This window comes from Papaver somniferum, chromosome 10 (assembly GCF_003573695.1).
Source record: "Papaver somniferum cultivar HN1 chromosome 10, ASM357369v1, whole genome shotgun sequence".
NCBI lineage: Eukaryota > Viridiplantae > Streptophyta > Magnoliopsida > Ranunculales > Papaveraceae > Papaver > Papaver somniferum.
This window is the reverse complement of record NC_039367.1, coordinates 13,727,761-13,799,849: the sequence shown is the minus strand read 5'-3', so window position 1 is coordinate 13,799,849 and position 72,089 is coordinate 13,727,761. Positions and strand designations below refer to the sequence as shown.

Below are 72,089 nucleotides of genomic sequence, written 5' to 3'. Positions count from 1 at the left end.
TATAAGTCCTTTCTCCGAAAGTGATTGTCTATAAACTGAGTCGAGACAATACAATTAATCGGTTCACACTTCGTGTGATCGTCTATGGATACGAGATCGAGTAATACAACAACGAAGTATGTTACTTGATAAAAAGGTTCAGAATTAAACAAACACAATAGGATTCACTTATCAAGTAAATAGGAATTAACGTTTGTGTAATTTACTTTAATTATAATAAAACAATTATAATACGTAAATATAAAGTAAATGATACATCAAGATTTTGTTAACGAGGAAAACGCAAATGCAGAAAAACCCCGGGACCTTGTACAGAATTGAATACTCTCAGGATTAAGCCGTTACAAAAAATTACACCAACTTCGTATAGTTGAGACCAAGCAACTAAACCTACAGTTCACCTAGTTCCGTCTGTATTCCCACTCCTCCAACTTATAAATAAGTCACGAACTTGGATCAATTCCTTTGGTTCGTATTCCAAACAGTAAAGGAACAACAGATCTGTTTGGTATCAAATCTCTTCAACCAAGTGATATGAGTCGGACAAAGGCTCTTCTGTTTATCTTAACATAAACTCCTTCGCCGGGTCCTTAGATATATCTTATGTTCAATTACCAAAGTAATCGTTTAAGATTAAGCCAAAAACACTCTTAATCCAAAGAATTGTGTTGATGCCGATCTACTCAATTAATCAATCAAATCTACCACAAGGATAAATCGATTATTAATTGGATCCTCTTTTACGGAAACAAGTATTGTGCACACCAAAGATTATGAACCCACAAATCAGAATTCTTCAATATCTTCTTCGTCTTCAAATCTTCTTAGATCTTCAATATAAACCTACACACAATCACTTGAATCTATTGTGATCAATCACGCACAGAACGGAGTCTATTAACAATCGATTATCACAAGATCGTCTTTACAACAGTATAAAGATCCCTGTCGAAACTCAAAACTAGTTTGAGCGAATCTTATATCAGAAGAGAAGATTCTCAAGCATAAAAAAACTAGGTGCAATCAGATTTCAACCACCGTTAGTCAATCAAATCAATCGAAAGAAGATTCCCAGTAACGGTACACGCTAGAGCTTCTCAATACCCAAAGAAGATTTTAAACTGAGCGGTCGTAAGAGATTTCGCCTAATTAGGTTACTCTCCTCTCCGAATAGGCGGCTACACCAGTAACAACAATAAAAGAGGAAGTCTGTTGTTATGAAGCATTAGTTTGCTAGAAAGGCAAACTTCAAGTATTTAGACAAGGAAGTTTGGACACCAAGGAATTTCCAAAACCGAAAATATTCTCAAGATATTCATTAAAGCACAAATTCGGTTTTCATAATTCCTGGAAATGCTCTGTCCAAAAATAATGATCGAAATCTCTTGAAAAATCTAATTAGTAAATGCACATTACTAATTCTTATATTTCCCTACAAAATAAAATTAATAACCTTAATTAAAAGATTCTTAACTTACTTATGTTTCGATCGTGGGATTTTCTTCCTTTAGCTATTAAGGAATAACTTTGAACAATTAAAGAAATAAACACTCACAACACGTGTTCAAAGTATGTCGATATCCTTACTTTGTAAGTTCTCTTAAACACTTACAACCTTGAAACCGATTTGCCACACTTCCAAATAAGTTTAGAATTGGTTCATCTGACTTTAAAGAACTATTCGATTGATCAAACAAACATTCAATCACAATCATGGGTTTAACGGTTCTACCAAAACAAGTTTCAGTTCTACCTACAAATGAGTATTGTGCATAGTCACACTAGATTTCCAAAATTCGGTTGACTAGGTACTAGGATCGGTTCCCCTTTCCCAAATTTGGTCAGACAAAACACAAACCCAATCATACCATCTCAGGTGATTACTTAAGATCGGTTTCACTAATAAAAGTCATACCAATACATAAGTCAGACCTTTGTGAATAGTTCTACCAAGAACACAAACAAGTTGTGAGCGGTTATACTCAATCACACATATTGGTTGTTCGTAAGATAAGCAATGAATAACAAAACCAATAACACATGGAAATTTCCTTTTCGGTTCACAAACAAGTTTATGAACTTACTTCCTTAGAACATATGTAAAACATTTTTCCCTAGGATGAAATCCTCACCTCATACCCATACATAATCACAATAGCATTCAAATGATTATGGCGATGTCTTATCTACAAAGTTTAATGGTTAAGAAATAAACCTCGTATTGTATTCCTTAATACTATGTTTATCTAGAGTTCAAATATGCTTCGCAGTTTTGTTTTCAATATGCACGACTTGAAAGATACGTTAGGGAATGAAACAGTTCAAGTCAAATATCACTAACCTCAAGTGGAAGGATGATTGTTGTCGTTGTAGCTTCTTGCTTCTTCACATCTTTAAGTCTTCGCAATACTTGTAATGTCTCATATCCTAATACTTTCAAGCTAACCTATATGAAGTTGACTCTAGTACATAATCAAGCGACTCTTAACATGAGTTTTGATTCACTAAAATATGACAACCAAACTTGACATACCAACGCTTAGTGGGTTCAACCGAGCTATGCTCTAACGATCCCCCCCTTTGTCAATTTTAGTGACAAAATGATAGACGCATTTATGTGTCTAGTTTGATCTCAATTATGTGTATTATTAATGCTCGATTTTGTACATATTTGATTATTTTATGGTTTTGCAGGTGTTTTTGGATAAACAAGCTTTTATGGAGAAATTGGCTCAAAAAGTTGACATTTGGACCTTCGGAGGATTTGATAAAGGCACCCCAGAGAAAGTTATAAGGGGCACCCAGTTTATAAGGGGTAACCATATGTTATTGGCACAACGGTCTTGGATAGGGGCACCCTATCTTTTTCGTTCAAACAAGAAAAAAATAGGTGGGAAAACAATTCAGTCGCTGCGTAATTTTTGGATTGATTCTGGTCGGGAATTTCTCGGGTTTTCTTGCAGGCTAGGAGTGAGATGGGCCTGTTAGAACCAAACAGGTCTGATAATGAGTTTATGTTCGAAAGAAAACACGATTCCAACAAAACAGGGTATAGGATATCTCGGGTTTCTGTTTCGAGATATTTTGGATATTTAAGGATTGTTCGCAGTATACATGGAAGAAAAACCTATAAAGAGTCGTATCAATCAAATTAGAGAATATTCAATGAGATATAATCCGTGTAAGTGAAGAAAATAAAGAAGATAAAATCTCCGGGGACAAACAGGGAAGGAGATGTTATTCACGGCAACTAAGAGAATCAAGTTCATGTTTGATATGGCAGTAACGTGTAGAAATGGAAAGAAGATCCTCTCTGAAGCTTTTATTACACAGTTTAGGGAAGGATGGAATAATCCAGACGCGTATAGGGAGAATAAAAAAAGGTCGGACTTGGGAGAGAAGAAAGAGGAGATTTATTCGTGATTTCTTACCCATGTTTGCTATATATAGGCAGGAGAGAGTTCCATAAAAGGGAATCAGGAGTTTGGGGTAGAGCGTAGGCATAAAATCACGCTGCAGGAGGAGTTGCAGCAGCAGCAGGTGAAGAGGAAGAAGAAGAGTTGCAGACGACAGAAAAGAGGTGTCGTTCTCAAGATCACGAAGAACAGACACATACAGACAGTCGTTCATCTTGCTACACAAAAGATTTATCGTTCTCTGTAACAGTAATTTTGTAACACTTATAGCCGTTGTAATTTCACTGCTTTATTATTTTTCACCTCTTGTAAACACTTTTTGAGCTATGAATATCAATTTTGAGCGTGTTTCCAACATGAGGAGCTAAACCCCAATACTGGGATGACGGAGGAAGCCATATTTCATGCATGTGGTAATTATATTTAATTCTTTTATGACTTTTTGCATTGATTATTAATTGTTTTATGGTTTTTATTGAATGGTTGTGATTTCATTGATGGCTTATGCTTAGGTTAAGTCTTTGATATCCCATGCTTTCGATTTACAGTCATTGCTTTTCAAAAATCTACTTTGGCAAAGAATAAGAGTCAATATTTATTATTAGTTGAGCTATAATTGTTTGGAATAAATATATGAATCGCATGAATAAGTTATATGGTGGAATCATGATTCCCAGTCATCTCTCAAAATTGTCATCATCCTTTGTTTTATTTGCTATATTAATTCTTTTATTTGTATTAAACCAAACCTTCAAAATAGTCCGAGTATCGAATCCCTTTACTATCACTTTACAACAACAATTAAAATAACATCAGTTTTTGGCGCCACCGACGCAGACTTGTGTTTAGGTTTAGGTTTTAGGTTTTGCATCTTATTTTTTTTAGGTTTTGTATATATTTTATTTTATTTTTATTATTTTTTTTGGATTATTTTTTGTTCTATTTTACGTCTTTGGTATTTTTGTTTTTGCTGCGTAGGATTGGCTTGAAGCGAAACGTGGAAAGTTGAACTTGCCTTACAAAAAGGGAGAAACTGAAGATTTTATTTTTAGACTTTTATCTTATTATTAGTAGTTTCTTTATTTATTTGTAATTTTTGTTTATTTGTTTGTTTATTTTTGGTATTTTATTAATTGTAAAAAAAAAATACACGTGCACACATCAATTGCATCTTCGTCAGACTATCGAGTTTAGGAAAACTCGTGGATTAGTAAGTCGAACCCGTGCCTTGGGTCTTATGGGAGTTACCAGCTGAAAGTCCACAAACCTCAGCCTCGTACCTTTGGGTATATTTTGCTGTAGGTAACCCAAGCTTACCTAAATTAGTAAACCCTGCATTTGCATGTGCACGATTTTCTTGTAATTATGCTTGTGTATGCACCATTGGAAACGTGTAGGATATAAACTCGAAGAAAACGACCTTTTTAATTTGAGTCCAACACGTTACACGGATTTAGGTGATACTTGCATTTTTGTCGAAATGGTTAAAGAAAATGATGATGAGGTCCTGGTAAAAACCCTTAGGGATCGTTTGAACCCGTCTAAAGTAGTGCGTGAGACAGGTGTAGTTCTACCATCTTCTACGGTCCCATTTGATATTATACCTGAGACTATTGGCATGCTACGTAAGTTTAGGGGGTTAGGGAATGAGAACTCGTATACCCATATAAGAGACTTTGAAATGATTTGTGACACAATGAACTATCTGAATGTCTCCAAAGATGTGCTTAGGTTACGTTTGTTTCACTTCTCTCTCTATGAGAAAGCTAAAGAGTGGTATCATTTTATTCCTTCTAAAATAATTACCACTTGGTATGGTCTTGTAGAAGCATTTGTTAAGAAATTCTACCCATACCATAAGACTGTTGTTGTTCGTCAGTCTATCCAAACCTTTAAGAAGAAATTAGGTGAGAATTTTCATGATTATGTAGAAAGGTTTAGTGAATTGTTATACCAGTGTCCATATCACGGCTTTGAAAAAGCCCACTTGGATCAAATTTTATATGAGGGCCTTGATAGTGAAACCTGTATACAGGTAGAAACAATTAGTGGTGGAGAATTTACCCATCAAGACCCAGATGAATGTTTCGACGAGTTCATCGAGTTAGCCGAGAAAACTAGACAATAGGCTTCAATGAGAGAGACAATAATACCTAGAAATCATATCCATAGGGTCGATAGAGTTGATTATGGGTCAGATATTCTTAGGCGCCTAGAGGCCTTAGAAATGAATCAAGGGTCGCACCATGCCAAATACGAAGAGCAAGCTCATGCTCTTTATAACAATTCTAGGTTTGAAAACCGTCAGAGATTGATCCATATTATGAGACTTATAACCCTGGTTGGAGAGACCATCCTAATTTTTCATGGTTTAAGGGCCCGAATCAAGGCCATTCTAGTAATTCTCAGGCTCTCAGGGTTTGGCTATACTAAGAATCCTTTAGGACCAGCACAATTTCAGAGCCTTTCAGATAAGAAGATCATGAGTTTATAAGAGTCTCTAACCATATTATCTCATAACACTGCAGTGCTTAAGCAATCAGTTGAGAAAGTTTTATAGGAAAACTCTCAGGCTATTTCTGAGCTAAAAACCCAGGTTAGTCTAATTGCTGAGTCTTTGCAAGAGACAGAAAAATATAAGTCTCCTAGTCAACCAATACCTAATCCTAGAGGAATCCACTCGATAACAACCCTTAGGAGTGGTAAAACGGTAGACAATAAGGTAGTCATTCCTAATAGTGGACATACTGTAGGTCCACCTTTTAGTTCCCAAGATGAGCCCCCGAAGGATCCACTAGCTGAAGAGACCGATAAAGTTTCTACTGATGCCAATGTGGTTCTCGATAGATCTCATTTTGTGCCCAGATCCCCATACCCACAGTTGTTAGTTCCATCAAAGAGAGAGTCGACTTTCAACAAAATAATGGAGATATTTAAGCAGGTCAACATTAACATCCCTTTATTAGAAGCAATTAGGAAAATGCCTGCTTATGCCAAGTTCCTTAAGGATATCTGTACTCGAAAGCGTAATCGTAATGTCCATAAGAAAGCCTTTTAGCTGGTCAGGTAAGTTCAATCCTTTTGAACCAAACAACCCCTAAGTACAAAGACCCTGGATGCCCCACCATATCTTGTACGATCGGTAATCACATGATTGATAAGGAATTACTTGACTTAGGAGCTAGTGTTAACTTACTTACTTGCCATATGTTCACCCAGCTAGGTCTTGGAGAGTTGAAACCGACAAAAATGACACTACAATTAGCTGATAGGTCTGTCAAAGTACCTCGTGGTGTCATAGAGGATGTTCTGATCGAGGTTGATAAGTTCATTTATCCAGTGGATTTTTTTGTTCTAGATACCCAGCCTGTGCAGGACCCTAGTGCTCAAATACCAGTGATTTTAGGTCGCCCATTTTTAGCCATAGAAAATGATGTCATCAACTGTAGGACCGGAATTATGAACATATCCTTTGGTAATATGACCACCGAACTAAATGTCTTTAGTGTTATTAGACAACCTTCTGATGAATCAGATGAAGTGAATATGATTAGCATTTTAGTTCAGGATCTAGTTCAAGATAATTGGGACGACACTTTATTGGATGATTCTTTGGATGCATTTGATGAGATTCTCTTAAGTCAGTTAGGTGACCAAACTGTTGAACTAGAAGAATCTCTCGAGTAATTTAAAGACTCTATAGACCTTGAAATTCAATCCATAGTGATAGTCTTACGGAGAATAATGGTGACCCTAAGTTTGGGGGTAATGATCTAGAAGAAGCTCTTGAGTATTTTAAAGACTCCGAGGACCCGGAAATTCAAGCAATAATTAGAGGTTTGTCTGAGAATATTTATTACCCTAAGTTTGGGGGTAATGATGGTCAAGTACCCCCATTAAAAGTCCCTAACTTGGGACTCGAGCCTAGTGTACCTGAGGAATTACTTGAGTCACTTCTGACTCCACAACCTGATCCTCCTGATGCTGTCTAGGAGGAAATCCATCTATTGGAGACCTATTGTTCGAATAAATCTATTTGTCAAGACACCCTTATGAAGACCAGGTGGGCGCCGCAGAAAAACTCAGTTGTCTTGCAAGAAATTTTAGATCAGGTTGTGCTATGTATGTTCATTTTTCTAATCCGATGCAGTTGTCTTATAATTGTGGCAGTTTTATTTAGCATTGTTGATCCACAGTTGTTTCGGATATTGATATATGATTTGAAAGGTAATTATCCATTTTGTGGCATTTGACGTCTGGATGAAGACTTAAAATTTAGCACTTCTTTGGAGGTAACCCATGCTCCTGCAAAACGATAATATCTTTCCTTTAACTCTTTTGCTTCAAATGGTAACCGTTTTTCCTTGTTCAGCTTTTAATTTTATTTTTAGAACATTGAGGACAATGTTAGATTTAAGTTTGGGGGTATGGGAGAAACTTTTTAGTTGCATTATTTTAAACTCCAAAGCTTAGAAATTTATGCTTATTAAGGATGACAATAACCAATCTAAGTGGATGGAAGCATCTTGCTTGTACGAGTTGAGGAACCAATCTAAGTAGATGGAAACATCTAAATAGAGTCTACTCATAAAAGCATAGAGCCTAGGTGTAAGAAATAGCATGGTAGTTTCACCTTATCTCGTTGAGTCCTTTTCGCTTTCAGTTTTTATTTTATTTTATGTTTCTAAGTGATTTGGTGGAGCCCACACATCGAGTTGTTACCATTGCTAGGATGAGATAGAGTGATTGAGTTACTAAAAAAAACGACCAGACCAATCAAACCAATCAGAATAAATATTAACACTTGTATAGCAATATGTGTGTGTTCTCCCTGTCTCCGACGCCTAAACAAGCGTGGAATGCAGGATCCACGGGAATTACCATGTAATCTGCTGACAAGAATCATGCGCTTGGATCCGTAAGATCTAATCATGTAAAAAAAAAGTGTTAATGTAAATATTCAATAAATCGACCACTGGTTCCCTTGTATATGCCAGCTGAGTTGATCTAGAATTAGGATTATCGACCAATGGTTCACTTGTATATGCCAGTTGTGTTGATATAGTCAGACCAGTATCTTAGTCCATTAGGATAGGTTCGTCTTGGCAGTGGCCTTCAGACATATATGGGAAACACCGTTCACCTTAGTCAACATCGAAAACCATATATGTTTTTCTCTATATCCATCTTCTTGATCTATCCATGTGTTTGTTTTACTCCGGGTATTTATGTCCATAGTGCGACTATCTGAGTAGAGCTTAGTCACTTATATATGGATTTTAGTATGCTTGCATACAAACTCGTGTACAGCAATTGGAATTTCGTATCAGGGTACTTCCTCCTGTAGTCAATGAGAGTATGCCAACCAAGGAGGTTCTTTAGTGCTATTTCAAGGTTTTGCGTAGATATCTAGAGTCTGGAGTAAAGGTTTTGTGGGTATACCTCTGGTAAACCCTCCCGAGACTATAACTCGGCCACTAGGGCCACCTAGGGGTTTAAAGGCTTGTTGCACATGCTAAGTGCAATCGACGATGCCTGCGACAGTGAGTTAGGATTTTATTTTATTTTATTTTAGATTTGCTCGAGGACTAGCAAATAATAAGTTTGGGGGTATTTGATAGACCCGTTTATGTGTCTATTTTGATCTCAACTATGTGTATTATTAATGCTCGATTTTGTACATATTTGATTATTTTATGGTTTTGCAGGTGTTTTTGGATAAACAAGCTTTTATGGAGAAATTGGCTAAAAAAGTTGACATTTGGACCTTCGGAGGATTTGATAAAGGCACCCACAGAAAGTTATAAGGGGCACCCAGTTTATAAGGGGTAACCATCTGCTATTGGCACAACAGTCTTGGATAGGGGCACCCTATCTTCTTCGTTCAAACAAGAAAAAAATTAGTGGGAAAACAATTCAGTCACTGTGTAATTTTTGGATTGATTCTGGTCGGGAATTTCTCGGGTTTTCTTGCAGGCTAGGAGTGAGATGGGCCTGTTAGAACGAAACAGGTCTGGTAATGAGTTTATGTTCGAAAGAAAACACGATTCCAACAAAACAGGGTATCGGATATCTCGGGTTTCTGTTTCGGGATACTTTGGATATTTAAGGACTGTTCGCAGTATACATGGAAGATAAACCTGAAAGGAGTCGTATCAATCAAATTATAGAATATTCAATGAGATATAATCCGTGTAAGTGAAGAAAATAAAGAAGATAAAATCTCCAGGGACAAACAGGAAAGGATATGTTATTCACGGGAACTAAGAGAATCAAGTTCATGTTTGATATAGCGTTAACGTGTAGAAATGGAAAGAAGATCCTCTCTGAAGATTTTATTACGCAGTTTAGGGAAGGATGAAACAATCCAGACGCGTATAGGGAGAATAAAAAAGGGTCGTACTTTGGAGAGAAGAAAGAGGAGATTTATTCGTGATTTCTTACCCATGTTGGCTATATATAGGCAGGGGAGAGTTCCATAAAAGGGAATCGGGAGTTTGGGGTAGAGCATAGGCATAAAATCACGCTGCAGGAGTTGCAGCAGCAGCAGGTGAAGAGGAAGAAGAAGAGTTGCAGACGACATAAAAAGAGGTGTCGTTCTCAAGATCACGAAGAACAGACACATACAGACAGTCGTTCATCTTGCTACACAAAAGATTTATCGTTCTCTGTAATAGTAATTTTGTAACACTTACAGCCGTTGCAATTTCACTGCTTTATTATTTTTGACCTCTTGTAAATACTTTTTGAGCTATGAATATCAATTTTGAGTATGTTTCCAACATGAGGAGATAAACTCCAATACTGGGATGACGGAGGAAGCCATATTTCATGCATGTGGTAATGATATTTAATTCTTTTATGACTTTTTGCATTGATTATTAATTGTTTTATGGTTTTTATTGAATGGTTGTGATTTCATTGATGGGTTATGCTTAGGCTAAGTCTTTTGATATCCCATGCTTTCGATTTACAGTCATTGCTTTTCAAAAATCTACTTTGGCAAAGAATAAGAGTCAATAGTTATTATTAGTTGAGCTATAACTGTTTGGAATAAATATATGAATCGCATGAATGAGTTATATGGTGGAATCCTGATTCCAAGTCATCTCTCAATATTGTCATCATCCTTTGTTTTATTTGCTATATTAATTGTTTTATTTGTCTTAAACCAAACCTTCAAAATAGTACGAGTATCGAATCCCTTTACTACCACTTTACAACAACAATTAAAATAATATCACAAAGCTCTTACACCATATAGATAAAAAAATTACAATAATTCATTACACATACGCTTGATTCCTGAATTTAACAGCACAGTAAACTGCTTACATTCAATCCTTGAAAATGTGTTGTTGACAATATAATAACAAAGCAAATACTCCCCCTAAGGAAGATAGGTAGATATTCAATCCGCACGTATTTGTTATACCAAGTCATATGACATGTTACTCCCCCTTAGTCTGTGTTTTCACTCTTTCGTTTAGATAAAACGTTTAAGCACCAATGTTTTTTCCTTAGCGATACCAATCAATGTAAAATCAATGCCAGTATCACTTGTTTACTCCATATATTTCTCCCCCTTTTTGTCAAAAAATGCAAAGAAACGAAAAAATAAAGGACAACACAAAAAGAATCTTACAAATCTCAAAATAGACTTGCAATCTGTAGAGTTAGGCACGAGGGTTCCACACATCATGTTCTGATAACCAGTATCAAAACCGAAACTACAGGTAGTTTTATTTTGATATGTTACCAAGGAAACAATTGTCTAAAACAATTTTTCCAATTTAGTTTAGCAAAACAAAAATCAACTAAGCACCTTAGTCCCTTTGCTAAACTGATTGTTCAAAACAACCGCTTAATTCAATAAGACCAAAATAAAGATAACTCTATTTTTCTCATCAGGTTCTAATTTTCCATAAACTTAGACCTTTCAATTTTAAACAAGACAAGTACTAGGTTAGTTAACTAGCATTTCCTTGTTTAGGAATTCGATTAGACTTGAATAACCAAAACCTCACTTTGATAAGACAAACTAAGATCAGAATTAACTTAGTTTCTTATCCGGAATCGAATTGTACTAAACAACTCATCCCGTACACAAATTATTTCGTTAAGCCATAAATAATTCATGCAAACCAATATAAATCAACTTGCATAATTATTCACCTCAACCGGAAGTAATTGAAACAACATAGACATTAAAAGCACCGCAATTGCACCGAAATTTTGTAAGCCTAAACATTTGATACCACACAATAAAGCAAGATAACAATAGTTTTTTTTAACCGGAACCAATTGAATCACACGCATCCACACATACATCATGGAATAAACATCAATTGTACCGAAATTTTGTTACGCAAAAGCAATAAATATATATAATATAAACTCAGGCTTTTATTAAACAGGAAAACAATTAACTAACAAGATTGTTACCTCAAATTTTGCATCCACTTCTCCAATATGATTGCATCTTCTTCTAGGGAGAATTGATATCGAAATATCATCATGTTGTCATTCTTATGCAAAAACAAAATAATAACAACAACCAACCTTTACCAGAGAAAGGTTGAAAATCGGTTTTAACAATTGCAAGCAAAAGTTGAAAACCGTCGAAACACATATGCTTTTATGTTAAACCAAAACCGATTCAACATATTGTGACTTTTTCACATATTGTTTCTACCATAACCCCTCATGATTCTTTGATAAAACCTACCTACATGGGCTAGAACTTAATCCTGCTATACCAAAAAGTCACCCAAACCACAAGGGTTCACAACATATGAGATCAAATATTAAGGTAATAAAACCGAAATCAAACATCTCATAAACACAAATGCAATACACCATAAATATTCAATAAATAATCAAGTATTTAAATTACCTCTATCTTGTAGGGAATTGAATTTCGAAAACAACGCAAAAAGAATGAGGTCATTCCGAGTTCGGACGAAGAAGTTATGGGCAAAACAACTTTACGCTTCTTCGTATGGGGACCTCTCATTAGGATCGGTTCCCCCCATTGCACCTATCACTAGGATCGGTACCCCAAGTGTTACTTGTGACGGACCACGACACTAAATTCATACGATGTCCGAATCAGTGATTTTTGGCTCGTTTTAACCGTAAAAACAAGAGCTATACATATATGATCAGTAGATATCAACATCATAAATTCACAATTACCGTTTCTATCAAAACCTCAAATATAGATAGAGAAAGTACGAGTATAGAAGAAAAGAAATCTCCTAAAGATGTTAATTAGTCATATAATAACCGAGAGATCATGTGCTCAGTTTCATGTGCTTCCTCACCTTTAAAAGATTGAGCACTAAGGTGAGCATGCACATTCTAACACAACTAGGTTGTGTTGAGTTGATCCTTGTCTTGTTCCTCACGAGTGCCTAAGACCGAATCATCATTCTTGACCTCTTTCTTGGTTTTTTTCTCTTGTTCCATCTCTTGTTTTTCTTCTTTTACTTGTGATGAAGAGTGTCATTATCACAACCTTTACTAGTACAAGAGCTTTCAGACATAATGTCTTTCTTTAGACTTTCAAGAAGACTCTTGTAATTATTGTCACCAACAATTAACAACTGAGAGTCATTCTTGTGACTAAATTTTGGTCCCTTCTTGGATATATATGACTTAGGAACCCATTTAGAGTTGGGTTTCGCAAGAGAAGATTTCTCCTTCATACCATTAGAATCATTGTCCTTTTGAATATTTTGCGAAACACCCTTTCTCCAATTTAGAACATCAGATCTTGTCTTTGCATTTACAAAGTTATCTCTCTTTCTAGATTCGGGTCTTTTATAAGATGACCTTGTCGAGTGATATGAAAAATTTGAACTATCATTATAATAATTCTTTTGCCTAAACTTAGGACAATAATGATCTAACTTAGCCAATTCGTTTGATACAAAAGAAATTGCATCTTGCATCTTACGAACTTTGCATCCCCATTGCAAGTGTCCTTTATTACCACAATAATAACAGTGCTTAGTATAAATATACAAAGTATGAGTTTTAGTGTTACCTTTTTGTGGATCCTCTCGCATTGGAGCTCGACGAGTTTTCTTCTTCTTCTTATCCTTGTTCAACGTTGTTGCTTTCTTGACATTAGCAGAAGTGCTCTCTTTGATTGTTGCTGGTTGAACACTATTCTTAGGCTTGACAGACTTTTCTTCTTTACAAGAAATATGAGCATCTTTTTCATCATTGGAAGCCTCTGGTTGAGAAGAATTTGTAGCTTTAACAAATTTTACCTCTTTGCTAATATTTGAAGCATCTATTCTCTTATAGCCCAATCCTCGTGTGTCACTATGATTTCTACTTGCTTCTAACATTGAGGTTAACTTGTTTGTGCTTTCATTGGATTTTTTCAGTTCCAAATTTTCTTCTTCCAACATCTTGATTTTATCAAGAGCACTGGCTAGATCGGCCTCCAGGCGTTTTTCTTATGAGAGATATAGACCTTCTTTCTCTTCAAAACTCTTTTTTTGAGAGTTAATCCTTGCATCAGATTCAACAAGTTTCTCTTCCAACAAGTGAATTTTCTCAAGAGCAACATCACACTCTTTCTCTAACAATTTTGTTTGAGAGAGACTAGTACTGGATTTTTCTTCAAGACCCTGTATTTGTCGAGAATTAAACATTGCTTCTGATTGAGCATGTTTCTTTTCCGACAAAAACAGTTCTCTTCGAAGATTTTCACATTCTAATTTCTTAGAATTTAGATCGTTTGTACGATCTTCAAAAAGATATTTAGTGGTGCGAGAACCACAATATTGTCCTTGAAAAACCCTCCTCATTTTCTTGTTCTCACGACAAAGAGGAGTCATAAAACCAAGAAAATCTGAAGTTCTCAGCTTTTCATTTTTCAAAGGTTCCAGCAGTTTAGAGTATTCTGAGATATCCTCTTCTAATTCTTGTTCAAAATCTGAGTCATCATCATCGGAAATTTCATCTAACCTTTCTTGTAGATGTATTTTCCATTCGTCATTGGTTTCTACATTATTAACAAGATTAACTTGTCTCGTAGAATCTCTAGAGATGATTTCTTCATATATTGAATCGTAGATGTCATCATCAATTGTTAATTCAAAACTCTTGATGTCTTGCTTTACGTTAACTGAATCATTCATTAGATTCAATTCTTATAGGTTGGATCGCACTAAACACAGATTGTTAGATATTTTCGTGTTTGTCTGATATGATACCAATTGAAAAGGAGAGGGTACCCAAATATACCTCAAGCTAAAACTTTTCGTACCTATAAGTCCTTTCTCCGAAACTGATTGTCTATGGACTGAGTCGAGACAATACAACTAATCGGTTCACACTCCGTATGATCGTCTATAGATACGATATCGAGACAATACAACAACAAAGTATGTTACTTGATAAAAATGTTCGGACTTAACTAAACACAATACGATTCACTTATTAAGTAAATAGGAATTAACGTTTGTGTAATTTACTTTAATTATAAACAATTATAATGCGGAAATATAAAGTAAATGACACAGCAAGATTTTGTTAACGAGGAAACCGCAAATGCAGAAAAACCCCGGGACCTTGTCCAGAATTGAATACTCTCAGGATTAAGCCGCTACACAAAATTACACCAACTTCGTATAGTTGAGACCAAACAACTAAACCTATAGTTCACCTAGTTCCGTCTGTATTCCCACGCCTCCAACTTATAAATAAGTCACGTACTTGGATCAATTCCTTTGGTTCATATTTCAAACAGTAAAGGAACAAAAAATCTGTTTGGTATCAACTCTCTTCAACCAAGTGATATGAGTGGGACAAAGGCTCTTCTGTTTATCTTAACATAAACTCCTTCATCAGGTCCTTAGATCTATATTATGTTCAATTACCAAAGTAATCGTTTAAGATTAAACCAACAACACTCTTAATCCAAAGAATTCTGTTGATGCCGTTCTACTCAATTAAACAATCCAATCTACCACAAGGATAAACCAATTATTAATTGGATCCTCTTTTACCGAAACAAGTATTGTGCACACTAAAGATTATGAACCCACAAATTAGAAATCTTCAATATCTTCTTCGTCTTCAAATATTCTTAGATCTTCAATATAAACCTGCACACAGTCACTTGAATCTCTTGTGATCAGTCATGCACAGAACTGAGTCTGTTAACAATGGATTATCACAAGATCGTCGTTAGAACTAACGACAGTCTAAAGATCCCTGTCAAATCTCTGAACTAGTTTGAGTGAATCTTATATCAGAAGAGAAGATTCTCAATCATAAACAAACTAGGTGCAATCAGATTTCAACCACCGTTAGTCAATCAAATCAATCGAAAACAAAAGATAAACCACAATTATTTAGTTTCCCACCAACGGTACACGCTAGAGCTTCTCAATCCCAAATAATACTTTAAACTGAGCGACCGTAAGAGATTTCTCCTAATTAGGTTACTCTCCTTTCCGAATAGGCGGCTACACCAGTAATAACAACAAAAGAGGAAGTCTGTTGTTAAGAAGGATTAGTTTGCTAGAAAGGAAAACTTCAAGTATTTATATACATGGAAGTTTAGACACCAAGTAATTTCCAAAACCGAAAATATTCTCAAGATATTCATTAAAGCAAAATTTCGGTTTTCATAATTCCTAGAAATGCTTTGTCCAAAAATAATGATTGAAATCTCTCGGAAAATATAATTAGTAAATGCACATTACTAATTCTTGTATTTCCCTACAAAATGAAATGAATAACCTTAATTAAAATATTATTAACTTACTTATGTTTCCATCCTGGGATTTTCTTCCTTTAGCTATTAAGGAATAACTGTGAACAATTAAAGAAATAAACATTCACAGCACGTGTTCAAAGTATGTCGACATCCTTACTTTGTAAGTTCTCTTTCACACTTACAACCTTGAAGCCGATTTGCCACACTTCTAAACAAGTTTAAAATTGGTTCATCTGAATTTCAAGAACTATGTGATTGATCAAACAAACATTCAATAAGAATCATGGGTTTAACGGTTCTACCAAAACAAGTTTCGGTTCTACCTCCATGTGAATAATGTGCACAGTCACACTAGCTTTCTAAAATTCGGTTGACTAGGTACTAGGATCGGTTCCCCTTTCCCAAATTTGGTCATACAAAACAAAAACCCGATCATACCATCTCAGGTAATTACTTAAGATCGGTTTCACTAATAAAAGTCATACCAATACATAAGTCAGGCCTTTGTGAATAGTTCTACCAAGAACACAAACAAGTTGTGAGCGGTTATACTCAATCGCACATATTGGTTGTACATAAGATAAGCAATGAATAACAAAACCAATAACACCTGGCAATTTCCTTTTCGGTTCACAAACAAGTTTATGAACTTACTTCCTTAGAACACATGTAAAACATTGTTCCCTAGGATGAAATCCTCACCTCATACCCATACATAATCACAATAGCATTCAAATGATTATGACGATGTCTTATCTACAAAGTTTAATGGTTAAGAAATAAACCTCGTATTGTATTCTGTAATACTATGTCTATCTAGAGTTCAAATATGCTTCACAGTTTTGTTTTCAATATGCACGACTTGAAAGATACGTTAGGGAATGAAACAGTTCAAGTCAAATATCATTAACCTCAAGTGGAAGGATGATTGTTTTCGTTGTATCTACTTGCTTCTTCACATCTTCAAATCTTCGCAATACTTGTAATGTTTCATATCCTAATACTTTCAAGCTAACCTATACGAAGTTGAATCTAGTATATAATCAAGCGACTCTTAACATGAGTTTTGATTCACTAAAATATGACGACCAAACTTGACATACCAACACTTGGTGGATTCAACCGAGCTATGCTCTAACACATATTTTGTTAAGGGGTTGGTATCCCAAGCAAAATGGTACCCCCATTAGCAGCCATGAAATTTATGTCCATGTAAGTAGATTTTTTCTTTGTTTTGTGGTTTTTCCGTGATGCTTTAGATATTTGCAAAATGGGTTAATGGTGGTTCATCGATTGGTTGAAGAAACATCACTCTGTTTTAAAGTAGATCAGAGAAATACTGAACAAGATTTATTTTGACTAGAACTTAGGCTTATAATCAATCTAATTATTTTAAGGTTTCATAAGCTCATTATTAGGAAAAACGTTTGATGCTCATTAATAGTAGCATGATGATGATAAATAATTTTGTTCTACTTTTGACTTGATCATCGCATCTAAGTTGTTAATGCGAGAGACAGAAGGGATGGGTAGGAACCAGTAGACTTCCCCGCAAATAGCTAACAAATTACGGGCTTACTAAAATATGGAAATTCTTTTATCTTTAGTAATATGCATCGAGATATATGCATCTCCAAGATGAAGCAATCCAACGACTCAAAGGTGCGGCCATATTTAAGTTATCACGCGGACGCGCGTGTGATAGCACGATTCACCAAATAAATACAAAAAACAAAAAGATAACCGTATTGAGATTCAGTCACCCAAAGAGAAGAAGAAAAAAAAAAGAGATAATATAGTAAGAATCTAAAATCCTTGCAACTTAACTTCTTAAAGTCAATTCAAAGAGAACAATTGTTGATGGTGGATTTTTGACAAGGGATAAAATTGTAGTATTGCTTCTGCCCAACTGCAGAACGAAATATATATAAATTCCTGACGCAACATCAGGATAATAGATTCGTACTTCTACATTACATTCCGCAAGAGAATTGAGAATGTGTATCCAGCTATGGAAATATTGGCCCTGAATATGCCTGCAATATTTTAGAGCTTCACTAAGCTGAACTCTCATTATTTTATACACGGCCATATGAATTTTCATGCATTAATCAGTCTACACTGATGGTGCAAATTATAAATATTCAGAATAAGCTACTACCCTATTTTGAGTAAAAGTATTATCAGAATCATATTATTTAGAGCATTACTTTGAGTCGTAGAACTTCCATAACTGAATTCCTCGAATATATTCCTTGTGCTACAAATTGAATGTCAGCGGCAACATGATCGTGCCTCATATCCAGGCCACCACGGGCACACCTCATAGCCAGACCACCATGGAAACACCTCATGGCCAAGCCACCTAATGGCAACGCTCTATGACCAAGATTACTTGTCTGCGCATAGCCACACCCACCAACTCTCAGCCAGCCTATGCATGGCCACATCCACCAACCCTCAACTAGACAATGTGTGGCCACCACCACCTAGTTCCTAGGATAAACCAAAGGTCGTTACCATGGCCACCAATCATTCTGATCAAACCAAAGGATGTTATCGTGGCCGCTAACTTGTCGTTCCCACCAAAGGATGTGGCAACGGCCACCAACTGTCAGATAGCCAATACGCAGCCACGACCATCTGTTAGAGCATTGCTCGGTCGGACTCGCAAGCGTTGCTATCTCAAGATTATTTTTCAAGTTTAGTTTCCAAAACTATCAGTCTTGATTTCTAGTCTACTTATAGCTAAGTGTCAGATTAGGATAGTAAGTGTAATTGAGCCTTAGACTCCACGACATTCATCGATTGAAGACGAAGAACTACTCAAGGGAACTTTTGGAACTTTATCAAAAAATGGGTATGTGGAGACTTGAACTTATCTATCACTCAAAAGTCTATCTATTATATCTCCTATTTTGAGACAAAAGTCGTATTGCTTTATAGACTTCAATTATACACATTTGCTATTTCGATCCGAGTTTATCTCGCTTATCTATTTCTTGAAATATGTGTTGGTAATATTTCGCTTTTGCCAAGTTCATCTTTACTCGTGACGAAAGTCATGTTGATTATATCAATAACTTGAAAATCGCTTTGATGAAAATAGTTTGTGGATAACGACTATTTTAACATCCTCTAAGAAAGTTTCAATAATTAAAATGAGGGTTTAGAACAAGTAACCATGTTTGAATATAAACATAGTGTGTTCTCACATTTGTGTAAAAGTCCAAAACCGGTAACCTAAAGTATGCGTACTCGTACACGTACCAGCGGTTGTTGGAAACTCGGGCAAGTATGCGTACCCGTACACATACTGGCGGAAATTTCACGACCACGAATTTATGTTGGGTTTGGAAGTATGAATTGGTATGTGCACCCGTACGCGTTCTGGCGTATCCAAAATCGGTCCGACCACTTAGGTATGCGTACCCGTTCGTATACTTAAGTAGGTTACTTTCTAAAATCGGTTTGTTCATGAAATAAAAGATTTATATAATAAGGAATGCAATCTTTGCAAACCGTGGTTATAATGTTCATGAATTGATTCGAGTGAATCAAAATCGATTTTGCTTTGATTGTGTCTTGTATACTTCTATGAGATCTAAGAAATTGAACAACTCTCTAACTAGTCCATTTGAGTCATTTGAACTAGTTATGGTGAAGATGAATAAGGTTGATATGAAAGTTCTCATATGGCTAACCATTGATTAACTATTGTTGAACCGACTAGGTGTACACGTTTAGGTACGGTTACTCAAACCTAAATTAAGGTGTATTTCATTTGTGTATAACAAGCTAAGTTTGATCTAATGGTTGAAAGATATTAGACTGAATCTAATCAGGTTTTCATCTAACAATGAAATTGAATGCTTTGTTACCAAGGTAACTTAGATTGCAAACCCTGATTTGAAGACTATATAAAGGAGAACTCTAGCAACTGGGAAACCTAATCCCAACACCTCTTGTGTGATACTAGTTGTATAATCTAAAGTCGATTCTCCATTAACCTTAGGTTTTTCACGAAACCCTATAGGTTAGCGACTTAAAGACTTCATTGTGATTGTGAAGCCATGCCCAACTATTTTCTCTGTAGTTGGGTGATCAGATCTTGCCATTTCTATCGTGATTGAGTACAATCGTAAGATTGGCTTGAGATTTATATTTCTGATAGGCAAGATAGAAAAGTAGTCACAAACACCTTCGTCTCATCGTTTGTGATTCCACAATATCTTGTTTCGTTAATCGATTAAGATTATTGTGAAGTGATTGATAATTCTAGGCTGTTCTTCGGGAATATAAGTATGGGTTATCGATTGGTTCCTGTTCACCTTGATTTATCAAAAGAAGGAAAAAAAATCGTAGGTATATCTGTGGGAGACAGGTTTATCTATTCAATAGACTTTTCTATGTGATACAGATTTGTTTATCAAGTCTTCGACTTTGGGTCGTACCAAATCTTAGTTGTGGGTGAGATCAGCTAAGGGAATCAAGTGCGTAATATCCTGCTTGGATCAGAGACATAAGGAGCACGACTACACGTTGAATCAGTGTGAGATTGATTAGGGTTCAACTACATTCCAGACCAAAGTTAGCTTTGTAGTAGGCTAGTGTCTGTAGCGGCTTAATACACTGTGGTGTTCAAATCTGGACTAGGTCCCGTGGTTTATCTGCATTTGTGATTTTCCTCATTAACAAAATTCTGGTGTCTGTGTTATTTTTTTTCCGCATTATATTTTGTTATATAATTGAAATATCACAGGTTGTGCGTTGAATCGATCAATTGGTAAATCCAACCTTTGGTTGTAGATTGTAATTGATTGATCCTTGAACATTGGTCTTTGGTACCGTTCAATGATAGACGCATATATGTGTCTATTTTGTTCTCAATTCTCTGTATTGTTAGTACTTGTTTTCGTCCTTATTATGGTATTTTGCGTGTTTGTAGGTATTTTTTGGAAATAAATAATTTTGGAAAAATCGGCTCGAAAAATTATGCGGAGCATCCCCGGTGGAAATTTGTTATTCGGACTCTCATTTTGGTTAAGGGGCAACCCAATTACTAAGGTGCCCTCAGTTGGGCATTTGCTATTTTCACTCCACAGACGGTTAGGGGGACACCCTTCTTCACGATTTGAAAATTCAAAATTGCGGGAAAGTTCATGCAGTTCACGGAAGAAATTTGGGTTCGATCTTGTGTGGGCTTTGAGCGAGATTCAATCACTGGATTTTGTTTTGATTGACCTGCTTGGGCTAAACAGGGATTGTATGGTTAATGGAATCGATCCAGTTGGGCTAGAACATCGAATCTTGGTTAAACAGGGAAGAGAGATTATCACGGGATATTGGATGATACGTAACTGCATGGGAGAATATTTTCTTCTTTATTCAACAAGATTCGACCAATCAAGCCAGGATAAACAAGGAAATCCAGCTCAGAAAAAACGTGTGAGAAGAGAACAGGAAAGTAGCTAACAGAAGACGCATGAAAGGTGAACAGGGAAAGAAAATATTCCCGTGAAAATAAAAATCATTAAGGGAGAATTATTTGCATTTAACTCGGATTATCTCGGTGCTTTTGAGTATAAATATGTCTATGGGGTTGAATACAATGACTGTCGAGAGTTGGGAGAGAGTTAGAGACATAAAAATCAAAGAACCAGACGCTGTGAAGAAGTTCCTGCTGCTGCTGGAACTGAAGAACACGAAGAACATTGGACGAGGCAGGAAAGTCGTTAAAAACTGTCGCTTTATTGCGACACTTTTCCACTCCTTTCCGCGACTGAGTCGTTGTACCAACAGCACTATATCTGTGTCGTTGATTTATGGACGCCTTCTGTGGGTCGCAGAATCCTGTTTTATACTATTTACTTATCTTTCTCTTCATTGTAAAACACTTTTGAGCATCAATGAAATTCTTTGAGAGCATTTTTACTATGATGAGTTAATTCCCTCGTAACCAAGGCAATGGAGGAAGCTATCCACGCAACATAAATGGGTAACTATTTCATTTACTTATATAATTCACCTAATCGCTGCTTTTGCAGAGTTTGAAATTGTTTGAATGATTTTTTAATTATTTGTTATTCAGTTTGATAGGTTATGCTTGGTTTAATCTCTTGATAATCTATGCTTAAGGTTTACAAATAATGTTTGAGAATCTGTATGATTGATAGTGAATTAAAGATAAAAGAGGACTTAAGAATTGAATAGAGATTTGAAATATTTATCAATCAATTTTGCCTAATAGTGGAATCTAGTGTCTTGGTTACCTCTCGCACCCATTGTTAATATTTTTGTATATATATTTTTAAATCTAAAAATTCATTATCTTTACAAGTCCGAGCAACGAACTTTTACTACCACTTTCAAAACTACAACAAAATGGCGCCGCCGACGCGGACTTGTATATAGATTGATTTATTTATTTTAGGTTTATTATTTTTTTTTTAGAATTGTTTGTTCCTTTTTACGTTTCTTTTTGTCTTCATTTTGCAGGTTCAAAGTGAAAACTAAGGACTTGGAGAGGAAAAATCTTAAAGCGAAAAGCGAAAAGAGAAGAAAAAAGGACAATTTTAGGATTTAATTTTTAATTTGTAAATTTTTTAGAGTGTGTGAGGAAAACTGTAATTTTTTTTTTATTTATTTTGGACTTTGGACTTTAAACAATTGGACTTTGTTTTTTTTTTAACCCTACGGAAGGGTATTATTATTAAAAAAAAAAAAATTATTATATAAACTGTGTGCAGGGAAGGACGACGATTACTATATCGTCTCGGCCCCTCGGGTTCGCACACGGCATAGGAGTCGTGGCCCGAGTCGACGACAACGGTTCATCGCCCGTCTGGTACGGGAGGTAAGTCCAATCGAAACACCCGCGAATCTCCTGCAAGCGGGTTACTGTCTGCCTTAAGGTGATAATTGTTTGAGGACGAAACGGACTGTCTTTATTTTCCTAGTAAAGGGCAAGGCCTGGCCTAAACAAGATAAGGGTTCGGATTTCATCACCGCTCCCTTCTTGCCCGCCTTAGGAAAACGAAACCTAACGCGAACCCAAGCTTTAAAATTTGGAATAGAACGAGACCGATAGGGTAACGAGCTTAATAGGAAACTCGTTCGAAAAATATTGGTTGCTCTTTAAGCACACTTCAAAGTTCATGATGGTTTATGTGAGTTGAATGCGTGACTGCACCGCCTTGTGATAGCGGTGAGGCCTTGGGTATCAAAGCTCCACTGAGCTTCCCTCGCCTCAATTCAACTTACTTTGACTCAGATTGATTCCAGAGGGGTTTGCTAAAATTGCAACGAATTCCCTTTCGAAAGATAGAAGCTGGTCTAGAAACAATCTAAGTGGAGCCATCATGCTTTTTGTTTGCTAGAAATCTTTAGGTTTGTTTTGGTGGAGTCGAGTCGGCCTTGTTTGTGGTTGTGTAGAATTCCCTTGCAATTAAGAATGTCGAACTGGTATGATAGAAGCCAATACAATGAGTATCAACCTGAATTTGAATATGGACATCATCAGTTTTATGACCATGGTGGGAATAGTAGTTGGAAACGCCAACCTTTTCAAGGTTATGGTTCATACCATAGTGAGCCCAATTACTATCCACACACGAATTGGTCTTACGAGCAAGAAAATCAGGAATATTATAGTACTAGTCATGCGTTTTTGGAAAATTACTTAAAAACTAGTCCTGATTATGACATTTCTAAACCTGTTCAATCTCTATAATAAACCTACCAACAAATTCGAAGGGAGTATGAACGTGCAGTTAGTTCAAGAGAAGAGAGTACACAACGGTCTAAGATATTCAATGAGACTTGTGAATGTATAAGTGTTACGCTCAGTGAAATTCAAGCACGTTTAGAGGCAGAAAATGAACAGTTAGCTAATGCTGCTCGAAATAATCTAAATTTCCAAAATAGTGTTTCCAATTCTACCATTGATATCAATAGTGAATATTTTCCCAATCTAGAGGACGAGGTTAGAATAAAAGACACTACTTATTTAGATAAGGTTCAATCATCTTTGTACTATGATGATGAGGATAGTAGTAATGAAGAATCTGAAATATGTAGGCATAGTGATCAGGAATCTATTAATCCAATTGAGCTTTATAATGATTATATTATTTCTAGTTCAAATCCAAATAATTTTTATGATTATTCACCTATTCAAAAGGACGAGGATTTGATTAGGGATACCACCGTTTTAGACGATGTAGTTTTTCCTTTTGATTACGAGCCGATAGTGGTTTAGAGGAACGGGTTCATTTCGAAAATACTGTTTTAGAGTCTAGCGACTTAGAAACAATAGTCTTGGAAGAAGAAGATAGACCCGTAGAGATGAGTAAAGATGCACTACCTGATAATAATTAGAAGAATCTTGAATTTTCAAGAATCTAATATACGAAATTAAGATTTAGAGTCTATCTAGAGACACTAAAAACTCTAAGTTTGGGGGTGATTATCACCTTCATAGTGCCTTACCTTTAACTCTCAGAAAGTCCCCACTTAGGACTTGATATCTTGCCTCGACATTTTACAAGATTACCTTCATACTCGTTTTCCCGAACCTAATGATATCCAGAAGAGTTCAGTTTTAGAAACCCATCCTCTGGTTGATGTGGTTTGCCCAGGCTATGATCCCCAGATTGACTTTGTTTTCCCACCAAATAGTTTTCTTCCAACTGTGGGAACGTTTATATTCCAAATGTGTCGAATATTAAGTTGAGACTAAACCTAAGCTTAGGAATAGAATCGACACATTTGCTAAGAATGACCACTATCTCATGTGGTCAATTGTAAGTCATATCTGATTGACTTAGAGGATCCGCAATTATTTAGGTTATTACTTGTGATTCCAAGTTCTTATTTGAGTTTTTCCAGACTCTAGGACCTAATAATTTGGATCCAACTATGAAGAAACGCAGCCAATGAAAATATTCTATTTAGACCCTTTCATAGAACCTGAACCTGAACCGCAATTAGATAGTTTTCAGGAAATAGGTAAGGGCATGCTTTTCTTGTCCATTTTCTTGGTTCACTGCAGTTTCCTATGGTCAGCTCTTTTTGGTTTTGAAGACCCACAGTTATTCGACTGTTACTTTATGGTTCGAGTTGACCAATCCTTTCTAAGTCTGGCTGAAGACTTTAAACTTAGCACTTCTTGGGAGGTAACCCAATCTCATGCAACATGGTAATATCTTCCTTACTCTTTTCTTCAAATAACTGTTCTCCTTGTTCATGCTTTTAATTTTATCTTTAGAACATTGAGGACAATGTTAATTTAAGTTTGGGGGTGGGGAAGAAACTTTTTAGTTGCAATAAATAAACTCCAGAGCCTAGAAATTTACGCCTATTAAGGATAGCACTAACCAATCTAAGTGGATGGAAACATTTTTGTTTTAGGAGCTGAGGAACCAATCTGACTAGATGGAAACATCTATAGAGTCTATTCATAAAAGCACAGAGCTCAGGTGTTAGAAATAACATGATAGTTTCGCCATATCTCGTCGAGTCCTTTTCACTTTCTATTTTTAGTTTTCTTTTATTTCAAGTGATTTGGTGGGGCACACGATTCAAGTTGTTACCTTTGCTAGGGTGAAATAGAGTGACTGAGTTACCTTTTCAAAAAAAAAAAAAAAAGACCGGACCAGTTAGACCAATCGGAATAAGTATTAACACTTGGATAGCAATATGCGTGTTTCTCCCTGTTTCCGTCGCCTAAGCAAGCGTGGAATGCAGGACCCGTGGGAACTATCGTGTAATCTGCTGACAAGAAGCATGCGCTTGGATCAAAAAGATCTATTCATGCCGTTAAGTTAAAAAAAAAAAAGGGTTATTGTTCTGTGTAGTCAACTGCTGGTTCCCTTGTATTTGCCAGTTTGTTGATCTAGATTTAAGTTATTGACCTCTGGTTCCCTTGTATATGCCAGTGCGTTAATATTAGTCAGACCGGTATCTCAGTCATTTAGGTTAGGTTCATCTTGGCAGAGGCCTTCAGACAGATATGGGAAACACCGTTCGCTTTTCAACCATCTACATTTTTCTTTTTCCATCTTCTTAATCTTTTCATGTGATTAGTCTGACTCCGAGTATGATGTCCATCGTGAAACTATCTTAGTAGAGCTCTGTCACTTATATGAATTTTAGTATGCTTGAGTGCAAACTCGTATACAGCAATTGGAATTTCGCGTCAGGGTACTTCCTCCTGTAATTAATAAGTATGCCAACCAAGGAGGTTCGTTAGTGCTTTCCAAGATTTTTCGTAGATAGCTAGGGTCTGGAGTATTGGTTTTTGTGGGTACACCTCTGATAAACCCACACGAGATTAACTCGGTCACTTTTCAAGAATAAATTTTTCTCGAGGACTAGCAAATAATAAGTTTGGGGGTATTTGATAGACGCATATATGTGTCTATTTTGTTCTCAATTCTCTGTATTGTTAGTACTTGTTTTCGTCCTTATTATGGTATTTTGCGTGTTTGTAGTTATTTTTTGGAAATAAATAATTTTGGAAAAATCGGCTCGAAAAATTATGCGGAGCATCCCCGGTGGAAATTTGTTATTCGGACTCTCATTTTGGTTAAGGGGCAACCCAATTACTAAGGTGCCCTCAGTTGGGCATTTGCTATTTTCACTCCACAGACGGTTAGGGGGACACCCTTCTTCACGATTTGAAAATTCAAAATGGCGGGAAAGTTCATGCAGTTCACGGAAGAAATTTGGGTTCGATCTTGTGTGGGCTTTGAGCGAGATTCAATCACTGGATTTTGTTTTGATTGACCTGCTTGGGATAAACAGGGATTGTATGGTTAATGGATTCGATCCAGTTGGGCTAGAACATCGAGTCTTGGTTAAACAGGGAAGAGAGATTATCACGGGATATTGGATGATACGTAACTGCATGGGAGAATATTTTCTTCTTTATTCAACAAGATTCGACCAATCAAGCCAGGATAAACAAGGAAATCCAGCTCAGAACAAACGTGTGAGAAGAGAACAGGAAAGTAGCTAACAGAAGACGCGTGAAAGGTGAACAGGGAAAGAAAATATTCCCGTGAAAATAAAAATCATTAAGGGAGAATTATTTGAATTTAACTCGGATTATCTCGGTGCTTTTGAGTATAAATATGTCTATGGGGTTGAATAGAATGACTGTCGAGAGTTGGGAGAGAGTTAGAGACGTAAAAATCAAAGAACCAGACATTGTGAAGAAGTTCCTGCTGCTGCTGGAACTGAAGAACACGAAGAACATTGGACGAGGCAGGAAAGTCGTTAAAAACTGTCGCTTTATTGCGACACTTTTCCACTCCTTTCCGCGACTGAGTCGTTGTACCAACAGCACTATATCTGTGTCGTTGATTTCTGGACGCCTTCTGTGGGTCGCAGAATCCTGTTTTATACTATTTACTTATCTTTCTCTTCATTGTAAAACACTTTTGAGCATCAATGAAATTCTTTGAGAGCATTTTTACTATGATGAGTTAATTCCCTCGTAACCAAGGCAATGGAGGAAGCTATCCACACAACATAAATGGGTAACTATTTCATTTAATTATATAATTCACCTAATCGCCGCTTTTGCAGAGTTTGAAATTGTTTGAATGATTGTTTTAATTATTTGTTATTCAGTTTGATAGGTTATGCTTGGTTTAATATCTTGATAATCTATGCTTAAGGTTTACAAATAATGTTTGAGAATCTGTATGATTGATAGTGAATTAAAGATAAAAGAGGACTTAAGAATTGAATAGAGATTTGAAATATTTATCAATCAATTTTGCCTAATAGTGGAATCTAGTGTCTTGGTTACCTCTCGCACCCATTGTTAATATTTTTGTATATATATTTTTAAATCTAAAAATCCATTATCTTTACAAGTCCGAGCAACGAACTTTTACTACCACTTTCAAAACTACAACATTCAAGTTATTTCTCTTATATTCAATCAGGATCACAAATTCCTATTTGTTTGATTGCGGATTGAATCGAGAGATTGGGATATAACTCTTTGATATCCTTTTTATTAAGATTGAGTCTGACTGTCTAGTTAATTCTCTTGAAAGTATATTGGAGTTAGTCCATATAGATTGCTAAGCGAAATATTGGGTGAGGTTGTTAGACCCCCGCTTTTTCACCATCAACCATCAGATATATAATGCGTGGCCACGGCCACCAACTATCAGATAGCCAATGTGTGTCCACGGCCATAAAAACTTCCAAACCTATGTTCGTGGCCATGACTACCTTCCGTCCCACCAAACTCCGTGGTCGTAGCCACGAACCAATGTATCCAAATCTCATAAAGTCCCACGTATATGCTAGTTAGATTGTGCCACGACTTGGATAACTATTAGCTAGGTTGTTCCCCGCGCTAACACTTTGATAAATATTAGCTAGGTCTTGCCCCACGCCACGACTCGTCCAGCGATCAATTTGGTTCCCCGCGCTATGACTTGACTAGCTATTGGCTAGGTCGTTCCCCGCGCCACGACTCGTCTAGCTATCAGTTGGGTGCCCCGTGCCACGACTTGGCTAGCTATTAACTAGGTCGTTCCCCGCGCCACGACTTGGGTGGCTATCAACTTGGTGTTCCGTGCCACCAAACTTCCCGACTGTCAAGTCATGGATATTTTTACGCACCTTCGCATATTTTTATGGCTAGCATCTATGCCAAAAATACGCCATATGCCATAAATATGCTACAAATAGGCCACCATACGCCGTGAGCATATAAGCAATTATGGGCCTGTTTACAATGACATCTTACGAAAAGCTTCTTATTGGTTCACGTATGACCTTAGAGCTGAGTTGTGTCTTCAAGCTATGCCACTTCGATAAAGTCTGGCTAGGTTAGGATATTATTCAGTCAAGTATATCTTGGCAACCTGGACAAAACTAGAGAAAATACATAACTCTACTATTTTCTATGAGAGTCAAAATATGTTACATATGGGAATTACTTATGGGTATTGGTCTGGTGGTTTACAGCAACGTGCGGCATGGCAACACCCCATGATAAGAAAGTTACGAGTAGTGATACAGTTGAGAGCGGTTAAAAGAAGTGGCTAAGTAATGGAGTAATGGTTTATGGGTTTCCATAAAAACTTCTGGCGTAACCATACCATTATCTCAATATCTCCATCTCTCCACAATATCCACTAATTACAAGGAAACAATGAGTGTTTCTTATAACTATAAATAGACTACTTTGTCTATTTAGAAGATAGAAAAAGCTTATTATTCTCAAGATTTTCTTATTTCATAGTTCGACAACCTCACATGTGCAGTTCAATCACCACTGATTTCCTCAACTTTGTTGTTTTCCCTCCCCTAAGATCAACCCATCTTCTCTCTTTGTAACCGAAGCAAAATGTAAACGGTCAACTTCTTAGTTTAGGATCGTTTTGTGCGATTTTTATTTTCGAACCTAAAGAAAGTACGTCGACATTACATTGTTTTACCTAAGATCAATTTTTTTGGTATTAATAATTGGCGACCACAGCTGTAGATCAACCTTTTGGTCACAAAATCAGTTCTTTAACCATTTGAAAATATGGTGGATCATAGGTCTAAATTCAGCCATTAACCAAAATTCACTTTAACCACTGATCCCAATTTACCACTCTAGAATGCACCTCGGCCGGTCAAACTTCTCCAAAGCCACGAATGCTCGAAGTCCAACTACCATGGAACGCATAATAAAAATGCTAAAAGATGTCGTCGCAGATCAAGCCGATATCATCAAGTTGCAAAATGAGACGTTTTGTTTCTTAAAAATTATTGAAAACGTGTTGTGGCAAGAACCAGCAAACATTTGCTCGGGGAATGCCACCAATTTGGGGATAACACAAAAAATATTGAATCTTTGTCCGAAATTTGTGCCTCCGCCAACGATAATGCAGACAAAACACGTAGCCGTATGGAACGGGAGCGAAAAGGGAACGACCAACTGAGTCTAGCCAACGATGAGGATCTGGAGCATTTTTCCAAAGTTAAGGGAAGAGATACGCCAGGTGTGTCACAATATATGTATGACAAAGGTAAGGAACCGTGTTGGAAAACTTTGTTAGAAAACATGTACCTTCATACCCTCGCAGAAGTTCAGCGAGTTTTCCAATAACGGCAGCTGCAACCGCTCTAACCTTGCTAAAAAGAAAAACACCTGAAGAAGGGGAAATCTACCAAGGCATTCATGGAGGTGAGAACTGCATCAACGAACACGGTTCATCCACCTAATATTGTTGTCACTGATGCAGGGACTCCAAGAGAAGTTTCACTTCAACAAAATTTCCAAGTTAAACGATCCGCGCCTACAACAACGCCCTCTCAAGTCTCGACTCCACCCTCGAAACGAGCTTCATGTCAAAGCCCAGAAGAGATTCCACGACAACAACTGATAAGGCGAGAGAATCTAGACTCGAGGTACCCGCGCTTCCCATTCCAAATAAGGAAAGTTATGGAGTTTATAGGAGTTTGGGTATGAGACGGAGTTGTTCGACTTCCTCCCGTATAGCACCCGCCAACTGATCAAGAGATGTTAGATTCGAGATATTTTCACTATCATAGATTCGTCCAACGTCCTACCAGTGAATGTAACGGCCTGAAACGCATTATCCAGGAAAATATTTACTCGGGAAAATTGCATCTAGGAACCGAAAGGTACTCACAAAGACCTGCATCATATAAAAACATTTACCCTCTCTGGAGAACCTGTATGTAAAACTGTCCAGACTTTAATGGGGCGCATGTACGAGACTCTCCACTTTTCCGCATATAGACATAAAGATATTTTCACAACCCTAAATCATGTCGTCTCTGATAGGCGCTTCTTATTTACTGAAAGAACAACAACTCCGTCTGATCCCATTCTAGAGGTTGCAGTCAACAAAAATAATGAGAAACCGTTGGGGACTTCTCACTACTGCCTGCATCAAGCGAGTCGAGTTTGATAGAACATTGATCGACGCCGGATCATAATTCAACATAATTACTGATCATACCCTGAAAGCAGCAAAGATTGCAATGTACGAGATAATATGTGCACCAACAAGGGTTGAGGATGCTGAAGGGAAAACGAAAAAGACTTATGGTCCGGTTACTCTCAAAGTGAACATCGGTGACGTTCAAACACGTACAAGTTTCCAAGTTATCAAAGGTTAAAAAGCGGGGGTCTAACAACCACACCCAATATTTCCTCTTAGCAATCTGTATGGACAAACTACAATATACTTTCGAGAGAATAAACTAGACATTCAGACTCGATCTCAAGAAAAATATATCCAAGAGTTGCATCTCAATTTCTCAATTCAATCTGCAATCAAACAAGTAGGAATTTGCGAGCCCGATTGAATATAAGAGAAATAACTTGAACGGTACCAAAGACCAATGTTCAAGGATCAATCAATTTCAATCAACAACCAAACGTTGGATTTACCAATTGATCGATTCAACGCACAAGCTGTGATATTTCAATTATATAACAAAATATAATGCGGAAAAGAAATAACATAGACACCAGAAGTTTTGTTAACGAGGAAACTGCAAATGCAGAAAAACCTGGGACCTAGTCCAGATTTGAACACCGCACTGTATTAAGCCGCTACAGACACTAGCCTACTACCAAGATAACTTCGGACTGGAATGCAGTTGAGCCCTAATCAATCTCACGCTGATCAAGGTACAGTTACGCTCCTTACGTCTCTGAATCCCAGCAGGACTCTACGCACTTGATTCCCTTAGCTGATTTCACCCACAACTAAGAGTTATTTCGAAGACTTAATAAACAAATCTGTATCACACAGAAAAGTCTATTGTATAGATAAATCTGTCTTCCACAGATATACCTATGAGTTTCATTCTGATAAATCAAGGTGAACAGGAACCAATTGATAAACCAGACTTATATTCCCGAAAAACAGCCTAGTATTATCAATCACCTCACAATAATATTAATCGATTAACAAAACAAGATACTGTGGAATTACAAACGATGAGACAAAGATGTTTGTGACTACTTTTAAATCTTGCCTATCGGAGAATAAATCTTGAGAAAATCTTAAAGAAGATAGTATTCAATTACGATAGAAAACAGCAAGAATCAGAACATGCAACTACAGAGAAATAGTTAGTTATGGCTTCACAATCCCAATGAAGTCTTTAAGTCTTTAACCTACATGGTTTTGTGAAAACCTAAGGTTAAAGGAGAATCGAATCTAGTCGCAACTCGTATCATACATGAGGTGTGGGGACTAGGTTTCCCAGTTCTAGAGTTCTCCTTTATATAGTCTTCAAATCAGGGTTTGCAATCAATGTTACCTTGGTAACAAAATTCACCATTTGATGAAAACCTGATTAGATTAAAGCTAATATCTTTCAACTATTAGATCGAACTTAGCTTGTTATACACAAATTAAATGTACCAACATTTAGATAAAGGTAAACGTACCTAAATGTGTACACTTAGTTGGTTCAACAATAGTTAACCAAACGTTAGTCATATGAGCATTTTCATATCAACCTTATTCATCTTTATCATAACTAGTTCAAATGACTCAAATGAAACTAGTTAGAGAGTTCTTCAATTGTTTATATTCTCACAGAAGTATACAAGACACAATTGAAGAAAAATCGATTTTGATTCACTTGAATCATTTCATGAATATTATAGCCACGTTTTGCAAAAGATTGCATTCCTTATTATATAAATGTATTAGTTCATGAACAAACCGATTTTAGAACATAACCTACTTAAGCATGCAAACGGGTACGCATACCTAAGTAACTGGACTGAATTTGGTTATGCCAGTACGCATTCGGGTACGCATACCACTTTAGTCTTCCAAACTCCAGCAGAAATCCACGGAACTTGAACTTCCGCAGTACGTGTACGGGTACGTGTTAGAGCACTGCTCGATCGAACTCGCAATCGTTGTTATCTCAAGCTTGTTTGTCAAGTTTAGTTGCCAAAACTATAAGACTTGATTTCTAGTCTACTAATAGCTAAGTCTCGGACTAGGATAGAAAGTGTAGTTGAGCTCTAGACTCCACGGAGTTCATCATGAAAAGACGAAGAAATACTCAAGGAACTGGTGGATCTTCATCGACTAAAAGGTATGTGGAGACTTGAACTTATCTATCACTCAAAAGTTTATCTACTTTATCTCATATCTTGAGACAAAAGTCGTATTGCTATATAGACTTCGATTATAGACATTTGCTATTTCGATCCGAGTTTATCTCGCTTATCTATTTCTCGAAAATGTGTTGGTAAACTTTCGCTTTGGCCAAGTTCATATTTACAAGTGACGGAAGTCATGTTGATTATTTCAATATCTTGAAAATCGCTTTGATTCAAAATAGTGTGTGAATAACTTCTATTTGACATCCTCTAAGAATGTTTCAATGATTGAAATAAGAGTTTAGAATATATAACCTTGAATGGATACGAACATTGTATGTGAACTCATACTTGTGTAAGTCCAAAATCCTTGAACTAAAGCATGCGTACTTTACTGGTTCAGGATGTCCTAAAGATAAGTCCGCGGACCCGTACGCATACCGCCGGAAGTTAACATCCCGTTAATTTCTGCTGGAGTTTGTAAACTGAAAAAAAAACTCAATCCGGTACTTAAGTATGCGTACCTGTATGGGTACTTGAGTGGGTTATTTTCTGAAAACGGTTTATTCGTGAACTAAGACATATATAAACTAAGAAATGCATATTTGAAAACCATGGCTATAATGTTCATGAATCGATTCGAGTGAATCAAAATCATTTTTGCTTCAATGTGTCTTATATACGTCTATGAGATCTAAGTAATTGAACAACTCTCTAACTAGTTCTTTTGAGTCATTTGAACTAATTATGGTGAAGATGAATAAGGTTTATATGAAAGTGCTCATATGGCTAACCATTGGTTAACTATTGTTGACACGTTTAGGTACGGTTACACAAACCTAAATGAACGTGCATTTCATTTGTGTATAACAATCTAAGTTCGATCTAACGGTTGAAAGATATTAGCTTGAATCTAATCAGGTTTTCATCTAATGGTGATATTGAATGTTTTGTTACCAAGGTAACTTAGATTATAAACCCTGATTTGGAGACTATATAAAGGAGAACTCTAACAACTGGGAAACCTAATCCCCACACCTCTTGTGTGATAGTAGTTGTATAAGCTAGTGTCAATTCTCCATTAACCTTAGGTTTCTACCGAGATCCTGTAGGTTAACGACTTGAAGACTTCATTGGGATTGTGAAGCCAGACCCCACTATATTCTTTGAAGTTGCATGATCTGATCTTGTTATTTCTATCGTGATTGAGTGCAATAGTAAGATTTGCTTGATATTAATTTCTCCAATAGGAAAGATAGAAAAGTAGTCACAAACATCTTTGTCTCATCGTTTGTGATTCCACAATATCTTGTTTCGCTAGTCGATTAAGATTATTGCGAGGCGATCGATATTTCTAGGTTGTTCTTCGGGAATATAAGTACGGTATATAATTTGGTTCCTGTTCACCTTGATTTATCAAAAGACGGACAAAACTCGTAGGTATTTCTGTGGGAGATAGATTTATCTATTCCTATAAACTTTTCTTTGTGATACAGATTTGTTTATTAAAGTCTTCGACTTTGGGTCGTAACAACTCTTAGTTGTGGGTGAGATCAGCTAAGGGAATCAAGTGTGTAGTATCCTACTGGTATCAGAGACGTAAGGAGCGCAACTGTACCTTGGATCAGTGTGAGATTGATTTTGGTTCAACTACAGTCCAGACCGAAGTTAGTTTATAGTAGGCTAGTGTCTGTAGCGGCTTAATACAGTGTGTGTTCAATGTGGACTAGGTCCCGGGGTTTTTCTGCATTTTCGATTTCCTCGTTAACAAAACTTCTGGTGTCTGTGTTATTTCTTTTCCGCGTTATATTTTGTTACATAATTGCAATATCACAGGTTGTGCGTTGAATCCATCAATTGGTAAATCCAACCTTTGGTTGTTGATTGAAATTGATTGATCCTTGAACATTGTACTTTGGTACCGTTCAAGTTAATTTCTCTTGTATTCAATTAGACTCGTAGATTTCTATTTGCTTGAGTAAGTAATGAATTGAGAAATTGAGATATAACTCTTTGATATACTTTTTATTAAGATTGAGTCTGACTTTCTAGTTGATTCTCTTAAAAGTATATTGGAGTTAGTCCATACAGATTGCTAACCGAAATATTGGGTGAGGTTGTTGTACCCCCACTTTTTCAATTGGTATCAGAGCAGCCAAACACGATTAAAGATCTAATAGGTCTGTGTTTGTATCAATCTGACTATATGGACAGTAAAGTCTCTATAAACGCTTCACCGGGAATAAATTCTGATCGTAGAGAAAGTTCTAAAAACTTGTTATTCTCCAGAAAAAGTTTGATGAACAAATACTGATCAACTCTGATCTTGTTCTCAGAAATTGCAGTGTATAAGGATTTGAAATCTGTCAAAATTTCTTCAATGAATTTGAATAATTTTGTTTATTCTTCTCTGAAGAATGTTCGTAAGTCAGATGATAAACGAAGTCTAGGCTTTGTGAAATGATAGGACTCGGAACTACTCAAACGAGATTAAAGATGTTGGTCCATGTATGTTCTGTGACTCTTACAATCACTTTCAACATACATATATGTCCTTCCGGAAAAGTCTAAAGGTTGCAAGTAATCTTCATAAGAAAGATGAAAAATTGTTTGCCTCTCTAAAAGGATGTACAAAACTAACAAGAAATCCTAAACAGGATAGTGTTAGTATGGGAGTTTTTTCTTTAAAATCAATATTGCCCTTTCAATGGTTTCTTGATAGTGGATGTAGACGACATATGACTGGTGATCTCTCGTGGTTTGTTACTTCAAACGAATACGAAGGAAGTCCGGTAACATTTGGAGATGGGAGTTGCTGCTACATAAGTAAGAAGGGGACGATTAAACTTCTCGGCGTACCTGGAATCCATGATGTAGTATACGTAAAAGGTATGACTGTAAACCTTTTATTAGTTAAATCTGTGACAAAGGCCGTAGAGTTGTCTTCAATGCGAATGGATGTGACATTCTAGACAAACCTGGGAAAGTAATTTTTCTGGGAACTCGTGGTAAAAACAATTGTTATCTTCTTGATACTCAGTTCAGTAATTGTTGCAATTTGACTAAGGTGGAATCTACACATCTTTGGCATGAGCGTTTTGGTCACATCAATTATCATCTTCTAATTAAGATCATTAATAAAGAACTTGTTAGAGGCGTTCCAAAAATCAATGCAAAGATTGATGGTGTATGTGGTACCTGTCAAAAGGGTAAATAAACGAAAGTTCACCATAAATCATCTCGAGATATTCTCACTAAAGCACCACTTGATTTAATTCATATGGACCTCTTCGGACCTATTCAAAAACCCACGGTTACGGGTATGAAGTACGCTTTAGTTATGGTAGATGATTACACCAGATTCACTTGGGTTGCATTTCTATCTCATAAAAATGAAATGCTTGATGAATTCAATATTATTGTTAGTAGAATCCATAACGAACAAGGTCGCAAACTAAAGAAAATTAGAAGCGATCGTGGAACTGAATTCAAGGACACTAAGGTGTTTGAATTTTGTGACAAACTTGGGATTATTCAACAATACTCAACACCCATTACTCCTCAAGATAATGGAGTTGCAGAAAGAAAAAATAGGAACATTCAGGAAATGTCCAGGGTAATGCTCCATAACAAAAACTTATCGTTAAGGTTTTGGGGAGAAGATGTCTTCACAGCAACCGTGTCTACCTACGGTCCAAAACCCTAAACACTCCTTATGAGTTGTGGTACAGTAGAAAACCCAACTTACACTATCTCAGAGTGTTCGAAAATAAGTGTTACATTCTAAAATATCGAGAACAAAGAGGGAAATTTGATACTAAAAGTGATGAAGGTATCTTCCTTGGCTATGCCTCTGATAGTCGTGGTTTTCGAGTGTTTAATCTCATAACCCAAGTTATGATGGAGTCTGCTAATGTTATTATTGATGATTTTAGTAATTTTCATCATGATAATCCTCCTACTGAATTGCCTCCAACTGATACAATTAAGAAAGTAAAAGAAATCCCAGAATCAGTTGAAGTCATCCCAACTGTTACCGATCCTGATATTTCTAGTGACGAGGAGAAGAGCACTGATCAGGCTACTCCCATTGAACAAGAACGTGTCCCTCCTCGACACCTATGGGTTCAAAGGAATCATGATCCCAACAATATTATTGGAGGTAGAGATTCTACTGCTAAGAAAAGAGGACAACTTCAAAATATTTTCAATTTTGGTTGTTATCTTTCACAAGTAGAACCAACAAATATTGATGAAGCTCTTAGCGATCCATTTTGGTGAATGCAGTGCATGAAGAGTTAAATCAATTTCGGTGGTTCAGGCCCTTAGTTAAGGATTTACATCATCTCTAACATAGGAAAGAGACTGTCTGCGACTCGATTGAATCGGCCATCGACTCAGGTCAATTTTTTCTTCATTTTTTGTTTTCTGTGTAAATCAAATTCAGGTGAATCTCTTTAATTTTTAATGATTGGTGTTACAAATATGAAGATTAATGATTAATAGTCAGTTGATTACATCATTTAATGGATCAGAAGAAATTTTTTCTGATTCGAAAATAAATAATTTCAGTTCTGAATCTAGATTTACTTCTGGTAAAATGGGTAATATATATCTGAAGATAATCCTAAATGTTTTACATCTGATGATGATATTGAAGAAAGTTTGAGTGAGTGGAAATACAGTTTGATTGGAAGATTAGATTTTGTTAGAAAATTCAAACAACATATTCGATTTCAAGGAAACAATGAAAAACAAAAGGTGATATTCAGTTAATCCCATTAGGTAAAGGATTTTTTGTTATTAAATTGGATAATAAAGAAGATAAACTCCATATATGGGGAGGAGATTGGAAGGTGAAAAATCAGAGTTTGAGATTAAAAGCTTGGGAACCTAACTTTAAACCTGAAGAACAAAAATCTACAACTGCTTTTTTCTGGGTACAATTTCCAGGTCTCAGTATGGAATACTGGAAGGAGAAGATTATTCTTAACATGGGGAATTCTTTAGGGCGTTCCATTAAAGTAGATGAAACCGCTCTTAAGAGATAGATTGGTTATTATGCAAGTGTTTTAGTTTGTTAGAGCATTTCTCGGTCAAACTCGCATGCGTTGCTATCTCAAGCATGTTTGTCAATGTTAGTGATCAAAACAATAAGTCTTGATTTCTAGTTTACTATAGCTAAGGTCTCGGACTAGGATAGAAAGTGTAGTTGAGCTCAAGAACTCCATGGAAATCATCATACAAGACGAAGGACTACTCAAGGAACTGGTGGATCTTCATCGACTAAAAGGTATGTGGAGACTTGAACTTATCTATCACTAAAAAGTCTATTTATCTCCTATCTTGAGAGAAAAGTCATTTTGCTATATAGCCTTAGATTATACACATTTGGTATTTCGAGCCGAGTTTACCTCGCCTATCTATTTCTCGAAATATGTGTTGGTAAAGCTTTCGCTTTAGCCAAGTTCATCTTTAACTAGTGACGAAACTCATGTTATGTTTCAATCATTTTGAAATTGCTCTGACGAAAAATGGTTTGTGAATAACAACTATATAACGTCCTCTGAGAATGTTTCAACGATTGAAATGAGAGTTTAGACTATATAACCATTTGGAGGATATAAGCATTGTTGTGGAAACACATATATGTATAAGTCCTTATTGCTTGAACCAAAGTTTGCGAACTTTGTTGATCAAGTGAACCGGAGAAGTGCGTGAACCCAGTCCGCGAACTGGCGAAGTTCTCAAACCCGAGAATTTCTGCTGGAGTTTTTGAACTCCATCCGGGATCTTAAGTCCGCGAACTTGAGTAGGTTATGTCTAAAAACGATGTTTAGTGAACTTATCTTTATAAACTAAGGAATGCAATTGCAAACCGTGGCTATAGAGTTCATGAATCGATTCATGTGAATCAAATCGTTTTTGCTTCAATTGTGTCTTGTGTAGTACATGAGATTTCCTTGCAATTGAACAACTTTCTAACTAGTTCATTTGAGTCATTTGAACTATTTATGGTGAAGAAGAATATGGTTGATATGAAAGTGATCATATAACTAACCATTTGGTTAACTATTGTTGAACCAATTAATGTAAAAGTTTGGGTACGGTTACAAAAGCCTAGGAACGTGCATTTCATTTGTGTATAACAAGCTATGTTTTCGATCTAACGGTTGATAAATATTAGCTTGAATATAAATCAGGTTTTCATCTAACGGTGAATATTTAATACTTTGTTACCAAGCTAATATTGATTGCGTTAGAGCATTGCTCGGTCGAACTCGCATGTGTTACTATCTCAAGCATGTTTGTCAATGTTAGCGATCGAAACTATAAGTCTTGATTTCCAGTCTACTATAACTAAGTCTCGGACTAGGATAGAAAGTGTAGTTGAGATCAAGGACTTCATGGCGATTCATCATACAAGAAGAAGAACTACTCAAGGAACCGGTGGAACTTCTCGACAAAAAGGTATGTGAAGACTTGAAATTTTTTGTCACTCAAAAGTCTATCTACTCTGTCTCCTACTTCTTGAGACAAAAAGTCATATGCTATATATAGAATTAGATTATACACATTTGGTATTTTGAGCCGAGTATACCTAGCCTATCTATATCTCGAAATATGTGTTGGTAAGCGTTTCGCTTCGACCATTTTTATCTTTACCTAGTGACGAAAGTCATGATATGCTTCAATCACTTTGAAAATTTCTTTGACGAGAAATGGTGTAAGAACTGTATAACGTCCTCTAAGAATGTTTCAATGGTTAGAATGAGAGTTTAGATTACATAACCAATGATGGACATAAGTATTTTTGTGGAAACACATAGGTGCATAAGTCCTATCCCTTGAACCAAAGTTGCGAACTTTGTTGATCAAGAGAAACTGGAAGAATGGCTTGTTGACAAGTCCGCGAACTCAGTCCGTGAACTGCCGAATTTCTCTTCCCGAGAAATTCTGCTGGAGTTGACAAACTTGTTGTGTGAGTACCAGTCCGCGAACCCAGTCCGCAAACCGACGGAAAGTCTTTACCGGGATTTTCTGTTGGAGTTTGTTAACTCTGACCGGTTGCATAAGTCCGCGAACCTAGTGTGCGAACTTAAGAAGGTTATATATCTGAAGATGATTTCTGAACTTAAACTTATAAAAACTAAGGAATGAAATTTGTAAACCGTGGCTATAAAAGTTCATGAACCGATTCGAGTGAACCAAATCATCTTTGCTTCAATTGTGTCTTGTGTAGTACATAAGATTTCCTTGCAATTGAACAACTCTCTAACTAGTTCATTTGAAGTCATTTGAACTAGTTATGGTGAAGAAGAATATGGTTGGTATGAAATGCTCATATGGCTAACCTTTTGGTTAACTATTATTGAACCAACAATGTACACTTTTGGGTACGGTTAAAAAACCTAGAAGCGTGCATTTCATTTGTGTATAACAAGCTAAGTTTTCGATCTAACGATCGAGAAATATTAGCGTGAATCTAAATCAGGTTTTCATCTAACGGTGGATATTGTTTGTTTCGTGACCAAGGCGAAACCCTGATTTGAAAGACTATATAAAGGAGACATCTAGTATTGTGCAAAACTAATCCCCACACTTCACGTGTGATACTAGTTTGCGTGCTAGAGTCGATTCTCCTTTAACCTTTGGATTTCTTCTTCTAAAACCAGGTTAACGACTTAAAGTCTTCATTGGGATTGTGAAGCCAAACCGATACTACTTTTATCGTAGTTGTGTGATCTGATCTTGCATCTTCTATCGTACGATTACAATCAGATTGATTGGCTTGAGATTAATATCTCCGATAGGCAAGGTATAAAAAGTAGTCACAAACATCTTCGTCTCATTGTTTGTGATTCCGCAACATCTTGTTTCGCTACCATATGTTTAAGATTATTGTCAGGTGATTGATTTATCTAAGATGTTTTTCGGGAATATAAGACCGGATTATCAATTGGTTCCTTTTCACCTTGATTATTATCAAAAGACGGAACAAAAACTTTAGGGTTTTTCTGTGGGAGACAGATTGATCCTTTGATAGACTTGTCTATGTGAGACAGATTTGTTTATTCACAAAGGCTGCGATTTTTGGTCGTAGAAACTCTTAGTTCTGGGCTAGATCAGCTTAGGGAATCAAGTGCGCAGTATCCTGCTGGGATCAGAGGCGTAGGGAGTACAACTGTACCAAGGATCAGTGGTAGAATGATTGGGGTTCAACTACAGTCCAGTACGAAGTTAGCTTGGAGTAGGCTAGTGTCTGTATCGGCTTAATACAATGTGTGTTCAATCTGGACTAGGTCCCGGGATTTTTGTGCATTTGCGGTTTCCTCGTTAACAAAATTTCAGGTGTCTGTGTTATTTCAGATTCCGCATTTTATTGTTTTATCTTTATAATTGAAATAATAAAGGTTGTGCGTTAGATCATCAATTAGAGTAATCCAATCTTTGGTTGTTGATTGTCATTAATTGATCCTTGGATATTGGTCTTTGGTACTATCCAAGTTATTCCTTGAATTTGATTAGTACTCGCAGTTTCGGTTTGAGGAAATCAAAACAAGAGAGAGAGATATATAAGCTCGTTGATGTACTTTTAATTGATTGAGTCTTGTTGATTCTCTTAAAAGTATATTCGAGTTTTTCCATACAGATTGCTAAGCGAAATATTGGGTGATGTTGTTAGACCCCCGCTTTTACAGATTGCAAACCCTGATTTGAAAGACTATACAAGGGAGAATTCTAGCAACTGGGAAAACTAATCCTCACACATTCTGTGTGATACTAGTTGTGCTAAGCTAGAGTCGATTCTCCTTTAACCTTTGGTTTTTTTTCTAAACCAGATTAACGACTTAAAGACTTCATTGGGATTGTGAAGCCAGACTAATACTACTTTTCTTGTAGTTGTGTGATCTGATCTTGTTGTTTCTATCGTACGAGTACAATCGTAATAATTGGCTTGAGATTTCTATCTCCGATAGGCAAGATAAAAAGTAATCACAAACATCTTTGTCTCATCGTTTGTGATTCCACAATATCTTTTTTCGCTGGGTCGATTAAGACTATTGTGAGGTGATTGATAATACTAGGCTTTTCTTTGGGAATACAAGTCTGGTTTATCAATTAGTTCCCGTTCACCTTGATTTATCAAAAGACGGAACAAAACTTGTAGGCATATTCGTGGGAGACGGATTTATCTATTATCATAGACTTTTCTGTGTGATACAGATTTGTTTATTAAAGTCTTCGACTTTGGGTCGTAGTAACTCTTAGTTGTGGGTGAGATCAGCTAAGGGAATCAAGTATGTAGTATACTGTTGGGATCAGAGACGTAAGAGCATAGCTTTACCTCGGATCAGTGTGAGATTGGTTGGGGTTCAACTACAGTCCAGACCGAAGTTAGTTTGGAGTAGTCTAGTGTCTGTAGCGGCTTAATACAATGTGTGTTCAATCTGGACTAGGTCCCGGGGTTTTTCTGCATTTACGTTTTCCTCGTTAACAAAATTTCTGGTGTCTGTGTTATGTAAGTTTCCGCATTATATTGTTTTATCTTTATAATTGAAATAATACAGGTTGTGCGTTATATCATCAATTAGAGTAGTCCAACCTTTGGTTGTTGATTGTCATTGATTGATCCTTGGATATTGGTCTTTGGTACTATCCAAGTTATTCCTTGTATTTGATTAGTACTCGCAGTTTCTTTTTGAGGAAATCAAAACAAGAGAGAGATATAAACTCGTTGATGTACTTTTAATTGATTGAGTCTTGTTGATTCTCTTAAAAGTATATTCGAGTTTGTCCATACCTATTGCTAAGCGAAATATTGGGTGATGTTGTTAGACCCCCGCTTTTTCAGATTGCAAACCCTGATTTGAAAGACTATATAAGGGAGAACTCTAGCAACTGGGAAAACTAATCCCCACACATTCTGTGTGATACTAGTTGTGCTAATCTAGAGTCGATTCTCCTTTAACCTTTGGTTTCTTCTTCTAAACCAGGTTAACGACTTAAAGACTTCATTGGGATTGTGAAGCCAGACCGATAATACTTTTCTTGTAGTTGTGTGATCGGATCTTGCTGTTTTTATCGTACGAGTACAATTGTAATAATTGGATTGAGATTTCTATCTCCGATAGGCAAGATAAAAAGTAATCACAAACATCTTTGTCTCATCGTTTGTAATTCCACAATATCTTGTTTCGATGCGTCGATTAAGACTATTGTGAGGTGATTGATAATACTAGGCTGTTCTTCGGGAATATAAGTCTGGTTTATCAATTAGTTCATGTTCACCTTGATTTATCAAAATACGGAACAAAACTCGTAGGTATATTCGTGGGAGACGGATTTATCTATTATCATAGACTTTCTGTGTGATACAGATTTTCCTATTAAAGTCTTCGACTTTGGGTCATAGCAACTCTTAGTTGTGGGTGAGATCAGCTAAGGGAATCAAGTTTCTAGTATCCTATTGGGATCAGAGACGTAAGAGCATAACTGTACCTTAGATCAGTGTGAGATTGGTTGGGGTTCAACTACAGTCCAGACCGAAGTTAGTTTGGAGTAGGCTAGTGTCTGTAGCGGGTTAATACAATGTGTGTTCAATCTGTACTAGGTCCCGGGGTTTTTCTGCCTTTGCGGTTTCCTTGTTAACAAAATTTCTGGTGTCTGTGTTATGTCAGTTTCTGCATTATATTGTTTTATCTTTATAATTTAAATAATAAAGGTTGTGCGTTATATCATCAATTAGAGTAATCCAACCTTTGGTTGTTGATTGTCATTGATTGATCCTTGGATATTAGTCTTTGGTACTATCCAAGTTATTCCTTGTATTTGATTAGTACTCGCAGTTTCTGTTTGAGGAAATCAAAATAAGAGAGAGATATACACTCGTTGATGTACTTTTAATTGATTGAGTCTTGTTGATTCTCTTAAAAGTATATTCGAGTTTGTCCATACATATTGCTAAGAGAAATATTGGGTGATGTTGTTAGACCCCCGCTTTTTCAGATTGCAAACCCTGATTTGAAAGACTATATAAGGGAGGACTCTAGCAATTGGGAAAACTAATCCCCACACATTCTGTGTGATACTAGTTGTGCTAAGATAGAGTCGATTCTCCTTTAACCTTTGGTTTCTTCTTCTAAACCAGGTTAACGACTTAAAGACTTCATTAGGATTGTGAAGCCAGACCGATACTACTTTTCTTGTAGTTGTGTGATCGGATCTTGCTGTTTTTATCGTACGAGTACAATTGTAATAATTGGCTTGAGATTTCTATCTCCGATAGGCAAGATAAAAAGTAATCACAAACATATTTGTCTCATCGTTTGTAATTCCACAATATCTTTTTTCGATGCATCGATTAAGACTATTGTGGGGTGATTGATAATACTAGGCTGTTCTTCGGGAATATAAGTCCGGTTTATCAATTAGTTCATGTTCACCTTGATTTATCAAAAGACGGAACAAAACTCGTAGGTATATTCGTGGGAGAAGGATTTATCTATTATCATAGACTTTCTGTGTGATACAGATTTGTTTATTAAAGTCTTCGACTTTGGGTCGTAGCAACTCTTAGTTGTGGGTGAGATCAGCTAAGGGAATCAAGTATGTAGTATCCTGTTGGGATCAGAGACGTAAGAGCATAATTGCACCTTGGATCAGTGTGAGATTGGTTGGGGTTCAACTTCAGTCCAGACCGAAGTTAGTTTGGAGTAGGCTAGTGTCTGTAGCGGGTTAATACAATGTGTTTTCAATCTGGACTAGGTCCCGGGGTTTTTCTGCCTTTGCGGTTTCCTTGTTAACAAAATTTCTGGTGTCTGTGTTATGTCAGTTTCTGCATTATATTGTTTTATCTTTATAATTGAAATAATACAGGTTGTGCGTTATATCATCAATTAGAGTAACCCAACCTTTGGTTGTTGATTGTCATTGATTGATCCTTGGATATTAGTCTTTGGTACTATCTAAGTTATTCCTTGTATTTGATTAGTACTTGCAGTTTCTGTTTGAGGAAATCAAAACAAGAGAGAGATATAAACTCGTTCATGTACTTTTAATTGATTGAGTCATGTTGATTCTCTTAAAAGTATATTCGAGTTTGTCCATACATATTGCTAAGAGAAATATTGGGTGATGTTGTTAGACCCCCGTTTTTTGAGATTGCAAACCCTGATTTGAAAGACTATATAAGGGAGAACTCCAGCAACTGGGAAAACTAATCCCCACACATTCTGTGTGATACTAGTTGTGCTAAGATAGAGTCGATCTCCTTTAACCTTTGGGGACGATAAAGAATTCTTTAAAGGTCTCATTGCCTAGTAAATCTTATAATTTTCTTGTTTTGCTTAGAAGAATAACTAGAGTTTGGAGTAGCCATTATTGTGATTACACATATCTATGTCCCACATTTTCCTCTTCATGTTTTTAGATTTATTGGTTTAAATTCTAAATTTGTTTGGAAGATGATTTTTGCAGTATTAATCTTTATGGTTTTATATATTGCAATATTGTTATGGGATATGTGTGTTTACGTCCGTGAACTTGATTGTCCCATACTTTGTCAAAAGTAAAGTCGTTCGTGAGTTGATATGTATGTATTGATGAAAGAATGAATTGACTTTTGACAAATACAAAAGTTAAGCCTATTATGTCAATTTTTGATGGAAGATAGGTTAAAATCTTTTGTGTTCGAGGATTATGTCTATTGGATGTCATTGTGAAAATGGTGATGGAAAATAGAATGAATCCTTGATTATTCCATGGTATTAGGTCGATCTCCGATCCACAATTTGTGTACATACTGTGTTGTTCCATAAGGTGTATTATGTTGAGCTTTATCGACTGAGTCATTGTTTTGGCATAGTTGTTGTTCCATGAGATACTTTCTGTCGAGCATGACCAATTAAATTGATTACTTTGTGATTAGTTTGGATGTGTATCTCGATTAGATTAATTATGGGTTTTCTTGTGATTAATCTAATTGAGTGTTTTTAAGTCTCCATAAGTTTACTTGTGTTAGCATTTCCGATTAAGTTAATCATGGGTTCTCTTATGATTAATTTAATTGAGTATTTTGGATTCAAATTCATACTTGTATGTGATTTTTTATGTCCAAAGAAATCCTTCTTTTCTTTTTGAAATTAAGGTCGCTCTTGTTGTTCTTTCGGGAATGACATATTATGGGGGAGAGTTCTTAATTGAACTTGCGCTTAATTTCCAAATCTTTGTGGGGAGTGCGGCTAGGGAATATTATAGGGGTTATCTTGTATCTTTAAACTCCTTGATGAATGCATTTAGCTTCGGCTTTATGATTGCATCTAAATAAGATGATATATGCTTTCTTTTGGTCATGAAATGTCTCTTTTGGAAATTTCATTAGGATCCCGTTCTTGTACCTTTGCCAATTTTATTGACAAAAAGGGGGAGAATTAATATGTAGTTCACACTACAAATACATATGGTTTTCGGATCATTATGTAAGGGGGAGTGGTTTCCATGTGAGATGGAGTATTGACTAAGGGGGAGTGACGTATCACCATAGTATTGTTGTTAAAGTTGTGATACAATTGAACTTTGACGCTGCGTAATGATACTATGACACTGTATAACAATGATTGAGAACTCTTGTTTTCTCGTTGTTATAGCTACGGATTTTCAACAACGATGATGCTAAACTTACAACCTTTGGGATCATTGGAGTACTTGGAGGTGACGAAGATTTCAAGTAATGTTGAAGATCAGGCTTGTGGAATAGGAGCTACAAAAGTTTATTTATATATTTTTTGTATTTCATATGTATTGATAGTTTTGTCACTAAAATTGACAAATGGGGAGATTGTTAGAGCATTGCTCGGTCGAACTTGCATGCATTTCTATCTCAAGAATGTTTGTCAATGTTAGTGATCAGAACTATAAGTATTGATTTCTAATCTACTATAGCTAAGGTCTTGGACTAGGATAGAAAGTGTAGTTGAGCTCAATAACTCCATGGCAATCATCATACAAGACGAAGGACTACTCAAGGAACTGGTGGATATTCATCGACTAAAAGGTATGTGGATATTTGAACTTATCTATCACTCAAAAGTCTATTTATCTCCTATCTTGAGACAAACGTCATTTTGCTATATAGAATTAGATTATACACATTTGGTATTTCGAGCCGAGTTCACCTCGCCTATCTATTTCTCGAAATATGTGTTGGTAAAGCTTTCACTAAGTCATGTTATGTTTCAATCACTTTGAAAATTGCTCTGACGAAAAATGGTTTGTGAATAACAACTATATAACGTCCTCTGAGAATGTTTCAATGATTGAAATAAGAGTTTAGACTATATAACCATTTGGAGGATATAAGCATTGTTGTGGAAACACATATATGTATAAGTCCTTATTGCTTGAACCGAAGTTTGCGAACTTTGTTGATCAAGTGAACCGGATAAGTACGTGAGCTAAGTCCGCGAACTGGCAAAGTTCTCAAACCCGAGAATTTCTGCTGGAGTTTGTGAACTCCAGCCGGGAACTTAAGTTCGCGAACCCAGTCCGCGAACTTGAGTAGGTTATGTCTAAAAACGATGTTTAGTGAACTTAACTTTATAAACTAAGGAATGCAATTGGAAACCGTGGCTGTAGAGTTCATGAACCGGTTCATGTGAATCAAATCGTTTTTGCTTCAATTGTGTCTTGTGTAGTACATGAGATTTCCTTGCAATTGAACAACTCTCTAACTAGTTCATTTGAGTCATTTGAACTAGTTATGGTGAAGAAGAATATGGTTGACATGAAAGTGATCATATGGCTAACCATTTGGTTAAATATTGTTGAACCAACTAATGTACAAGTTTGGGTACGGTTACACAAGCCCAGGAACGTGCATTTAATTTGTGTATAACAAGCTATGTTTTCGATCTAACGGTTGATAAATATTAGCTTGAATCTAAATCATGTTTTCATCTGACGGTGAATATTGAATGCTTTGTTACCAAGCTAACATTGATTGCAAACCCTGATTTGAAAGACTATATAAGGGAGAACTCTAGCAACTGGGAAAACTAATCCCCTCACATTTTGTGTGATACTAGTTGTGCTAAGCTAGAGTCGATTCTCCTTTAACCTTTGGTTTCTTCTTCTAAGCCAGGTTAACGACTTAAAGACTTCATTGGGATTGTGAAGCCAGACCGATACTACTTTTCTTGTAGTTGTGTGATATGATCTTGTTGTTTCTATCGTACGAGTACAATTACAATAATTGGCTTGAGATTTCTATCTCCGATAAGCAAGATAAAAAGTAATCAAAAACATCTTCGTCTCATCGTTTGTGATTCCACAATATCTTTTTTCGCTGCGTCGATTAAGACTATTGTGAGGTGATTGATAATACTAGGATGTTCTTCGGGAATATAAGTCTGCTTTATCAATTAGTTCCTGTTCACCTTGATTTATCAAAAGACTGAACAAAACTCGTAGGTATATTCGTGGGAGACGGATTTATCTATTATCATAGACTTTTCTGTGTGATACAGATTTGTTTAATAAAGTCTTCGACTTTGGGTCGTACCAACTCTTAGTTGTGGATGAGATCAGCTAAGGGAATCAAGTACATAGTATCATGTTGGGATCAGAGACGTAGGAGCATAACTGTACCTTGGATCAGTGTGAGATTGGTTGGGGTTAAAATACAGTCCAGATCGAAGTTAGTTTGGAGTAGGCTAGTGACTGTAGCGGCTTAATACAGTGTGTGTTCAATCTGGACTAGGTCCCGGGGGTTTTTTGCATTTGCGGTTTCCTCGTTAACAAAATTTCTGGTGTCTGTGTTCTTTCTTTTCCGCATTATATTTGTTTATATAATTGAAATAATACAGGTTGTGCGTCGTTCAATCAATTAGAATATCCGACCTTTTGGTTGTTGATTTAAATTGATTGACACTTGGATATTGGTATTTGGTACCATCCAAGTTTATCTCTCTTTTATTTAAATTGAGACTCGCGGTTTGCTTGAGTAAGATTTAAATCGAGAGATAGAGATAAAAACTCTTTGATATACTTTTTATCTAGATTGAGTCTGACTATCTAGTTGATTCTCTAGAAAGTATATTGGAGTTTGTCCATACAGATTGCTAAGCGGAATATTGGGTGTGGTTGTTAGACCCCCGCTTTTTCATAGTTGAAATTGATATGTCAAGAATGATACCTAATAAGATATGGGTTGAGTCCAAACATGGTAGTTTTGAACAAAGATTTAACATTCCAAAGGTTCCTAAATTTTGCATTCATTGTCAGGTTGTTGGTCACTGTGTATCAGAATATAGATCAAAAGAAGAAAGTTACAGAACAAGAAGAAACAGTGCATGTGGTTCAAAATAAGAAAACATGGATGAAGGTTAATCCAAAGAACAATAAACATGCTGGTTTTGATATATGTTTTAGTGAAGAAGAAAAAGATCAGAAAACTATTCATACCCATATTCTAGACAGTGAAGATGAGAGGGTTTAAGTAATTGTTAATTCAATTTCCCAAAATAGTGGGGGTGAATCTTCCTTTGGTGATGAACAAGTAACTAAGGAAGTAGAAGTTAATTCATGTAAATTTAGAATACTTCAAAATTTTCCTGAAGAAATTTTGAATTCTCAAAGTCCACAAAGTGGTGGTGGTGAAACCTCTTCTGATAATGCTCCTAATTCTAAGGCAGAAGAAATTTTGAACTCTCCAAGTGCTTTCCCAGTCTTATCTACAACAAAAATATTGGAGTTGGTGGCTGGTGCACCTTCAGTTAATGAGGTTATTACTGTGATCCCTCCATTGGGAAAAGGTGCTTTATCTGTCAAGCAGAAACCTGGAACCAATGTGACAACCAGAAAACAGGCAGCCAGTTAGTTTCAAATAATGGTAAAAATGGGAACCTGAGAAGAGCAAATACTTCTCAATATCAAAATTCTAAATGAAGATTGTTTACTGGAATATCAGAGGCCTGAGAAGAGTTAAGGCCAAAGATAAACTTGAGAGTTTAGTTCATGCTTTTATTCCAACAATTTTAATTCTTGCAGAACCAAAAATAAGGTATTCTTCTGATTTCATTAAAAAGTTAAAATTATCTAGAATGCACTACGAAATAATTCATAATTCAACCGATGAGAATAAAGGAAATATCTGGATTCTTTGGAGTGCTTCTATAAAACCTCCATCAATAATTTCATGCACAAAACAAGAAATAACAATAGCAATGGGAGATACTTTATTTACTGGAGTTCATGCTGCTTCTTTGACTGTAGATAGAAGGGAATTGTGGAAAAATATGGAAGAAATAAATGTTCTCAACAAACCTTGGCTTGTAATTGGAGATTTTAATGTAGTAACTTGTTTATATGAGAAGAGAGGTGGTCTAAAGCCTTTAAGAATCTCAATGCTGGAATTTAATAATTGCTTACATGGTTGTGGATTGATTCAATCACCAAAAATTGGATTGGAGTTTTCATGGTGTAATAATAGAGCTGGAAAGAAGAGGATTGTATGCAATCTTGACAGAGCAGTTTTTAATGACAAGCAGCTGGAAATTTACCCAAGTTGGGGCTATAAAGTGGGAGCAAGAGGTATTTCTGATCATGGTGTTTTATATGGTGCTAATGCAGATATTCCTAATCCACAAAATATACCTTTCAGAGCACTCAAGGTATGTAAAAGTCATTCTTCTTTTAAACAGATAGTTAGAGATTCTTGGAATTCAGTTATCTTGGAAAATCCTTGTTTCATATACATGAGTAAACTAAAAGGACTCAAAAAACATATTCAAATTTGGAACTAGAATTCTTTTTGGAATGTTACAAAAAAACTGAAGCAAGTAGAGGATGAGATGATGAAGGCTTCTCTACTATCTGACAACAATCCCATGGATTTACTTCTTTTAAATAAACTAGTAAAAGCAAGAGGAAATCAAGAATTACTTTTAGATCAACAAAAATAAATTATTAAGTAGAAATCCAGAGTTCAATGGTTAAAATAATGAGTTGTTAATACTAAGTTCCTCCATGTTAATCTCAAGATAAGACAAGCTCAGAATGCAATAGTTGAATTAGAAAAACAGGAAGGTGGAATTGCTTCTAATCAAGTTGAAATAGCAGAGATTCTAATCAAACATTTTGAAGAAAAGTTCACATATCAAGAAGTTCAGTATTCCTCAGGAATTTTTACGGATATTCCTATGGTAGTGACTTAAGATGATAACATCCTTCTTGAACTCACTCCAACAGCAGATCAAATAAGACAAGCAGTCTTTGAATTAAATCCAGACAGTGCACCTGGGCCTGATGGATTTGCAGGTTGGTTTTACAGAGAAGTATGGGAGATAATAGGTGAAGATTTTATAAATGTTATCCAAATCTAGTGGAGTAGAGGTTCCATTCCCAATGGCTTAAATGCAATTTTTTTGCTTCTTCTCCCAAAATCTAAAAATGCTAAAAGAGCAAAACAATTCAGGCCGATTGGCTTGATGAACTTCAGTTTTAAAGTAATGACAAAAATTATCACAAAAAGACTAACTGAAATGATCAAGAAGGTAGTATCTCCTCAACAAGGTGCTTTTATTAAGGGAGTAAATATTCAAGAGAAGATTGCATTGGCCTCTGAACTAGTTAATGATATGGAATACAAGAGAAGAGGTGGAAATATGGGATTAAAACTAGATATTACTCAGGCCTATGACTCTCTTAGTTGGAAGTTCTTGTTTCAAGTCATGCAACACTTTGGTTTTTCAAGAAATGTCACAAAATGGTTGCACATTCTTCTCAAATCTGCTAGGATTTCTATATTATTAAATGGTGGCCCTGTGGGATATTTCCAAGTGAGCAGGGGGTTAAGATAGGGTGATCCCCTGTCTCCACTTCTATTTATTATAGCTGAAGAGTTAAGCAGAATTTTGATAAGAATGGTGCAAGAAAACCAAATCCATCCAATGATATCACGAAAAAATATTCAACCTTCTCATATTTTCTTTGCATATGACATCTTTATATTCTGCAATGCAGATAAGATAAATGTAAAGAAATTGTTGAAGGTCCTAAAAGACTACCAAGCTGCTTCTGGTCAAGTTATCAGTTCAGAAAAAATCAAATGTTTTGTAGATGGTACAAGTGAAGCAAGAAAAATTCAAGTTGCAAAATTATATATTATGCCTCTCTCAACTTCCCCTGACAAATATTTGGGAGTCATGCTGGAACCAGGGAGAGTAAAATCTATTCATCTTTGGAGTATAGTGGAGATGATACAAGAAAGCTTGGCTGGATGGAAAGGTAGATTACTTTCATTCCAAGAAAGATTGGTTTTGGTAAAATTTGTTCTATGCAGTTACCCCATTTATTCAATGGAAGTATACAAGTGGCCTAAAACAATAATAAAAGAATGTGAAAGAATCATCAGAAACTTTCTTTGGACTGGTGATCCTTCCACTAGAAAAGTTATAACTTTAAAGTGGGATTCAGTTTGTACTCCATTGGACGAATGTGGTCTTGGATTGAGAAGGATAGAAATTCTTAACAAAGCTCTTATAATGAAGCTTTATTGGAAACTTCTAAAGGGTGAAGATGAATGAATGTCAAGGTACTTTCAAGCTAAATATCAAGACAAAAATGGTAAATGGATTACATATTATAAAAAATCCTCTATATGGCCAGGTTTACAATGGGTGTCAAAAGATGTTTTACAACATTCTAAATGACTGGTGGGGAATGGGATGAATATTTCAATTTGGAATTATATTTGGATTAAAGACAAAGCTTTAGCAGAATTACACCCTGAGAATGAGTTCTTGAAGTTATTTCTAGATATGAAAGTATCAGACATACTGTTAGAGGGAGACTGGGTTATTCCTATAGAAATATTAGAAATGTTTGATATTACTGAACTTCCTGTTGCTGATAATAAAGAAGATAGAAGAACCTGGAGTGCTAATCTAAATGGAGAATTCACTGTGGCTTCAGCAGTGGAAAGTATCAAGAAGAAACAACCAAAACTTCAGTGGACTAAAAAGGTATGGAATCACTCAATCCATCCATCTATCTCTAGTAATGTCTGGAAATTGAAAAGAAATATCTGCTCTACTGATGACAACATGAAGAAAAGAAACTTCAATATTTCTTCTAGATGCCCATTTTGCAGAAATTCTGAAGAAAATATGGATCATATATTGTGGAATTGTAACCACAGTGAAATTGTGTGGAAATGGCTTGGTGACATGTTTTATTTTAAAAATCCAAGATCATTTGAGGAGATTTTCAATCTTGCCAATCAAAAAAGCCCATCAGTGAAAGAAATATGGTTTTTGAGAAATAAGTGTGTATATGAGAATGAAATCTTCAATGGTCAAAAGCTCAAGACTAGAATACTAAAGCTTACTACTGAGAATGAAGTAAGAATGAAGGCAAGATTTGGAATTCAGCATATGATTTACAGGTTTTGAAACATTTTAATCTGAATTGTAGAAAAACATACTCTACTAGAATCCAGGAAATATTTTTTCTTCTGCCATTGGAAAATCAAACACTTCTCTGTTGTGATGGTGCTTCAAGAGGAAATCCTGGTAATTCAGAATATGTATTTGTTGGAAAGAACTCATGGGGTGAATGCATAGTGGAAATAGCTGGTGGACTGGGAGTAGCAACTAACTATTATGCAGAGGTGATGGCTTTGCTATGTGTAGGGGAATGGGCTGTGAAAAATGGTAAGTTGAATGTCATCTTTAGAATAGATTCTAAAGCAGTAATAACAACATTCACCACGGGTCAGGTGACTTGGTTTGCCATTACAAGATGGAGCAAAATCATTGCATATCTTCAATAATGGAAATTCGTTCACAGTTTCAGGGAAATAAACTTCTCTGCAGATTCTATGGAAAAAAAGGGTGCAAGTATGGCGAGGGGAGAAGTTATAGTATTTATACAAAAACCACCGTTTATTCATATACTAGAGAATGAAAATCAACCTTATTATAGATTTTGTTAGCTGAGTGATATGTTGTATCTCATTTCATGGATGATCCCTGAGAGTGTTTTTTCATTTCTTTTGTTTCATTTTTGTTTCATTGTGTAAAAACTATTTGGTTTAATAAAAATCATATTATTGAGCAAAAAAAAGAGTTTTTTCAATTTCAAAGACAAGACGTATTGGAACTAGTACCTTGTCCCTCAAATATCAAATGGATATTCAAGAATAGGTCTGATTATTTTGGCACAATTGTCATAAACAAAGCCAGACTTGTCGCTCTAGGATATTCACAGATTGAGGGTATCGATTTTGACGAAACCTTTGCTCCTGTGGTATGCCTTGAGTCCATTCGGTTTTTATTAGCTCATGCTTGTTTCCTCAAGGTTAAGCTGTTTCAAAAATGGACATAAAATCCGCATTCCTTAACGAAAATTTTAAGGAAGAGGTCTATGTCGCTCAACCTAAGGGTTTTGAAAATCCCGACTTCCCAGATCATGTCCTTAAGCTTAAAAAAGCATTATATAGTTTAAAACAAGCACCTCATGCGTGGTTCGAAAAACTAACTACTTCTCTTCTAGGAAAGGTTTTTCGAGAGGCGGAGCGGATAAAACCTTGTTTACCATGTGGAGTGGGAAAGATGTTGTCGTTGTTCAAGTCTATGTATATGATATCATCTATGGTTTAACTTCTCAAAAACTTGCAAAAGATTTTCAAGTCTCTCTTAGGAAAGAATTTTAAATGAGCAATGTTGGTGAATTAATGTTCTTCTTAGGATTACAAATTCAGCAACATAAGGATGGAATTTACTTATCTCAAGAAAAATATGATAAGGATCTTGTCTCAAGGTTCGGTCTGGATAAGTCAACTCCGAAACTGACACCTAAGCCCACCACTAGTAAACTACACAGAGATGAGAAAGGAGTAAATATGGATCAAAAACTGTATCGATCCGTTATTGGTAGCCTTTTATATCTTACAACTACTAGACTTGATATTGCATTTAATGCTGGTTGTTGTGCTAGATTTCAGGCTAATCCAAAGGAATCTCATCTTGCAGCTGCAAAAAGGATCATACGATATGTTAATCATACGGTCGGGTATGGTCTATCTTACACCTTTGATACTAACACTGATATTTCTTCCTATTCGGATGTTGATTGGGCAGGATGCGTGGAAGACAGAAAAAGTACATCATGGGGTTTCTATTATGTAGGACTGAATCTTGTGGCATGGCATAGCAAGAAACAAAATTCACAGTCCCTGTCTACATACGAGGCAAAATATATTGTTGTTGTCTCATGCTGTACTCAACTTCTTTGGATGAAACAAATGCTTGCTGACTCTGGAATTGATACTGGAATAATGATGATCTTTTGTGACAACTCTAGCGCGATTCGAATCACAGAGAATCCCGTTGAGCACTCAAGAACTAAGCACATTGATATAAGGTATCATTTTATTCGAGATCTATATGAAAATGGTATCATAAATATGAAATTTGTGCCTTCCGAACAACAATTGGCTGATATTCTCACCAAACCATTAGATACTGCTACATTTCAATACTTACGGCAGTCTATTGGTGTTGTTTTATTTCATTAGTCATTTCTAAAACTCTTGCCCCTGTGCTTATCTCGATCTATTAGGAAATTGAGTTTGGAATTCTAGTAGGTGTTGCTTCAATTCTACATATGTTTCAGTAAGTTGATATTCTGTCAGTTTTTTTTTATTTGTAATTTCCAAAGAAATCCTTCTTTTCTTGTGAAAGTAAGGTCGCTCTTGTTGTTCTTTCGGGAATGACATTTCATTGGGGGGGGGGGGGGGTTCTTAATTGAACTTAATGCTTAATTGCCAAATCTTTGTGGGGAGTGCGGATGTGGAATATTATAGAGGTTATCTTGTATGTTTGTAAACTCCTTGATCAATGCATTTAGTTTCGTCTATACGATTGCATATAAAAAGTTGATATGTTCTTTCTTTTGGTCATGAAGTGTCTCTATGGAAATTTCATTAGGATCCAACTAGTTTTCGTACCTTTGCCAATTTTATTGACAAAGAGGGGGAGAATTAATGTGTAGTTCCCACTACAAATACATATGGTTTTCGGATCATTATGTAAGGAGGAGTGGTTTTCATGTGAGATGAAGTATTGACTAAGGGGGAATGATACATATCACCATAGTATTATTGTCGAAGTTGTGATACAATTGAACTTTGATGTTGTGTAATAATACTATGACACTGTATAAAAATGATTGAGAGCTTTTATTTTCTCATTGTTATGGCTACGGATCTTCAACAACGAAAATGTTGCATTGAATATCTTTGGAATCATTGGAGTACTTGGAAGTGACGAAGACTTCGAGTAATATTGAAGAACCAAGGAAATCAAGCATGTGGAAGATAAGCTGCAAAGTTTATTATTTTGTATTCCATATGTATTGATAGTTTTGTCACTAAAATTGAAGAATGAGGCGATTTTTAGAATGAATGAACTTTTGACATTACAAAAGTTAAGTCATTCATATGTCGATATGCATGTATTGATAAAAGAATGAATGAACTTTTGACATTACAAAAGTTTTAAGCCTATTATATGCCAGTATGCAAATATTGATGGGAGATAGGATGAGCTTTTGCTTATGAGGATTATGTCTATTGCATGTCAATGTGCAAATAGTGATGGAAAATAGAATGAATCCTTGTCTATTCCGCAGAATTGATTTTCCCTAATCCATATTTTATGTATATACTGTGCGGCTCAGTAAGTTCTCTTATGTTGAGCATTTCCGATTAAATTAATCATGGGTCTACTTGTGGTTAATTTAATTGAGTATTTTTTGGATTCAAATTCATATTCGTATGTCATTTGTTATGTCCAAAGAAATTCTTCTTTTCTTATGAAGATAAGGTCGCTCTTGTTGTTCTTTTGGGAATGACATTTTATGGGGGAGAGTTATTAATTGAACTTGCGCTTAATTGCCAAATCTTTGTGGGGAGTGCGGCTGTGGAATATTATAGGAGTTATCTTGTATCTTTATGAACTCCTTGATGAAAGCATTTAGATTCGGCTATATGATTGCATCTAAAAAGTTGATATGTGCTTTCTTTTGGACTTGAAATGTCTCTATGGAAATTTCATCAGGATCCCACTAGTTTTCGTACCTTTGCCAATTTAATTGACAAAAAGGGGGAGAATTAATGTGTAGTTCACACTACAAATACATATGGTAGTCGGATTATTATGTAAGGGGGAGTGGTTTCCATGTGAGATGGAGTATTAACTAAGGGGAGTTATACATATAACCATAGTATTGTTGTCGAAGTTGTGATACAATTGAACTTTGATGTTGTGTAATAATACTACGACATTGCGTAACAACGATTGAGAATTCTTATTTTCTCATTGTTATAGCTACGGATTTCCAACAACGATGATACTAAACTTACAACCTTTGGGATCATTGGAGTATTTGGAAGTGACGAATATTTCGAGTAATGTTGAAGAACCAAGAAGATCAGGCACGTGGAAGAGAAGCTACAAAAGTTTATTTATCTATTTTTGTATTCCATATGTATTGATAGTTTTGTCACTAAAATTGACAAAGGGGGAGATTGTTAGAGTACTGCTCGGTCGAACTTGCATGCGTTGCTATCTCAAGCATGTTTGTCAACGTTAGTGATCAAAACTATAAATCTTGATTTCTAGTCTACTTATAGCTAAATCTCGGACTAGGAGAGAAAGTTTACTTGATCTCAAGACTCCATGGATATCATCATACAAAGACGAAGAACTACTCAAGGAACTAGTGGAACTTCATCGACTAAAAGGTATGTGGAGACTTGAACTTATCTATCACTCAAAAGTCTATCTACTTTATCTCCCATCTTGAGACAAAAGACGTATTGCTATATAGACTTCGATTATATACATTTGCTATTTCGAGCCGAGTTTATCTCGCTTATCTATTTCTCGAAGTATGTGTTGGTAAGCTTTCGGTTTGGCCAAGTTCATCTTTACAAGTGACGAAAGTCATGTTGATTATTTCAATATCTTGAAAATCGCTTTGATGAAAAATAGTGTGTGAATAACCTCTATTTAAAATCCTCTAAAAATGTTTCAATGATTGAAATGAGAGTTTAGAATATATAACCTTGAATGGATATAAATATTGTATGTGAACTCATACTTGTGTAAGTCCAAAATCCTTGAACTAAAGTATGCGTACTTTACTGGTTCAGGATGTCCGGAAGCTAAGTCCGCATACTTCCGGAAGTTCACATCCCGTGAATTTCTGCTGGAGTTTGTGAACTGAAAACAAACTCAATCCGGGTACTTAAGTATGCGTACCGGTATGCATACTTGAGTGGGTTATTTTCTAAAAACGTTTTATTCGTGAACTAAGACATATATAAACTAAGGACTGCATATTTGCAAACCGTGGATATAATGTTCATGAATCGATTCGAGTGAATCAAAAATCGTTTTTGCTTCGATTGTGTCTTATATACATCTATGAGATCTAAGCAATTGAACAACTCTCTAACTAGTTATTTTGATGCATTTGAACTAGTTATGGTGAAGATGAATAAGGTTGATATAAAAGGGCTCATATGGCTAACCATTGGTTAACTACTGTTGAACCAACGAATTGTTCACGTTTAGGTACGGTTACACAAACCTAAATGAACGTGCATTTCATTTGTGTATAACAAGCTAAGTTTGATCTAACAGTTGAAAGATATTAGCTTGAATCTAATCAGGTTTTCATCTAACGGTGAGTACTGAATGCTTTGTTACCAAGGTAACTTAGATTGCAAACCCTGATTTGAAGACTATATTGTTAGAGCACTGGTCAGTCGAACTTGCAAGCGTTGTTATCTCAAGCTTGTTTGTCAAGTTTATTTTCCAAAACTATAAGTCTTGATTTCTAGTATACTTATAATTAAGTTTCGGACTAGGATAGAAAGTGTAGTTGATCTCTAGACTCCACGGCCTTCATCATATAAAGACGAAGAACTACTCAAGGAACTGGTGGAAATTCATTGACTAAAAGGTATGTGGAGACTTGAACTTATCTATCACTCAAAAGTCTATCTACTGTATCTCCTATATTGACACAAAAGTCGTATTGCTATATAGACTTCTATTATACACATTTACTATTTTGAGCCGAGTTTATCTCGATTATCTATTTCTCGAAATATGTGTTGGTAAGCTTTCGCTTTGGCCAAGTTCATCTTTACTAGTGACGAAAGTCATATTAGTGTATGGGATGTCGTAGGCACAACAAATTGATAAATATGTTTCCCACTAATTAACTGGTAATATAGCGGTAGTAAGAGATCGTTCTCACAGAGAGTTGTGTAATTGATAGGTTATTTGGATAGCAAAACAAAGTAAATAACAAAAGAGGGTTTTGGTTTATAAAATATAATTAAAAAGACAATAAGAAAAGAAAGATGATTAAGGAATCCTTCGCCGTTACCAAGCGTTAACAGGATTAGAATACTTATCTATTGTTCGTAAGAACCATTCATCACCAATCGAAGAATAACATCTAAAGCAGTGTTATCCCCAAAGCTCATTGTGTAACTTGATACCGAAGCGCTCGCATATCAAGTTCTATCCAACTGAACCACCAAGTAGTACCGCACTCAAGGTGTAACCCAATCGGAATCCTTAAGTTATGTGAACTTAGGTTAATCCTAGCAGTCAGACTCTTAGCGCAAAGTCCACTTACTAGTGTTGTCTTCACACATGATTGCTCCACAGAATCCCTCTGCGAGGTCTCACGTTCTCTACTTGTGTAAGGTTTATTCAACAATTACACGGATATCCTAACCCATTACTAGCAATAGAATGATCAATAGATTAAACCAATTGTACACTTGAACAATCCATAAATCAATCATAAATCTTAAATATAGTGAAAACAAACGATGATGATTAAAACTCTCAATAGGTTTGTATTAATAATAAAGCTTCACGCTTAGAACATTGAATTCATCCTTAATCAACAAAGGAGTTAGCTACTCATATTACAAAGAAGATGAAGAATGGTGGTTTCCCCCTAAAGGGGTAAACCCTAGGTTTTTGATGTTGAACTTGTGATATGAGATCGATGATATTTTTTTACATAACCTAATACTTTTTTATAGGTTTACGTTGCTTGGTCTCCAAGTATTTAGTTCGGTTCCAGAACCTGACCCGAAAATACGACATAAAGACTCCCAAACGTGACCGTAGGCCTTCCAAGGTATGAATACACGTTTTCCTACTTGCTAAATACGCGTACCTGGTCCGTAAACTTCAAATTCCAGTAGAAATTTTCGGAATTAAGTATGCGTACTCGGTATGCGAACCTGGTATGCAAACCTTACTGTATGTGGTATTCGATAAAAACTGTTTTGGCCACAACTTCTTCGTCCGAACTTGGAATGACCTATTTTTGCATTATATTTATCTTTCAATTATATTCAATATGGTGATGAGAAATCCTTAATTTGAATGAGTTAATATCAGTTTTTGGCTCTTCTCTTGATTTTGAGTGTTTTGCTCCTTTTCGTCGCATTTCTTCCACTTCTCTAGGACATGGGCACTTGGATACTTGGAATAATTATATTCCTAGATATTTTAAGAACTTTGTATCTCCTTTTTGTATGATTCACCTATTAGAGGCAAATAAAAGAAAACAATAGTAATAGTACGATAATATGCAAGAATAATAGCTAAAGAAAGTATGGAATGGACACTAAAATCATATGAATTATGCACTTATCAAATCCCCCACACTTATATTTTTCCAATCCTCAAGCAAACTAAATAAAACTAATCCTAAATACAACAACTCCATGTCGTGAGGATACGGCTACTCTTAGCATGAATAACAGGCCTTTAAACCCCTAGGTGTCCCTAGTGGACGAGTTATAGTCTCGTGAGGGCTTACAAGAGGTATACCCACAAAGCCTACTCCAATTTCTCGCCTTGGAAGAATTACTAAGGATAGACACAAAGCAAAAAGTCAAATAATTAGCTTGCATATGTTCTTTAGCTGCAAACATCCCACATACATTCCAATCATCACACATGAGAAATTACTTACGTGTGACATTCAACATGATTGCAAAACTCTACTAAGATAGTCATCGTACTTGTTGCAACGTTTGTAACAACACTCGCATACTGAAATCACATGGATAGATAAGAGAATGGAAATAGAAAAGTGACGTGTGCAAATGTTGACTAAAGTGAAAGATGTTACCCACAATACTTGTATGAATGTCGTCAAAGGACTCTTATTTATAGCGTAATAGTTGAGATAAGCACCCATTTAACTCTACCACATGATTAGATACTCTAAGTGCACGTTCCTTTTCAGCATGTATGTGATAGTTGCCTTGGATCCTGCGTTCCACACTTGCTTAGGCGATGGAGACAGGGACAACGTTTCACACATACTTCTATCAAAGTATCAAGAACCTCATCAATAGTCTTTTTGACTTGCTATATAATGATGATATGGTTTTTGTTTTCATCGACTATGATTAGTCCGAAATTCCAGACCTATCATTTATTAGAGTCGATAAATGAAGAGGAGCCTTATATATATGTATGTATTTTTTTTTTGCTATTTTTTTTCCGGCTCACTCTTTATGAGTGTAAGACAATTGTCTTATGGGGATTTTGTATGCGCAACCAATGATTACCTTGCTACAACATCCTCGGTAGTATCAGGATCCCACCAAATCACTTTAGAGAAATATATAACTGCAAAAATAAAAAGAAAGTGATTCAATAATGATTAATTGCGAGGATAAATATTTCAAACGACTACCATAGCTTAGTTTCGCATCCAATTATGAACGTATATATAATTAAGGATTGAAATAAATGGAACTTAATCTATAGTTGTAAGAACTGTTTCAACCTTAAAAGGTTTGGTGTGTCATCCTAAATAGCTCAAAATTAACTCCAAAAGATGAAGTCTCGAGTATGCAAGAAATCAAATAGTATGTCTTTTTTTTTATATATATATAAGCCAAACATGCTTAACTAGTCCACCACACTTAACTCAACATTGTCCTCAATGTTCAAAATCAAAAATTCTGATTTCTGACATGACAGCCATGAAAAACTCAAAACCTGTACCAATGGGTAGGGAACTAGGAAAAACATCCTAAATAAAAGTTGTTCGCCTACGTCTTTTCTATGTTGTGTCAAAAGGGCACAGTGTTTCGATAAACAGTATGACATTTATGGCTTCCGGACTGACTGACATAAAATCTGAAAAAGTTCTGGAAAAATAACGAAACTCAAATGTCCAGGCCTATCGCTCCAACTTAACAGACTCCGAATTCAGATTTTCTTTTTGGAAAAGAAAGGTATATCTGTCTTCTTTCAAAGTTGGGGTCAACCACTCAAATCGGACTCCTATGAAGTCTCAATAGCTATTTCCGTGACAAGTGCGCAGTCAGAATTTTTCTGACGAGAATAGTTTTGTCAAAACTTTCATTAAAGATAAGGGACTTTGTAAAATCTAAGATGGGACTGCAATATATGATATGAAAAGCTAAGAAAATTAAAAACAAAAGGGATAGAGATACAAAACCGATGGGTTGCCTCCCACTAAGTGCTTGGTTTAACGTCGTCAGCCCGACGTTATTATTATCGTCCGTACACCAACAATCTGAAAATTTGATAGTCCTTCCAAATAACAATTTGCAATTCAAATAACAGCTTCACAAAATTACTAGCACAAAATATAAATATTGAAGCTATCACTTTATTGAAGCTTCCCCCACACTTAGTCCTTTCTACACTCAGAAGTGGATAGAGAACATAGAATTCGGGAACTTCAAAAGGTTCCTCAGCTTGGTGAACCTGCACAATACTCGAATCAAACACATCAAGTGGTGGATACTTATAAGTAAAATAATGCGTTAAAACTTTGGAATCACACAACTCCAATCCTAAGTGAGTTATTTTCTTAAAAGTTGGGTTAACAACTCTTTCGGAATCTACTTCGATTAGAGGAAAAGGATCAATAGATATAGAATTATGCAAAGTATTAGACAAACCTTGTTTCAGATCCTCATTTGTAATTAACAGTGAATTATTTACCTCAAGTATATCATGATCCTCTACTGAACTATTATCTAGCTCAATTGGGTCTTCCACGACTTCAATCAATTTGGTTTCATTCTCAATCTCCATCTCTTCAACAATCTCATCATCGGAATCGGAATCCTCTCCTAAAATGTCTAGTTCATTTATTCAACTCCTAATTTCTCCGTTTGAGTACGTTACGCCATTTATAACAATAGATATGTCATACCAAATCTCCTCCCTTTGAATAGGCGAGTGATCGTTATTATGATCCGGAGTTGGAATAATTGTATCATTGTTACAAGAACTTTCAATAGGTTTTTCATCTTCATCAGAATCTTCGTCAATCTCATCATCTTCCATATCCCAACGGCGTTGAAGTTCGGTTCTTATGGCTCTTTCAATTTCTTGAAGAGTCTCTTCCGATGCTCCAGTTTCTTCCAGGTGATTGTATCGCGCATATGGTTTTCTAATGTTAACACGCCTAATCCGTATCTTTTCTTTTGGAAAGAGTGAAGGAAAATCACGATAAAGAGGAGTGGGTGTTGATTCAGTATCATAACTCCATATTGTCTGCACATTACTAGAAAACGATTGATCAGAAGCATAAATATCCTTCCATCCTTGTGATTGTTCACTTACATGCTCGTCATAAGGTTGTTGACATGTATGAGAATATCCATAAGGTTCTGTGGGATATTGATCATAACCAAAAGATTGGTTTTGATTATACCCATAGGATGGTTGGTAGTTATCATGTGAATGAGATTGAAAACCATATTGATTACCAGTATTATATGTTGATTGGTATTGTGCTTCATACATGTTATTTCCGTAAGGAAACATGACGACTAACAAGAACAAAAGAGAAAATAAAAGCAAAAATCTAAAAAAAAAAAAAAAAAGCTTAACAAATAACAAATCAATTAGCAACTTCTCCCTGGCAGCAGCGCCAAAATTTTTATGGGCTGTCGTTGGCACAGTAAATTAATAAATATATTCCCACTAATTAACTGATAATATAACGGTAGTCAGAGATCGTTACCACGGAGAGCTGTGTAATTGATAGGTTATTTGGATAGCAAAACAAAGTAAATAACAAAAAGGGGTTTTGGTTTATAATTAAAAAGACAATAAGAAAATAAAGATGATTAAGGAATCCTTCGCCGTTACCAAGCGTTAACAGGATTAGAATACTTATCTATTGTTCGTAAGAACCATTCATCACCAACTGTAGAATAACAGCTAGAGCAGTGTTATCCCCAAAGCTCCTTGTGTAACTTGATACCGAAGCGCTCGCATATCAAGTTCTATCCAAATGAACCACCAAGTAGTAGCGCACTCAAGGTGTAACCCAATCGGAAGCCTTAAGTTATGTGAACTTAGGTTAATCCTAGCAGTTAGACTCTTAGCGCAAGGTACACTTACTAATGTTGTCTTCGCACATGATTGCTCCACCGAATCCCTCTGCGAGGTCTCACTTTCTCTACTTGTGTAAGGGTTATTCAACAATTACACAGATATCCTAACCCATTACTAGCAATAGAATGATCAATAAATTAATCCAATTGTACACTTGAATAATCCATAAATCAATCATAAACCCTAAATATAGTGAAAACAAACGATGATGATTAAAACTCTCAATAGGTTTGTATTAATAATAAAGCTTCACACTTAGAACATTGAATTCATCCTTAATTAACAAAGGATTTAGCTACTCATATTACAAAGAAGATGACGAATGGTGGTTTCCCCCTAAAGGGGTAAACCCTAGGTTTTTGATGTTGAAATTGTGATGTGAGATCGATGATATTTTTTACATAACCTAATACTTTTTTATAGGTTTACATTGCTTGGTCCCCAAGTATTCATTTCGGTTCAAGAACCCTGGCCCGAAAATACGACATAAAGACTCTCAAACGTGACTGTGGGCCTTCCAAGGTATGAATACACGTTTTTCTATTTGCTAAGTACGCGTACCTAGTCCGCAAACTTCAAATTCCAGCAGAAATTTTCAGAATTAAGTATGCGAACCTTACTGTCTTCGGTATACGATAAAAACTGGTTTGGCCACAACTTCTTCGTCCGAACTCGAAAGGACTTCATTCTTTTTGAATCCTTTTTATCTTTCAATTCTCTTCAAGATTGTGATGAGAAATCCTTAATTTGAATGATTTAAGATCGGTCTTTGGCCCTTCTCTTGATTTTGAGCGTTTTGCTCCTTTTCGTCGCATTTCTTCCACTTGACTTGGGCACTTGGATACTTGGAATACTTCTATTCCTATCTCTTTTAAGCACTTTGTAGATCCTTTTTGGATGATTCACCTATTAGAGGCAAATAAAAGAAAACAATAGTAATAACACGAAAATATGCAAGAATAATAGCTAAAGCAAGTATGGAATGAACACTAAAATCATATGAATTATGCACTTATCAATTAGTTTCAATCACTTGAAAATCGCTTTGACGAAAAATAGTTTATGAACAACAACTATATAATGTTCTCTAAGAATGTTTCAATGATTGAAATGAGAGTTTAGAATATGTAACCATCTTTTAATATGATTGAAATGAGAGTTTATGCATATAGCGTGTTTGCACATTGGTGTATAAGTCCAAAATCGGGAACCAAATGTATGCATACTTGTGTGTGCACTAAATGGTTGATGGAGACTGTGTAAGTATGCATACCCGTACGCATACTGGCAAAAATTAAAGATCGTGAATTTTCTGTTGAGTTTGGAAATCAAAACCAACTCAATCAGGTTACCAAAGTATGCGTACCCATACGCATCCTAGCGGAAAGTTCATGTTCGTGAATTTCTGCTGAGTTTGAAAACCAAAACAAACTCAAATCCGGTTACTTAAGTACCATACCTGTACGCATACTTAAGTGTGTTAATTTCTGAATTGGTTTGTTCATGAACTAAAACATTTATATATTAAGGGATGAAATTTGCAAAACGTGGCTATAATGTTCATGAATCGGTTCGAGTGAATCAAAACCAATTTTTATTCGATTATGTCTTGTATACTTATATGAGATCTAAGCAATTGAAAAACTCTCTACCTAGTTATTTTGAGTCATTTAAACTAGTTACCGTGAAGATGAACATGGTTGATATGGAAGTGCTCATTTGGCTAACCATTTGGTTAACTACTGTTGAACCAACTAGGTGCACACGTTTAGGTAAGGTTACACAAACCTAAATGAACGTGCATTTCATTTGTGTATAACAAGCTAAGTTCGATCTAAAGGTTGAAAGATATTATCTTGAATCTAATCAAGTTTTCATCTAAGGGTGAATATTGAATGCTTTGTTGCCAAGGTAGCATTTATTGCAAACCATGATTTGAAGACTATATAAAGGAAAACTCTAGCAACTGGGAAACCTAATCCCCACACCTCTTGTGTGATACTAGTTGTATAAGCTAGAGTCAATTCTCCTTTAACCTTAGGTTTCGACCGAGACCCTGTAAGTTAACGACTTGAATACTTCATTGGGATTGTGAAGCCAGACCCAACTATTTTCTTTGTAGTTGGGTGATCTGATCTTGTTGTTTCTATTATATTGAGTACAATTGCAAGATTGTCTCGAGATTAATTTCTTCGATAGGTAAGATAGAAAGGTAGTCACAAACATCTTCGTCTCATCGTTTGTGATTCCACAATATATATTTTAGCCATCATACGATTTATTTTATTGTGAGGTGATTGATAATTCTAGGTTGTTCATCGGGAATATAAGTCCGGGTTATCGATTGGTTCCTATTCACCTTTTTTTTTATCAAAATACGGAAAAAAACTCGTAGGTATTTCTGTGGGAGACAAATTTATCTATTATTGTATACTTTTATGTGTGATACATATTTGTTTATTAAAGTCTTCGACTTTGGGTCGTAGCAACTCTTAGTTGTGGGTGAGATCAGCCAAGAGAATCAAGTGCGTAGTATCCTGCTGGGATCAGAGACGTAAGGAGCGCAACTGTACCTTGGATCAGAGTGAGATTGATTGGGGTTCAACTACAGTCCAGAACGAAGTTAGTTTGTAGTAGGCTAGTGTATGCAGCGGCTTAATACAGTGTGTGCTCAATCTGGACTAGGTCCCGGGGTTTTTCTCCATTTGCAGTTTCCTCGTTAACAAAACTTCGGGTGTCTGTGTTATTTCTTTTTCGCTTTATATTTTGTTATATAATTGAAATATCACAGGTTGTGCGCTGAATCAATCAATTGGGAAATCCGACCTTTGATTGTTGATTAAAATTAATTGATCCTTGAATATTGGTCTTTGATACCGTTCAATTTAATTTCTCTTATATTCAATTAGACTCGCAGATTTCTATTTACTTGAGTAAAATATTGAATCGAGAAATTGAGATAAACTCTTTGATATACTTTTTATTAAGATTGAGTCTTACAATCTAGTTGATTCTCTTAAAAGTATATTGGAGTTTGTCCATACAGATTGCTAAGAGAAATATTGGGTGTGGTTGTTATACCCACGTTTTTTCATATATAAAAGAGAACTCTAGCAACTGGTAAACCTAATCCCCACACCTCACGTGTGATACTAGTTGTATAAGCTAGAGTCAATTCTCCTTTAACCTTAGGTTTCTACCGATACCCTGTAGGTTAACGACTTGAAGACTTCATTGAAGCCAGACCCAACTATTTTCTTTATAGTTGCGTGATATGATCTTGTTATTTCTATCGTGATTGAGTGCAATTGTAAGATTGGATTGATATTAATTTCTACGATAGGCAAGATAGAAAAATAGTCACAAACATCTTCGTCTCATCGTTTGTGATTCCACAATATCTTGTTTTGATAATCGATTAAGATTATTGTGAGGTTATTGATATTTCTAGGCAGTTCTTCGGGAATATAAGTCTAGTATATCAATTGGTTCCTGTTCACCTTGATTTATCAAAAGACGGAACAAAACTCGTAGGTATTTATGCGGGAGACAGATTTATCTATTCCTGTAGAATTTTCTGTGTGATATGGATTTGTTTATTAAAGTCTTCGACTCTGGGTCGTAGCAACTCTTAGTTGTGGGTGACATCAGCTAAGGGAATCAAGTGCGCGGTATACTACTAGGATCATAGACGTAAGGAGCGCAACTGTACCTTGGATCAGTGTGAGATTGATTTGGGTTCAACTCCAGTCCAGACCGAAGTTAGTTTGTACTAGGCTAGTGTCTGTAGCGGCTTAATGCAGTGTGTGTGTTCAATCTGGACTAGGTCCCGGGGGTTTTCTACATTTGTGGTTTCCTCGTTAGCAAAACTTCTGGTATCTGTGTTATTTCTTTTCCGCATTATATTTTGTTATATAATTGAAATATCACAGGTTGTGCGTTGAATCGATCAATTGGTAAATCCAACCTTGGTTTTTGATTGAAATTGATTGATCCTTGATCATTGGTCTTTGGTACGATTCAAGTTAATTTCTCTTGTATTCGATTAGACTCACAGATTTCTATTTGCTTGAGTAAGTATTGAATCGAGAAATTGAGATATAAGTCTTTGATATACTTTTTATTAAGATTTAGTGTGACTGTCTAGTTGATTATTTAAAAAGTATATTGGAGTTAGTCCATACAAATTTCTAATCTAAATATTGGATGAGGTTGTTATACCCCCACCTTTTCAGTACGCATAGTTAGTTTCCGGACTTCCAACAACCAACCAGTACGTGTACGGGTACACATACCATGGTTCACGGTTTTGGACTTTACACAAGTGTGAATACACACTATGTTTATATCCAATCATGGTTACATATTCTAAACCTTCATTTCAATCACTGAAACATTCTTGGAAGACGACAATAATTGTCTCACACAAACTATTAGTTTCAAAGCAATTTTCAAGTGATCGAATGATCAATACGAAACATTCCGAGTCTACATCAAATGACCATCTCACACAAATCATGTAAGATGTTACAAGGCGATTTTCACATGATCATCTTTTGACTTTCGTCAAGATTAAAAGATGAACTTGGTTAAAGCGAAAGCTTACCAGCACATATTTCGAGAAATACATAAGCGAGATAAACTCAGCTCGAAATACCAAATGTGTATAATTAAAGTCTATATAGCAATACGACTTTTTGTCTCAAATAGGAGATAGAGTAGATAGACTTTTGAGTGATAGATGAGTTCAAGTATCCACATACCTTTTGTTGATGAAGTTCCAAAGTTCCCTTGAGCAGTTCTTTGTCTTCATTCGATGAACGTCGTGAAGTCTAAAGCTCAACTACACTTTATATCCTAATCCGAGACTTAGATATAAGTAGACTAGAAATCAAGACTTATAGTTTTGGCAACTAAACTTGACAAATAAACTTGAGATAGCAACGCTTGCGAGTTCGACCGATCAGTGCTCTAACAATCTCCCCCTTTTTCAATTATAGTAATAAAACTATCAATACATATGGATTACAAAATAAATAAACTTTGTAGCTTCTCATCCAAATGCATGATCTCCTTGGTTCTTCAACATTACTCTAAATCTTCGTCACTTCCAACTACTCAAATGATTCTAAATGTGTTCAACTCAGCATCATCGTTGTTGAAGATCCGTAGCTATAACAATGAGAAAACAATAGCTCTCAATCATTGTTATGCAGTGTCATAGTATTATTACACAACATCAAATTTCAATTGTATCACAACTTTGACAACAATACTATGGTGATATATATCGCTCCCCCTTAGTCAATACTTCATCTCACATGAAAACCACTCCCCCTTACATAATGATCCGTAAATCATATGTATTTGTAGTGTGAACTACACATTAATTCTCCCCCTTTTTGTCAATATAAATTGACAAAGGTACGAAACTTAGTGGGATCCTAATGAAATTTCCATACAGATACTTCATGACCAAAAGAGAACCACATATCAACTTTGTTTAGATGCAATCATATAGCCGAAGCTAAATGCATTCATCAAGGAGTTTATAAAGATACAAGATAACCCCTATAATATTCCATAGCCGTACTCCCCACAAAGATATGGCAATTAAGCACAAGTTCAAATAACAACTCTCCCCCATAAAATGTCATTCCCGAAAGAACAACAAGAGCGACCTTACTTTCACAAGAAAAGAAGGATTTCTTTGGACATTAACAAATCATATGAAATATGAATTTGTATCCAAAATACTCAATTAAATTAACCACAAGAGAACCCATGATTAATTCAATCAGAAATATTCAACATAAGAAAACTTACGGAGCCGCACAGTATTTACACAAAGATGTGGATCATGAAAACCAATACTGCGGAATATTCAAAGATTCATTCTATTTTTCATCAATATTTGCATATAGACATAATAGACTTAATCTTTGGAAACAAAAGTTCATCCAATGTTCCATCAATATTTCCATAATAACATTATAGGCTTAACTATTGTTTGTCAAAAGTTCATTCAATCTTTTATCAATATTTGCATAATGACATATGATCGCTCCCCGTGGAGGAAGGGTGACCGATAATCATAGTGTTACCCTGTTGGCCTCCTAAAAATAAATCTGAACCATCCTACTAGGCTAGAGAAGTTGGATGGACGATATGATTTGCGGCAGTTGCCTACTGCCGTTGATTTAAATTAGGGTTTAGAAGCCGTGTGGCCAACCCTATTTTGGATGATCGATTGAAAGCTTTGGGCGCTAGTTTGAGTAGATCGATCGGCCATGTGAAAAAGTGGGTTGCCAGTGAGCATGCTAATATCTTCGGGGCCGCCTGAAATTGAATCTAAGCCACTCGATTTGGCCGGCGAAGATAGATGGTTACGATTGATTTGCGACAGTAGCGTGTTGCCGCAACGCAACTTAGAGTTTCTAAAGCAACGAGTTCACCCTACTTTGGGCAAGCGATTCAATGCGCTCCTGGTTTGCCGTGGGCAAGTCGATCGACCAAGGATGTAGTTGGGTCGCCGGTGAACACGCCAGTACCCTTTTGATCATTCGAGGGAAGATCTAGATCGTCCAACTAGGCTAGCTAAGTTGGACGGATGTGATGAATTTGAGACCGTTATGGTCGGTCTTGGCTCGTTTGAGCTCTTTTTCAACAACGCGATCACCCATGTTCTGGATAACGTTTGAGGGTGTTGCGGGTGAACTAAATGGATTCCGACCGGCTGGGATGTTAGTGGGCCCTCCGGTGGTCATCGTGATGATCACCTAGTTCCGCTGAGAATAGGCTAGGCTTGTTGAATTGCGTGGCCAAATAGCGTGGCCGTGATCGTTTTTAAGACTGACATAGGCAGTCTATATTTTCCTTAAGGAATTTAAGCGTGTTGATTGTGCTAACTTCCAATTAAAAGCGCATTGACACAAAAATCTCTTTATCAGAGAGTGGTGTAGCCTACGCGAGTGTTTTCATGCAAGTCTCAATACTGAAACTTCGGGAGATTCATGCTACTTCGTTGTGAGTGAACATTAACCGTCATGTCATGCCAATATTAAGAGTTCGGCTGGGAAAATAGCATAGGAAAATACTAGGCAGGTCATGCATTAATGAATAATGCCGGTGAAGAATAAAATTCATAGAATATTTGGGATCATTGTTATATGCACTATTCTGAGTGAATTTTCTATATCCAAATATATTGAATTGCTCAATACATCCGTGAGTGAAAAGATTTTTGCACTCATCACTTTCAGATGGCTTTTGTTCCTTTGCAGGATGACATCGTA

General features: G+C 36.0%; 2 protein-coding genes across 2 annotated transcripts; both read left to right on the top strand.

Annotated features, from left to right (window-relative positions):
- Positions 1–51,795: 51,795 nt before the first annotated feature.
- LOC113315338 lies at positions 51,796–52,872 on the top strand. The gene is made up of 2 exons (XM_026563630.1): positions 51,796–52,030; positions 52,310–52,872. The coding sequence occupies exons 1-2, from the start codon at positions 51,796–51,798 to the stop codon at positions 52,870–52,872; spliced, it is 798 nt and encodes a 265-aa protein (XP_026419415.1).
- A 141-nt stretch (positions 52,873–53,013) lies between these two features.
- Positions 53,014–54,119, top strand: LOC113315337. The gene is made up of 2 exons (XM_026563629.1): positions 53,014–53,732; positions 53,849–54,119. The coding sequence occupies exons 1-2, from the start codon at positions 53,014–53,016 to the stop codon at positions 54,117–54,119; spliced, it is 990 nt and encodes a 329-aa protein (XP_026419414.1).
- The last annotated feature ends 17,970 nt before the right edge of the window (positions 54,120–72,089 follow it).

Excerpts from the sequence above, each read along its gene's own strand:
- LOC113315338 (XM_026563630.1), top strand. The coding sequence starts at position 51,796 with ATGACAAAAATTATCACAAAAAGACTAACTGAAATGATCAAGAAGGTA. Across the intron at positions 52,031-52,309 it reads TCAAGTCATGCAACACTTTG|ATAAGATAAATGTAAAGAAA; the intron begins GTTTTTCAAGAA and ends TCTGCAATGCAG.
- LOC113315337 (XM_026563629.1), top strand. The coding sequence starts at position 53,014 with ATGAATATTTCAATTTGGAATTATATTTGGATTAAAGACAAAGCTTTA. Across the intron at positions 53,733-53,848 it reads ATTCAGCATATGATTTACAG|AGGAAATCCTGGTAATTCAG; the intron begins GTTTTGAAACAT and ends TGGTGCTTCAAG.